We start from the raw sequence: 72,089 nt of genomic DNA on the forward strand, positions 1-72,089 counted from the left end.
ATGTGAATGACGGTCATTTGCGTTCGGCTAGAGCACTGCGCGCGTAATGCATTCGTCACACTGCTGACTGTAGCTCATTATCGGCTGTGGTTTTTCCTGAGTTTTCAATCTAAGAATGTAGATTAGCTCCTGTAATTCTACAAACCAAGTTTATTTCTCACAATCGTATGCAAAATGAAATAAATGAAAAGTAACACACAAACATTTCTCGCGCGTTACTATTTAAATGCAGACTGTATTGCAGTCGCAAGGGTTTTACACTCGCCTTCCATGCCGTCGATTTCTTCTTTGCTATACAGCTCTTCTGATACGGATTATGGTGGTAAAAAAGATCTCCACGTGCAGGTTAACACTAGAAAGTTTTCAAAATCCGCACTCGGTTATGATGCGATTTAAGGCTGGACATATTTCAGTGACAGTCATTTCAAATTTAAATTCTTTTACTTTGCATGTAAAACGATGAATTTTGGATTGTTGTTGAAGGGGGGCTGCAAACGCGGTAATATACAAGTGAAAGCGTGTTTTTCGAGCATATTTTGGCGGTGTCAACTTTGAAGAGCCACAGACGGCAAACCATAATTATGTTAAAAATTTACTTTGTACAGTTTAAAGATAACCCGCAAATATTCGCAACAGACACAGTTATTACTGGGGATATCCGCACTTGCGCAGACCTGTTACTATAAGTAGTGTTGTTTTCAAGTGAAAGCTGTGAGAGGATTATTAGCGCAGAGATTAAAAAAATTAAAATAGGCAGCGTCTATAGTTTACATGTTATGCTCGTTCTCTTCTATTCTCCTCCCTTCATTCCAGTATAAACGCTTGTTCACAAGTATAAACGAATGGCGGTGAACATTGGCGAATTACCTATGAGTACTCGTCTGCAGCAGTGTAAACGATGTTTTACACTCGTTCGCTCTAGTATATACCAGGATTTAGAGGGACAGATGATCTAGCAGTTAGATGACGGCTATTATTCATTTATTTCACTGTTGCGATTTCAGCTCTAGAGCCATTTTCAAGTACCAAGGGAAAGGTATTGTAAGGTAATGCTTCTTAAATTGTTTACCAAATGTTACCACACTATGCTTTGCATTTTGTTATCCATATGTTATATTGGTTTCAGTTTTCACATTGCATACAAAAATGCCTCTACACCCAAAATTACGATAGTGAAGTGAATAAACAGTTGTAAAAAGTCCAAATCGCAGCAAAGATTTCATTTAAAAATTATATGATATGATTCTTGTACAGGAATGGCTGCCACGTTATATCGAATATAACATCGACAAAATTTAAATAGGATCGAATGCTTATGGCTCTTTATTAATCCTTACTCGTAACTGATTTATTGATTTACCTGAATTTAAAATCCACTCGCCTAACTTTTCTTTATCTTTGACGGGAAATCTGAACATTTTTAGTTGACGATTTGTTCGTCTACTCCTTCCACAGTTGATATACTCGTAGGTCCTCGGTATGACGACTCGATCCACTACCACCGGCATGTCAGAAACAGCTGTACTTCACAGACGCCAAATAGTGGAAAGCTGCACGCATTTGGCCGATGTTGCCACATATTTCACAGAACGGAGTGCCATCTAGTGGTTGCTTCCAGAAGTAAGGGTGTGACGCTGTTGCCGCCTGGTGGCCGTTCCCTGACAAGGGTTGCCTGCTAGACCAAGCGATCGGGCGATCTGTTTCTTACGTGATCTGGGCTGAAACCCCATGAAGTCAAGACCGCACATTATTTGGGTGGATTACTAATTTCGGCTAACAATCTAGACATCTTCAGATCATGAAACATACTTGATTATCGTTGGTACCATTACAGCTTCACACATCGTTAAAATATTTCTTAAAATGAAAACATCCATACATGACATACCTGAAAACAGCTTTTCATCGTTTGTGGCCAGTGTAATTGAACGATAGTCATAAAAAACTTAGTAACTGAGATAATCAGAGTTTACATCATCTATGTTCCGAGATGATTTGCTGTGTGTACAAATTATTAAAGTTACCTATTTATCTAAGTATCTGTACTCAAGTGAAAGATATTGTTTACTGTACATGATTCAGTAATTGGCACTAAAGCAGAAGCTTGAGGTTAGGTTGCGTTCGCTAGAAGATTATAAAGGGGACAGAAACTTCACAATAAAATGCAGTAGGCCTAATACACATCTTGCACAGGACAGAGTAGCACGGAGAGCTGCATCGAACCAGTCTCTGGACTTAAGACCACAACAACAACAGGCCTAACACAGCAGTTTTGCATCCTCTACACTGATAAAAATTCGTAATACCTCTTTACAAAATCAGCTACTGTTACAGATAACACATAGCTGTCTGATGTTTCTCAGAATGATGTATATTGTCATTAGCAGTTTCTGTAAGCCAGTGAATGATTACACTTCTACAACTGCACTAAAAATAAATTTCCAATGAAATATTATCACTAAAAAATCTAATTTAGCGCTGCTTCAAAAACATATTTATAGTGTCGGTGCTTCTACATGTGATAGCAGGTTACACGGAGATATTAAAAAAGAAGGAAGATGGTGCTACAGACTTGACGCTGCACATTATTTTGAAGCCAGAGTAGGCGGGGCCTGCCACTATCTTTAATAGCCCAAAACATTAGCCGACGACTATTTACGATTGCTTCTTGTTCATTATTTTTGTCGTGTGTACGCAACAACTGTTTTAAATACCAAAAATTAGAGTGCTTACATGAATAACATAGTGTCAGGAAGGCAGTTTCGAACGTTTTTAGTTCTTGAATGCGTATTTGCCCCATTGATGTAATTTTTTTATTTATTTCGAATTACCAAAAAGAGAAATATGTGATGTGAAAACGATGCTTTAGTAATCCATTTAATTCCCCTTTTAATGTACTTCTTTCGACAGGAAATGAAGCTGGAATCTAGACCCAGAACTTGTTTGTTTACTAGTAGCTACTGCTTCTTATTCGATACATTTTCAGCTTTCAACTAGTTTGCACAGCATTTGTAATGCACGCGTTTGCAAAATAAAAAAAAAAAAACAAAAAAAACTTACCTACGCGTTGTTTGTTAGTCCATAAATGTGTACAGTGAAGGAAGAAGCAAGGCATGCCATCGCATCTTGTGCATGTCAGCAAAGTGAATGAATATTAAAATGTAAAGAAACAGAACTACAGTACAGCTACATCTACATCTACATCTACATCTACATTGATACTCCGCAAGCCACCCAACGGTGTGTGGCGGAGGGCACTTTACGTGCCACTGTCATTACCTCCCTTTCCTGTTCCAGTCGCGTATGGTTCGCGGGAAGAACGACTGTCTGAAAGCCTCCGTGCGCGCTCTAATCTCTCTAATTTTACATTCGTGATCTCCTCGGGAGGTATAAGTAGGGGGAAGCAATATATTCGATACCTCATCCAGAAACGCACCCTCTCGAAACCTGGCGAGCAAGTTACACCGCGATGCAGAGCGCCTCTCTTGCAGAGTCTGCCACTTGAGTTTATTAAACATCTCCGTAACGCTATCACGGTTACCAAATAACCCGGTAACGAAACGCGCCGCTCTTCTTTGGATCTTCTCTATCTCTTCCGTCAACCCGACCTGGTACGGATCCCACACTGATGAGCAATACTCAAGTATAGGTCGAACGAGTGTTTTGTAAGCCACCTCCTTTGTTGATGGACTACATTTTCTAAGCACTCTCCCAATGAATCTCAACCTGGTACCCGCCTTACCAACAATTAATTTTATATGATCATTCCACTTCAAATCGTTCCGCACGCATACTCCCAGATATTTTACAGACGTAACTGCTACCAGTGTTTGTTCCGCTATCATATAATCATACAATAAAGGATCCTTCTTTCTATGTATTCGCAATACATTACATTTGTCTATGTTAAGGGTCAGTTGCCACTCCCTGCACCAAGTGCCTATCCGCTGCAGATCTTCCTGCATTTCGCTACAATTTTCTAATCCTGCAACTTCTCTGTATACTACAGCATCATCCGCGAAAAGCCGCATGGAACTTCCGACACTATCTACTAAGTCATTTATATATATTGTGAAAAGCAATGGTCCCATAACACTCCCCTGTGGCACGCCAGAGGTTACTTTAACGTCTGTAGACGTCTCTCCATTGATAACAACATGCTCTGTTCTGTTTGCTAAAAACTCTTCAATCCAGCCACACAGCTGGTCTGATATTCCGTAGGCTCTTACTTTGTTTATCAGGCGACAGTGCGGAACTGTATCGAACGCCTTCCGGAAGTCAAGAAAAATAGCATCTACCTGGGAGCCTGTATCTAATATTTTCTGGGTCTCATGAACAAATAAGGCGAGTTGGGTCTCACACGATCGCTGTTTCCGGAATCCATGTTGATTCCTACATAGTAGATTCTGGGTTTCCAGAAATGACATGATACGCGAGCAAAAAACATGTTCTAAAATTCTACAAGAGATCGACGTAAGAGATATAGGTCTATAGTTTTGCGCATCTGCTCGACGACCCTTCTTGAAGACTGGGACTATCTGTGCTCTTTTCCAATCATTTGGAACCCTCCGTTCCTCTAGAGACTTGCGGTACACGGCTGTTAGAAGGGGGGCAAGTTCTTTCGCGTACTCTGTGTAGAAACGAATTGGTATCCCGTCAGGTCCAGCTCCATGCAGAATAGAGTTGTTGTTTTATTAGATTGTCAGCGAATTAGTCTGACTGTAGTTTACACATTTTCACACTTTGAAATCTTACTTATGATGTGTCATTCAGTGTGCGGCCAATAATAACAATTACAAGGTAAAATAAGATATAGTTTTTTGAGACATGTCCCGGGATTGTGCAATGCTATAAATGTGATTAAGGGAATAGTATCAAACCCTTAGATATATTGCTTAAACATGTGTGTAGGTCATTTTCCCTTATACGCACTGTCGAAACTGATGTACGGTCTACGTGCTTTTCCCGAAAATGCTGCGAACATATTTTACTATACCTGGCGGTTCGCAGTCTTTCCTTCCCACAGCGTTCACCCAGAGAGCTTCGTGAGCTGGGTTGATAAGAAGTCTAAAGTCAAATAACACAAATAAACCACTGCAACAAAAGTAAACAGAGCAACCACAATTCATGTATACAAAAGAAAATGTTGTATGAACAATTCCACTTGCAACTGAAATGTAATTCCTTTAAACTTTAGATTACGATCGGATCGATTAGTACATCCGTAAACGACGCAAGCTAGCATTTTGGCGTAACAATTACATCTCCACATAATGAAAGCACCAAATGTTATTTGCGATACGATCACAAAAGTCGATAGATATCCCCAACGGTCGAAAATGGGAACGGGCACGTCAGAGTGACGTCACGAGGAAGTATCACCGTAGTGAACCAAGGAGGTGTAAATGTGGTAAATGCGGTGAACCTGAAATTTTGGGCTATTGTAATGACACATTCCTATGCAGAGACATACAATATCTTAAAAGCTGCGCCTAAGATGAATTGAGAGGCATGTATATTATAATCTTTGTAAAGTTCACATTGGATTCTCTTTTGTTTGATACTCCAAGGAGCTAAGGGATACTTTCGATTGTTGTCTTGTGGAGGATGGACGTGATTTTTGGACTGTGCGGAAAGGCAGCCATATGGTTGGTAATTATGGTTTGTGCGACGAGCACAGCAAGTCTTATTGTGTTGTGAATAAAAAAATAGTGAAAAGTATCGAAGTGTTACGAAAATTATTTATAGCGACGTAGCATAGTATTCCTTGGTTTCCACCGTCTTCGTGAAGTAAACCGATGCCGACTCATGATGGTACACACGGTCAGCAAAGAGAAGAACATCGATGGCGACTAATGAATTAATATTGTGGCAGAAGGACTAATTCTACGTCTAAGGTGAGAACTCTGATTAAATCAACAATGACGTGGAATTTAAAATGTAAAAATGTTTTTTATTTATTTCGCCACACTATGTAAGATTGATGACGTCAGCTTGAAGTTTGTGACGTAATGACAACTCCCTTCTTGTTTCACCTCCACACTAAGTTACATTAAACCATAATCTGTGGTCTATGAGCTTCACCAGCTTACTACTTTGTAGCTTCCAATGTGAAATCGAGTACTAGCTGGGCTCTGAGGGACAAATCATAGCAATCTGTCGACAGGTTGCGTTATGTGTCCGTAGATTTCACGTTTGTGGGCAAGTCGCAGCTCATAATAAGAGACTGCTGATCGGCAATACTTCCCAAGCAGTCAAATGAATTTTATTCGACGGATTGGCTATATGTGGGAATATGGCTGCCTTGCTGCCATCTATTTGTTTAATTAGGCATGGTTGTATACTAGCAATTTTATTTCGTTTCGCTATGTCCAAATTGACTCAGGACTGTCCATTAGAATTTATTGTTATGCGTGGAACAAGAACCACTCTGAAAACTGAAGGTGAAGTCGGAGTTGCCACTAATATTAAAGGTCGCTTTACGCCTGATGGAATGGACTGGACTGGAATGTCAAAAGGTTCCACGGCGCATATCAAATAGTGTCATTCACACAGGCTATCAACGGAACAGAAGTGAACATCAGTGTCGAGATTGCTCGCAAGGCTGTTGCTAGGTGTTTTGCCGCTCAAGGCGAAAATTGGAAAATGATGCCCCCTATTTTTTAGTAGAATCGGTCTCCCCCATTTTCCGCCCCCCCTCCCCTCCCTTCCACCAACTTTCAACGGCACAGCAATGCATATCTCCTATCATATTTTTAATCACTAAACTAAGATGACCAGCCGTTCTTATTGTCTAGGGACAGCCTTCAGGTTTCGTGCTTCGCCCTCAGTTGCTTTAAAACTGACCGAGACCAACAAATGTCCTCAATTTTTTGTTTTATGTGCTCAGTTTTTGAAATTTACCAAAATAATTGAAATAGGAAGAATGTGCTAGAACTCAACTGAATATGCCACTGCATCCAGATTTGGCATCAATTACTTATTTTATTTGATTGCAAGGATATGGACAAAGAAAGGTGTGGAACTGTTTTCTAGTATGACTGAATTTTTCTTTGAATTTAGAAATCACGCTGTACTGATGAGAGACATTGCGAAACGTCAACCTAGTTCATCTGCATAATCGTGGTGTTATTTCGTTTCTGTTTTAATTGAAATATTTTTAGAATAAGAATAAATATAATCTTTTCCGGCATCCAGTTTCTTACAATTAAATAAATAAAAGGTGCCCTGCTTGCATTTTCTATTGAGAGTTTTAAACTTTTATTAGCCGCAGTGATCTAAGCCACTCGCTTCTGCTTATTCGTCCAAGATAGTTATAGTTTCGAATTCCAGTGAGGGCTGGATTTTGTGGTTGTCTAAAGGCAGTGGCTCTTTCCGTTGTTTTTGTTTCGTACTCAGTAGCGGCTGCTTTTAGTTTTGAGGAACGCAGAGGCAACGTGTTTACTTTCGTCAAAGCTGGTAAAGACCGATTTCATAACTGTTCCGTATGCTTTTGAAAACAGTTCGGTGTTTTAATTTTTCCTCGTTACCATTTTTTCTTCTCATTTGCTTATATTTTCGTTGCTTGATTTGGAAGGGAAAGAAGTTTCGACGCTGACGTGGATGGGGAGAATGGCTTCGTCACGGCGACTATTGACGCGGTGGCAGAGAGAGACGCGCCGACGTTCATGGGTCCAACGACATCAGTGGACGCGGTATTGGCACAGTGTCGTCCTTTAAGGCGAGTCCTGCTTTTGCATACACCATCACGACGTGTGCAGGCCTCGAGATAAGCTGACGCTGCCAGACTGAATTACGTATCGTCATACGAGCCCCACACCTGGCGTGATGGCACGCGATGTCTTTGAGTACGCAACACGATTCCTCCGGTTCACGTAGCCAGTAATTCGAACAGCAGCCGTTACATTTCAGATTTATTAGGGCCAGTGGCTGTGCCCTGACTTTTAGGTCTCTTTCAACAAGATAACGAAAGACTGCTTGTTAGTTAGCTACATGTTCTATAGACTATTTGAACTATTATTTCATAGAAAAAATGTAGAACGATTCAGTTTACACGATACGTATACTATTATTGATAAGGTTAGTGAACATATTAGTTACAGGATATGTATAGTATTAGTGTTGACCTTAGTGAACGTATTGTATTTTTAATCAAAATGGTTCAAATGGCTCTGAGCACTATGGGACTTAACTACTGAGGTCATCAGTCCCCTAGAACTTAGAACTACTTAAACCTAACTAACCTAAGGACATCACACACATCCATGCCCGAGGCAGGATTCGAACCTGCGACCGTAGCGGTCACGCGGTTCCAAACTGAAGCGCTTAGAACCGCACGGCCACACCGGCCGGCTATTTTTAATCCTACTCATGTGACTGCACACAGAAATGGATTTTTTTATTTACTAGTTATTAGTTTTCGAATAAAAATTCGTTCATGGAACAAAAGGAGTTGTCCAGGAGAAATGAATTTACGTTAGATTTAAATCTTGCTCTCATACCAACTGGTTGATTTGGGGGACGGAACCAAATAGCGAGGTCATCGGTCCCATCGCATTAATCTGACATTCTATGTTACCGCACAAATGATTAAAATTTTCTGTTGTTGCATATTGAACTTCTTTCTGAGACACTGAGCTTTAATAATGGTTAGTATAAGTCTTTTTCCCCCTAGTGTTGTAGGTATGGGCTTCACTTTTGTTCTCAAGTTGTGATGGGTTATTTACTACGAACGGCAAAGAAAAGTGCGAGGTCAACCACATGGGTACTAAGAGAAATCCGGTAAATTTTGGGTATACGATAAATCGCACCAATCTAAGGGCTGTCAATTCGACTAAATACCTAGGAAGGAAAAATACCGCATAGATAATATTGTGGGGAAGGCGAAACAAAGACTGTTCTTTGTTGGCAGAACACTTAGAAGATACGACAAAAGCACTAGAGAGACAGCCTACATTACACTTGCCCGTCTTCTGCTGGAATATTGCTGCGCGGTGTGGGATCCTTACCAGGTGGGATTGGCGGACGACATCGAAAAAGTGCAAAGAAGGGCAGCTCGTTTCTTGCTATAGGAGTCAGAGTGTCACTGATATGATAAGCGAGTTGGGATGGCAGTCGCTGAAACAAAGGCTGTTTTCTTTGCGGCGAGATCTATTTAAGAAATTCCATTCACCAACTTCCTGTTCCGAATGCGAAAATATTTTGTTGATACCCACCTACGTAGGGAGAAATGATCATCGTAATAAAATAAGAGAAATCAGAGCTCGAACGGAAAGATGTGGGTGTTCCTATTTCCCAAGCGCCTTTAGAGAGTGGAATGGTAGAGAAGTACTATGAAAATGGTTCGATGAAGTCTCAGCCGGGCATTTAAGTGTGAATTGCAGAGTAACCATGTAGATGTAGATGTAGAATTTCATTAGCGAATATATGTATTGTAATTGTGCAGTTAAAATGCCAAACTCCTCGAATAGATGTTGTATTGGGACTTAATGCTGGTTTACCTGTATGGGTATATGTTTTATTTTTCTCTGTTTATTTTTATCCGATAATTCGCCTAAGTAGTTTACGGCAAAGATTAAAGTGCGGTATGTCCACAGCAATCAAGCCTGTGGAGATAGGGAAAAAAGGATACTAATTTTCTTGTTTTGTAAAAACTATCGGATGCTTAATTGATCGTGTACTGTCTGCCTTTTCCTGTCCATGACAGAGCACGTGAATTTCTGTTCAGTTCGCTTATAATGTGAAATATATTAATTCTTACAGTAATAAGCCAATGTCGTTTATTAGCTCATTGTTTCACCTGTTCTATCTATGTGTGTCACCAGTATCTGTAATACCTTGAAGAAGCGTGAAATTAAAGCAGAGCAAGCTGTACGTCATAATATTGTCTTCAAAGAAGAAGAGGAGCTAAATAACTTCACGGATAGAAGAAATATAACCCAATAATCAAACATTCGTTACAGACTTTTTGAGTATACGCAAAATCATAAGCCTGACTGTCTGGAGCGTGCGTCCCTGTGCGTAAATTACCTGAGACACACGTTCCCGAGCGAACTCACTGTTGTTGCGCCTCTTGTACGGTGTCAGATTAAACCGGTGCAATAATTTAATGGTATAAAACATGTTGTGTAACCTTCTGTTGTGCTAACTGTTTTTTTTATTTACTTTGTTTCACGGCGGGCAAACATATGATATGCATAAATTAAAGATGGTTAACCAGAGAAATTGTATCACAACATTTAAGAAGACGGTCTATAAACAAGGAATGAGTTCCAACTTACAGCTCGCATGACTGCGCTTGGTAACGCCTCAATCAAAAGTAGTGTCAGTATCTTACCCTATCCAGTCATAAATCTAAAGCATTTTTTTAAAGCATTAGAGATTTCGGTTAACATAACTTTCTTTTTTTTTTGTTTTTTTTTTTTCGAATGCAGATACAAAAACTGTCAACGGAAACAATAAGCTGCAATACTGGCGTAGAATATATCACGTACTGATCGATAAAACTCACGCAATCAGTTTTAAGATTAAAAATGAATAACATTTCATATTTAAACGGATTTACAAAAGGGAACCAATTAAAAAGGTTGTGCTGAATAATGAAAATAGTACAGAGATACAAAATGTTGCCGCAGTGGGTACGACGAGAAATGATAAATGACGCTGAAAATGTCGATCATATCGACGGTAGCCGGGAATATTACAAAAATTCATTTGATCCTGGCGACAATAATGTCTTGCCTCACGTTCACGGTAGACCAGACTAGTTCCCAAATCTCACTAAGAAGAATTTTGCTCGCATGACGCTTGTGCGGAATCAGTATTTTTCAATTTCTCCATGTCATGAGAATTTGTTTCAAATGCGACGGAACAAGACACGGTAGGTACACAGGATGCTAATGCGTCATAAGTGCTTTCAATGCTGAACCTGTATAAAGGTCTGACTGACCTAATGAAGAATTTAGTACATAATTTTCCTACACAACAAACCGAAAAACTTGACAAAAAATTTCGTGATTTTAGAAATGAACAAAAGCAAACATTCGATGGTTTTAAGAATGAATTGTCACAGAGATTCGATAATTTAAGTCGACATCTACACACTGACTTTTCTGATGATTCAACACGCAAACTTGCAGAAATGTGGAAGAAATTAAAGGTGTAATTATTCGCTGATTTGTCTCAGGACATAAACAGCCCAGATCAAAAAGTGTCATCTGCAGATGACACAGAAGACGAAATAGCAGGTAAACTAAAGATGTGAGCCACGTGCAGACTTAGATGCAAGAGGCTCAGTCGGAAATTTGCAGAAATTTAGGAAATGTGACAGGTATTGTCGACGAGTAGCAGTCTTTATGCAAAGATTTGCAGGAAGATGTACAGGGGCTGGCGGTAAAACTGAGTAATTTAGATTTAGGCACTACGTTCGTAAGGAAAGCACAAGAAAAAATCGAAAAGGAGGTAGAGAATTCAAAGGACAGAACGGGAATGCTAGATGAGGATGCGACCCTCGCAGAGAAGGCCGTACAAGAGTATAACACCTATGTCAAAGCAGTTGAAGAGGTAGTAAAGAAAAGGGAACGCGAATTGGTTGCTAGGATTGAGCTAGGCGTAAAGGCAGCAGAAGAGAAGTTGCAGAGCAATCTAATTAAATTTGCGGATACCACAAGAGAGACGCCAATAGTCAGCAATCAGGTGCAGTCGGGCAGGATAGACAGCGATAATACTTATCAACCATTTGCTACCAGCCCTTCAGATGGAGAAGAAAGTAATTACAAAATGCAACAGGCACTGCCAGTGTCAATACCAGTTGCGCGAACATATCCAGAGTACAATTAGGTGCATCTGAACAATATCAGAAGAATCTAAGATCTAAGAACACCTATGCAGAAAAATTCTCCAAAGCTGGAATATATCAGTTAACCTGCAGTTCATGCCAGTCTACATAGGCCAAACATGCAAAAATTTCAAAAGGAAGAACTCCAAACACCTCAGAATTCTAGGAAGGTGATAGTACACACTCCACTTTTGCAGACCATCTAATACAAGAAAACCACCACCCAAAAAACTATAGAGACTGATCTTAAGGTCCTCAGAGAAAGCAGCACTCTCTATTAAAAACTCACAGTAGAGGAGAACTACCACATACAAAAAGTATTAACACAGGGAAAGAGAGTCCTGAATGAAAATACAACACTGTGCAACAAAACACTGTTTAGAACACTCAGTGAACTACACAAAGGCGACTCCCTACAAAAAACATTAAAAAAACTTCTGTTTTCTTGGTTCTCTCCCACCCCCTCTTTGCGTCTCTCTCTCCTCCTCTCACTCTCACACACACGCACATTCAAAATCAGCGCCGTAACACACACAAGACCAACGATGAACAAGTGAGCAACGACAATAACATGACACAGCTCACTGAGTGTATTGCCAGAAGTGTCTGCTCAGATCACATTTCACCACATTTTGTGTAATTGCTTGTGAGGTGAAGTAGTGAGCGGAAATTTATGAAGAACTGAGTGAAAGCAGTGCACTAAATGGTAGCTGACTGAGACATCAACCAGGGACACGAAACAGGACGGAAAATGTAAGTACAGAAACGTACATAACCTCTAAGCTCGAAACAGCTCTCCACAAATACGCAATAATTTTCTTCATGGCTAGTTTGCAGATGTTGTGCTGTCAAAAAATGACCAAAACGAGCACTAAAATTGGTATATAATAATACAGTTCAATTAGCGATGTAATTTTAAGGTGAGTGTCCAAACAAAACGAAGCAAGTTGCAAATATTGTATTTCTTAGGCCTACAGTAGTTAAATTATTACAAATGTGATATTGTACTTTACAGAAAGTAAAAAAGTGTCCAAACAAACCGAAGCAAGTTGCAAATATTGTATTTCTTAGGCCTACAGTAGTTAAATTATTACAAATGTGATATTGTACTTTACAGAAAGTAAAAATTTAACCCACAGAAGATGGCACATTGGTGTCAAAACATGTCGGGGAAATATAAAAATAAACTAATTGTGTTTGCACAAGGCTGATTTCCAAAACAACCCAATTTTTAAATCGCAAACATAGAGGTACGAGAAGAGGAGCTTAAAACCTTAGTAAAATTAATGTCTCGGCGATAACAAACAATATCGCATGTTTGTCTACTTTATTAGTAGACGAGGCTCTGCTCCATCATAGGCAATTTCAGATTGTTTCAACAGAGGGTAACAGAGCGCACCCCATAGTGTTTATCAGAGATTTTTGCAACGTGTTACCCTGCAACAGGACAGAAGCACAGAAGATTCGGTTCGTTGTTGGGCACGCACAAGGCAATGTTTTATTGTGGGCAACAGATATGGCTGAGAGATGCCACACATATGAGCAATTTGAACGGGCTTTCTGGGACAAATATTGGTCCACAGCCGTCCAAGAGAGGCTAAGTCGAGGGGTTTTCAACACATCACCATTCAGCGGTAAACATGAGGGACTGAGGAAGCGTTTCGAAAACGACTTAACAAAACCAGGCATTGGACAAACCTAGTTTCCCGCGTGGACCTATTGAAAATATTGAAAAGTCGCCTGTCCGCCCGTTTCAGGAAAAAGCTGATCACTTCATCTGAAAATGACAGAGTATTTCTTATTCGTACTCGACTTCATTGACCTAACATATAAGACTAACATTAATACAGAGTGACTGCTTCCGCAAAATAGTCAACAGCAGAATGGCAACGCTGGAAACAACTAGCACTGTTGGTACCTGTATGTCCTGTGCAACCACAATAATACAAGAAACAATTATGATAAAGGTGAGACCAAAAGTACAAATGAGGTTTCAAAGGAAATCACAAACAGAACTACAACAGACTGGTTTTTACAGAACAGCGGGATTGTGGTCAACATGTTCACAACGCAACCCTCACGGGCGGCAGTAAACAATGCAATAATTGTCAGAAACTGACCGTAAATATATCAACTGGCAGTCCTCCATCTGGCAATTACAATCAACGAAATAACTATTATTATGTATCCAATGGGGGTCAAGGTCAAGGAGACTTTAATTCCAGGGCAATGCAAGACAAGAACTGATGAGATCAAAACCACAATTTGCGGGTATTGAAGTTACTCACAATGACGAGGCTACCCTCCCAACCAATCAGGAAAACTCGAACAGGTCGCGATAACCCCCCATTTTCAGACCATAAAATTTTTCCCAAATTACTTTCTCAGATATGACCAAGGGTTAGATATGAAAGAAGAACTGTGTCGGGAAGATGTAAGAAACTTAGACAAAATAATGAGGAATCAGTGCAAGCTGTAAGTAAAGCCAGAATATGTGATCTAGTTGAACCTGTCGTACATGATATGGGTGCATCGACAAAAGTACGATCACAAGGCCTGTTTAACGAAGGACAAAAACTATGTTATATGTCTGCCTTTCTGATGCAAAATTGTGATATTCTGACCGCAATGGGGAGCAAGCCACAATGAGTTAAACTTCAGGCATTAATACCGATAACCATCAACTATTTTTCTCTATCTGTATTTTTCTGGTAGTGGAAAAACTTGTAAACTGTCTTACTGGAATGAATACCTTTAGACAATATAAAGTACAGATTGACATAAGGCAAGGAAAATGTTTCTTTACAATGGACGAACAGAGGTTATCAGTAAATTTAATTAAAACCAGTTTAAAGCCTACAAATTTGGACGTTAAAGAATGCGTGATTTTTGAGCTTATTACTAAAATGTTTGAAGTGTACATAAGTTATTTTTCATCAGAGACATAGTCTGAACAATATAGCTACCATCCCTGGCAAGTGCAATTATAGATAAAAATGTTTTTCCTTGTTCGATAAGGAAAGCGGTCGTAATAGCCGCTAGGTCTTCTTCCTTACTTTCGGTTTCGCTGTTTTTGAAACAGGATCATTTACGTTGAGGAGGCATGTATTTTGTAATTGTTAACATCTGTATAAAACATTAGCCTTGTTATTATTAAAAGTAACTTTCCAATCGCTCATGTCAATGATTTGAACGGTTAAACAACATATAGCAATTTATAGCTGCCGCACCACCAGGAAACAGAACATCGCTGGTGTCCAACAATCAGTCCCCATCATGTAGCAGTTTCAGATATTTCAAAATATTTCATGTCTTTTTCCACAGCATCAGCAACAAAGCAGTCTAAAGCATTTCATTTAATAATAGCTTGCGTAGCAAAGAGTTTATTTTATCACAGTGTCAGTATTTACAATATTTTAGATCCGAGTTACACACAGGAGCTTTGGTCTTGATTACGAACGAAAGAATCTTAAAATACATGAATTGTTGAGGCGCCTCTGATGATAAAGCTGAACCCACTAACAAAAAGTAATTGCAAAGCCAGTATTTTATTTTCTTTACATATTCATATTTCATTTGCTTACGTATGGAAGTCTGACATCTATTACATGCAAGTTTACGTAATTTATAGGCACGTTTGATGTCGGAATATCACTTAACGGACTCGTAAGCAAGAATAAAACGAAATACCAGCACATCTGAAAAGACACTCAAAGCGAGCACTGATATCAGAGTAAAGTCTCATTCCCAGACGTACTACGTATTTATTGATACACAAAGGGGTGAGTAGTTGTCTGAAGAAGACATGAACCGAAGACTGTCCGAACCAAGGTAAGTAAATGTGCTTGTTTGTCAGAGGTTCAGAAGGAGGGGTTATAAGATGTAACACTTAGGTATGCGCAAGTATGTAGAAGGTATCCCGGGTTAATAAAGGGTTATGAGCATAAAATGGACGTTTACCCACACAACACATTCTGCTTTTCTTCATTTCCAAATCCTTAAGCAAAAAGAGAAGTTACGAGGAAGGAAATTGAAAGGATGATAAATTGTAAGGTCATACAACCTTCCTACTCCCCATGTTGTAGCCCTATTGCCAAGCCCGACAGTAGCGTCAGTCTTGTCCTTGATGCCCAAAGTATAAACAAATTCATTGTTGGGGTTGTCAGGACATGCCCTCTTACTGAAATTTCATAATGTTGAATACATCATTACAATTGATTTAAAATAATCATATTGGCAAATACCATTACATACAGATAGTAGGAAGTACTCAGCCTTTGTGTGTGGAACTGGAGCTATGTATACATTTTGCGTCTTGCTGTTTGGCTTGAATGTAAGTGCAGGTGCTTTCATTTCCGCACTGGACATAGTTTTGGGACCAGAACCCTCAGTAGAGTCACTCTCTGTGTTGATGACTTGTTAACAGCTACCCCCACATGGGAAGAACATATGGGGCTTTTGGCAAAGATGTTAATACCGTTTTGCAGAATATGGGAACATAGCAAATTTAACGAAGCAAGAGTCTGGAAAAGGTCAAATTCCTGAGTCGCATTATTTCGCCACAGGGTATACTACCTGATCCAGGAAAACTTGATGCGATCAAACATTTCTCACCGTCATAGAATAAAAAACAACTCAAGACATATTTTGGTCTTGTTTCCGATCAATGTCAAGCAGACTTCGACAAAATAAAGGAAGCCTTACTACGTGCAAACATACTACACCACTGTGACATGTCACAGGATTTGTGCTTGGACACAGATACATCTTCACAAGCACTAGGAGCAAGTTTATTTAAGATCACTGAAGATAATCAGTTTTTCTAGTCGAACACTTTCTGAATCTGAACAGTCACATTCCATGACAGAGCTTGAGGCTCTCAGGATTATATAGGAATTTGAGAAATTTAGTACTAATTGCGGTGCAAGCACACCAAAATTGCAAGAGGGAGATCGGCAGTCAAAAAAAGGTAACTTTGAAACTGTCTGAAAATAACGACGAGAATTTGAAGAAATTCTGTACTAGATACAAGGGACTTCTGTTTCATCAGAGTACACCGAATCAGGTACTGTGGTGTGTGTGTTTCCTGGAAAGTTACGTACATGATTTCATTTGTACACTCACTCTGCATGGGTCACATAGGGTCTCCAAAAGCACCAGCAAGATAAATACCTACTGCTATTTTCCCAACTCGCAGAGAAGAATTCTCCAAGGAATTTGGAAGTGCGTTACCTGCCAAAAACTAGGCCAAGTTGATTTAACTGCATCCTATAGTACCCACAGAATCTTTAGAATTAGTGTCATTGGATGTTGCCGGACCCTACCCTCAAGGGAAAAGAGGTATCAAATACACACATCAAAAAAGTTTTGCATCACCCTCGTTCCCAGAACACCTGAAGAGAGACGTTCACTATGTATATTGTATCACAGCAACAGTCCCTTTGACTGTTCAGAGATGTCACTGAACCCGCCCAAAAGATGAAAACAACCATGCATGAGCAGCACCTATTAGAAGGAGGGGGTCCGTCAGCCTATCAGTTCCACTCATTCCACCAGGAAGGGGCCACATGGCCTATACGGTTTGATTGTGTCCGCACTGTTACTTTGTGCCAGGAAGGGCTCTAAACAAGGGAAGTGTCCAGGCGTCTCGTAGTGAAACAAAGCGATGTTGTTCGGACATGGAGGAGATATAGAGAGACAGGAAATGTCGATGACATGCCTCGCTCAGGCCGCCCAAGGACTGCTACTGCAGTGGATGACCGCTACCTACGGATTATGGCTCGGAGGAACCCTGACAACAACGCCACCAAAATGGTTTTCGTGTAGCCACAGGACGTTGTGTTACGAAGCAAACTGTGCGCAATAGGCTGCATGATGCGCAACTTCACTCCTGACGTCCATGGCGAGGTCCATCTTTACAGCCACGAGGCCATGCAGCGCGGTACAGATGGGCCCAGCAACGTCCCGAATGGACGACTCAGGATTGGCATCACGTTCTCTTCATCGATCAGTGTCGCATATGCCTTCCACCAGTCGTCGGAGTCGTGTTTGGAGGCAACCCGGTCATGCTGAACGCCTTAGACACACCGTCAAGCGAGTGCAGCAAGGTGGAGGTTCCTTGCTGTTTTGGGGTGGCATTATGTAGGGCCGACCTACACCGCTGGTGGTCATGGAAGGTGCCGTAATGGCTGTGCTATACTTGAATGCCATCCTTCGACCGATAGTGCAACCATATCGGCAGCATACTGGCGAGGCATTCGTCTGTATGGATGACAATTCGCTCCCCCATCGTGAACATCTTATGAATGACTTCCTTCAGGATAACGATTAGAGTGGCCAGCATGTTCTCCAGACACGAACCCTATCGACATGCCTGGGATGGATTGAAAAGGGCTGTTTATGGACGACGTGACTCACCAACCACTCTGAGAAATCTACGCCGAATCACCATTGAGGAGTAGGACAATCTGGGCCAACAGTGCCTTGATGAACTTATGGATAGTATGCCACGACGAGTACAGGCATGCATCAATGCAAGAGGAAGTGCTACTGGGTATAGGAGCTACCAGTGTGTACAGCAATCTGGACCACTACCTCTGAAGGTCTCGCTGTATGGTGGTACAACATGCAATGCGTAGTTTTCATGTGCAATAAAAAGGGCGGAAATGATGTTTATGTTGATTTCTATTCCAATTTTTTTCTACAGGTTCAGGAACTCTCGGAACCGAGGCGATGCAAAACTTTTTTGATATGTGTATGTTATTGCCTTGTATGATGTTTTCACAAAATGTGTTAGTTGTATGCAGTGCGGTGTCTGACCACAGGTTCTGTTATTGGGGGGATTACAGAAAATTATCTCCCGAGTGTGGGGAGCCCACAGATGTCGTTAACGGGCAATGCATCGAACTTTGTAGGCAATAGATGGCAGGAATTTACTAACACAAACAAGATAAAACACATATTAGTATCCAGGTTTCTTCCCAAGGCAAGTCAAATAGAAAGGATATTCAAAGAATTTAACAGGTTTATACGCATCTATACGCCCCAGAAGCATGCTAAGTGGGTTGAGTTTGTCTCAACATTTCAACGAATCATTAACAACTTACCACTCATTTCAACTGGTTTCGCATCTACTGAATTAATATTTAAAAAGAGAGAAGTTAACGAGTGGGAAAAACGATTGCCCAAAATACCCATGAAGAAAATGTCACTTGAAGAAAATGTACGCCAAGTTTTGATTAATCGAGGAAAAGGCTGAGCACCGGAAAAGTCGTACGTCAGAAGATTAGGATGCACTGTACAATTTCAAGTAGGACAAGAGGTATTACTACAAATGCGCCCTAAATCTATAAAACATGCAAAGCTCAGTCGTAAATGGCAGCTTTTGTGCAGTGGGCCATTTGCAGTTGCTAAAATCCCTCATCCATGTGCATATAGATTAGCCTACCCTAATAGTGGAAAGGACAAGGGACTTTATCTACATAAGGATCTAAGAGAATTTGAACACTAAAAGGATTGGACAAAGGTCAAACCTCACCTGCTGTACATGAACAAATAAAATATTTCAATACAATAGATATATAACAACTGTTCGCTTGGTTTTAAGAGAGAATTTTAATTTTATTTATTTATGTGTTTTTAAATGGAAGCAAGTTAAGTTACAGTAATTTATGATTGTGTTTAATGTCAAGAGACTATGTGAAGCCTGGAAATCAAACACGATTGCTGTAGTACCGATTCATTCTACAATACATACATTTCCTAAAAACAACGTGACAATGCAGTTGCGATGCAAACATGTGAAGTAACATTACGAGAGGGAGAGGATGCGCAGTCGTATTAGGAACTAACACATACGTCAGCAATCTCAGCGCATGCGCACAAATAGTTCAGTCCAACACGCTGCTTTGCACGCCGGATGCAACGCGAACTTGGCATCTAGCCGCCAAATAAGCTATATTACTATTAAAATGAAGGAGTCGACATAGATAAAACTAATACGTAAGGAGGTTTAAAATAAAATTTACAGAGGAAGAAACAATGACCACATAACTCTATCTACACACTACACTACTATTAATAGTATTTAAAAATTTGCAGGGTAGTTACATACACAATGTGTTAAACACTATAAGGAAAGTATCTATACACAACGAAAGAAAGAATAATTGTAGGAGTATGGTCACATTCTGAACAAACTGCGAAAGATGTTGTGCTCGTCTATAACACTTATTAATTGCAGTTGTGATGGTAGTATGAATTGGAAGTACTGAAAAAGTAAGTCGAAACAACGGACATGCTCTGAATATCTGCGCTCCTATAAAAGAAGACTGGTTTTGAGAATGCACTTAAAATAAAAAGATACGTGTGTGAGGAGAAAAAAGATACGTTAGTTAGCCAGGGGAGACTATGTTCTTAGTTTATAAGTTATTATTAAGTTTCTTTTTCAGGTAGCGATACAAGGACATGCCCTGGTAAAGGTAGGAAGGAGAATTTAGGTAGCTGTAGCAGGTACGAAAGATAACGGGCCACACCGCACGCGCGCGCGCTTGTGTGTGTGTGTGTGTGTGTGTGTGTGTGTGTGACAATGTGAATGAGTGTGTGTATGTGAAAATCTTACGGTACGTATAATATTGTAAAATGAAGTTTAGGTTTAGTACTACCAAGCAAAAAGTGGCCGAGACGCATATTGAAAAGCGCAAGCTGCTGATGTGAGCGCCAAACATGAGCATTCATGATGCATTTACACGGGATCTCAACGCAAATGAACGTTCTTCTACAATACTTTCTCTGCACAACCTTCGGAATGACGTATTTAAGTACATTATATACACAAGAGTGGTATCCTGAAGATGTGGATATACGTTGGGTACGCTGACTTAAGTTCACTACACGAACTTTAAAATAAATAGTAGTGATAACTTTTATGACACTGCACTGACAGAATTTTGCGATTGGTTCAGCCAACACTAAGTAAGTAGTTTCACAAAGACACAAAGAAATGTGCATAAAGAGTTCACTCAATTATTTATTCTATGGTGTGTTGGCAATGATTTTCAGAACAAATCTTCTTTCCATTCCCTGCCACCATTCGTTGTAGATCAGAAGACACTTTCGTAGTCGACTGGAGAGAGACGGGGCTAAGCGTAGCTATATTTGCCTGTGTTCGTTAACGTGTGATTAAGATTCCTTCTCTTTCGTTAGCAATCTGGATTTATAGGCACGTGAGCCAGACGAAATGTGAGGACAGTGGTTTATGCATGTCATAAAACAATATATACGTATATCGTGCTTTCAACCTTGAAACTGAAAAAAACCAGTTTTAATTGTTGTTCTAGGTATGGTAATACTATTCCATGAACGCAAAGATTAAAGAAGTTAATGCTCATGACAATTCTGTAGGAGATATGCAGCCTTTGAAGGTTAAAGAAAATGTCAAGAACTGTGTACTTAAAATGTCATAAGATATTATTGTATGCGTCCTAAGTGCGAAAATAAAATCTTAAGGACGCAAAGTAGTACTGAAATGTTGCACAAGTTATAAGTGTTATAATGAGTGTAGATGTGAATATCTATAAACTGTACCATATATGTACGCGACGTGTCCGCAACATGTAGATATAGGCTTATGTGTGCTTAGTTTAAACCATTTGATTGAACTGTAACGCTTATTTTGTATATGTTAAGTGAAACCATGTATGTATTGATAAAACAGATGTTAACAGGAACTATTCAATTATCAAACGCTTGACGTGTGCTGTAGAAAGGTTGCGTTTACGTGTATTCTAATGAGTGGACAACGAGCCAAACGTTTTCGGTTCGTTTTTGGCGGCAAGGGACCACATAAAATGAAAATGTTTATGGCCTTATCTGAAATTTGGTGATATCGCGACGTCATGCTGAATTTATGGTCTGACCTTGGACACTGAAATATGTAAAGCACGACACGGTTCCGGTACCGCAGGTCGGAAATGGCGGGCCTTTTTGTTGCAGCATCGGAAACTCTTCAGTCACGCACTAGCCTACTGAGCAGCTCTACGGACATTTTGACAGCATGAAATTCCGCCTAGGCAGGTTGCTGCACGAACGGACGTAAGAACTGCGCGCGCAACAACCACTGCTTAAATTGAGTGAGATGTCCTGCAAAAGGCGTGTAGCGGTTACTCCGCAGTAATGGAGCCGCGGACACTAATTCTGAACATGCCATTTGTCGCAGCATGGACCTGGAAAATTAAACTTTCAGAATATGTGAATGAAGCTATACAATAAGAGAGAGCTGACACGTCTACAGTATACATTAAAATAAGTCTGACCATCAATAAAGATATTTTAACCCCTAGTCAGGCCAAGTTAAGTACTTAAGTAACTTAAGTTACAATTGAAAATAAATTTTAATATGTTATGATTGTATGTAAAAAGGGCGCCGCTACTGTATACTGTCGTCCAGTAATCGTGGACCACGGCAATAAACAGTAGAGGGATAGTTGTATTGGGACTTTTGTTGGTTTACGTAGGTTTGCCAGAATTTCTTGCTCGCAAACCGGGACGTTTCTCTAAAATTAACTAAAAACGACAATAATTTGAAAATCATAAACCAGGACATTTTTCTTAACGTTAAAAAAGTGAAATATTTGTGCAAATTACTGATGTATTCAATTGATTTAGTAAAATAAATAAATAAATGAACACTTTATACTTAATTAATGTAATAAAATCCAATGGAGGGCATTCAAATGATAATAAAATTTCACAATATTAGTACTGGTAACGCAAGATTTTTTTTTTATTTTGAAACAATACGAGATACAAAATTGTCTACTGAAACATTGTATGTTGAAGTGCGAAGTTTACATAATTTGTTATCCTGCGCCTCATATTTCTCTGAATTCTGAGCTTTGGAGAGAAGATCTTTCCGCTGTATGATGTATTCATAAAACGTAGAGCAACTCGTTTGATAATCAAAAACACATTTTTTCATTGCTTTGTCCTTTGGTACGTTAAACCTGTTCCGTTCCTCAGTCCACTGCACATTCAGCAGAGAAAATACTCGTCCCATGTTTGCTTTATGCTCTCGAATACTGAAGACGAATTCACACAGATTCAGCAACTGAGAATACTGTTCTTCGAATCCAAACTGTCGAAAGAAATAGGTCCATTTCTCCTGACATGATTTACTACCGCAATTATCGCTATTTTTGTTGCTTTCTGGTTCAGTGAACTGCCTAAGTAAAAAAAACCTGGTCAAACAATAAACTATTATCTATTGACAATCCTCTGCCTTGTACAAATATTATTCTCCTTGTCACATTGCTCCACTCAGGTTCTGCCTCCAGCAAAATCCATTTAAAAATGGAAAACTCATTGAGATGTGTTGATCATTTTCCTAAATAAGCTGTACATGTTTCATAAAACTTTTCTACATCAACATGAAATTTTTGAACTTAACTAGTTAATGCAATCTCGCTATTCTGCAAGAGAGATGTTCACTTTGAGTGGAATAAAACTTTCTTCTTTACAACGTTCTATGATTCTGCTAGTATTTTCCAAAATCGCAGCTGCTTCTACAACACTGCTATCTGCTTTCTCAAGTTTAAGTATTTGTCTCTGAAACACACTCAACTGACTATGCAAGAACCACAGATATGCGTCCGTTAACGGATTTTGAAAGATGGTTGTCAGAAATTTAGATGCCTTTTCTTCTAAGAGGAAGAATGATTTAAGAGCATCATACAACTTCAGTGCTCTCTCTACAGCAATAAACATTGATAACCACCTTGTTTTTGTATATGACTCCTTTAGACGCTCTGTTATCACTATGTATATGGAGAAGTAATTGAAAAGTGTAATTATAAAGGTTTCTGCGTGAACACTCATCACGTCTGCGACTGTCTTGGCAGCATTGTGTAATATGTGAGCAGGGCAGCCAACTCCTAAAAGATTTTCGTTTACTTCACTTTTGAGTCTACCAAATACATTATTGGTACATGCTTGTCGCACTCCTCTAAATTTAGTGTTAGCATTGTCACCGCACAATGCAAGACACTTACTCTTATCAATTTTATTTTCTTCTAATTCAGTGAAACCAATTTAAGCAATTTCACTTGAATGTCATTCTGAGGCGTAAAATATTGAACAATTAATGGAAATATTTTTCCACCCTTGTGATTACTCGCATCTGTACTATTGAATAATAGCGCACCGGTGAAAGGTCGTCGCATAATTTGTTTGATAATCAAAAACACATTTTTTCATTGCTTTGTCCTTTGGTACGTGTAACCTGTTCCGTTCCTCAGTCCACTGCACATTCAGCAGAGAAAATACTCGTCCCATGTTTGCTTTATGCTCTCGAATACTGAAGACGAATTCACACAGATTCAGCAACTGAGAATACTGTTCTTCGAATCCAAACTGTCGAAAGAAATAGGTCCATTTCTCCTGACATGATTTACTACCGCAATTATCTTTCAAAAGTGCTGTTGTTCTGGTTCTGCCCAACGTCACACTCTTCGTTGTGACAGAATCGTTAAAAAGATTGGAGCTTAGCCCAGAAGTACAGTCTACAGATTCCAAAGACGTAAGATGTTTAATAGTATGATAAGTCATTGGTAATTAGCTGCTGCTACTGATTGGCTCTGTTTCGACGACTTTGAAGTGAAAAAGTTTTTTTTATGTGCTAGCAGTGCATATGTTTGATTTATGCTTTTGGCTGCCTAAGTGATCTGTAATATCTGCCCTTCCACTATGTGAAATGAAAACACATGACTTACATATTCCACTTCATGGACATATCTTCTTCGTTTGATGAAAGACCATTCTTCTGTATATTTGCCTTGAAAGGAACACTTTCGCTTTGGCGTTTGGAGCTCACTTCACACGCACGCAAATATGAACTAAGCACAATAAGCCTCGGGTATAGAACCACGTAGCTGCAACGTCTCAACTGAACTGAATCCCAAGACAAAGTTAATAATAGAAAGAAACGTTACGTGCGATGAAGGCCCTTGATAGACGCTGGCAGGTGAAACAAGACACAAAAATCATTATTTTGCTTAACAGTGACAGTTAAAATAGAAATCCAGGCGAGCATTTGGGAAGAAATAGACGGTATGAGAGTATTTCTCTGGCATCACAAAACCGAGACTGTCACAGAAAACTGGGACATCTGGCAACCCTAGGTTTACCAATCTGTGTACATGTTTTATTTTCCTCTATTTATTTTTGTCCATTAATTAGCCTAAGCGGTTTACGGCAAAGATTAAAATGGAGTATGACCACAGCAATCAAGCCTGTGGAGAAAGCGAGAAAAAATAAAGAACACTGATTTTCATATGTTTTCTAGAAACTCATATCGGATGTTTCATCGATTTTGTTGTAGAGAGAGGATATGGATTTGTAATTAGTTCACTGATAACGTGAAATATATTAATTCTTATGGTACAAAATCAGTGACACTTAATAGTTCTTTATTTCACCTGGTCTATCTATCTGTGTCACCGGTACCTGTAATGCTTCGGAGAAGCAAAAAATTTAAACGGAGCAATCTGTGCGGGGTAAAATCGTCTTTAAAGAAGAAGAGGATGTAAATAACTTCAAGGTTTGCACAACTATCAACTAATAATAAATATTATACTTTTCAGATTTTTCAGGTGTACGAAAACTATAAACCTGTCTGGAGTTGTGTTGCTGTGCGTAAATTAGCTGAGACACACGCTCCCGAGCGAACTCACTATTGTTGCGCCCCTTGCGCAGCGCCAGAAATTTTCCATCGTAATTCTTAAAGTTATAAATTAATCAGTAGAGTGTGTAAGTGGTCATTATCGAAATGAAATGTAAGCCCAGGATGGCTTGCCATGAAGGGCTATAAAATGGGGCGTAGATAATCGTTGGTATACCCTGTGCTGTTAGGATGGTGCGGATGACAACCAAACGGTTCTTGCTATGAAATGAAATGACACCAAGCCACGACTCGTGATTGTCAGGCTGCATGGCGGGGACAGTCAGGTTTCTATGCCACCACTGTCTGGGGTATCTCCAAACACGTCTTCGGCCTTTGGGGTATCATTTCATTTCATAGCAGGCCCCCTTCGATTGTTATCTGCGAGACTCTTACAGCACCAGTGGCACATCGACAATATTCTACGCCCCGTCTTGTTGCCATTCATGGCAAGCAATCCTGGGCTTACATTTCAACAAGATAGCGCCCATCCTCGTAAGGGGAGGTTTTCTACTGCTTGACATCCTACTTGCCAAGCCATACCTTGCTCAACCAGGTCACCGGATCTCACCCCAAGTGAGAATGTTCAAAGCATTATGGGCAGGGCCCTCAAACCAGTTCGGGATTTAGACGATCTAACTTGCCAGTTGGAGACAATTTGGCACGATATCCCTAAAGAGGACATCCAGCAACTGTATCAATCAATGTAAAGCCGAGAAACTGCTTGCATAAGGACCAGAGGTGAACCAAAACGTTATTGACTTGCTTAATTTGTGAAGCCTTTCCTCTTGAATAAGCAATCCAATTTTCTTGAAATTGTCATAATTTATTTGTCTGTACATGTACATCACATCTACCGATTTCCGTCTCACTAGGATAATTCTTTCGTCGTGTGTCTTTTTTTTTGTATTTTAGATTATACAAGGAACGGAAGTGGGCCCAGACGTGGACCCCATGGGACGTCCTTCGTGATTTGACCGTGCTATCTTGACCTAACTCAATACATGGAATGTTCGACTGTCGCCCTAGTCAGCAAATTCATCGGATCCCTCACACATTGAAAACATCTGGTCATGGGTTTCCCAGAGACTGGCACACATACATTCACTGGCCACTACACTTGAACTCTGCACGGAGGTGAAGCAGCATGGAATGACATACCCGTATATGCCATATAAGCTTACTTCGACTCGATGTCCAGCCAGGTTAGATCCGTTGTCAGATATGTGTGCTGAATTTTAACCATGTACGCTCACAAATCAGCTACAAATCTTAAGATCTCCCTCCTGTACTGCATGCTCTTGGTAAGTTAAATTTCGGCCACCGGTTTATACATTGCGTAATAGCCAAGACGCAAAAATTAGAGAAATTCGGAGACCGACGCTCGTTTTTCTCTCGTAGCATTTCCAAATGAAATAGGAAGAGCGGGAAAGTTATATGGCTAAAAACATTCAACAGCCTAGATCGCATAAATATTTCTTTGTTAAAGACAAGCAGTTTCGACAGACTTTGCTGCCATCTTCAGATCTTAAAAGAAGTCCGTGAAAACCGGTTGTCTTAAATAAAGAAATATTTATGCGATCTAGGCTGTAGTATGGTTTTAGCAAGTAAAAGAGGACGCCCTTTCGGTCTTCTCATAATGAAAAAATTCAGTCAAAGCTATATGGGTTCCCCATGTACTCTCCGTCATGCAGCATTCGGTGACGTGGGGACAGATGTACAGCACATGGTGAAAACACTGAAGGTCACGACTACGTCCGAGAGGGCACGGCTAAGCATGTGCCTGCCTAGGGCGCAGTATAGAGCAGGTGCAGGAACTGACCTAATAAAAAGAAGGAAGAAAGACGGCTTAAGAGTTAACTGGTGGAAATACTTCAGTTCTCTTCTTCGACTCCTGTGTTCTGCCTACGGGAGAAAGCTTTTTCCTCTGCCCGTGATTGTATATGGGCTCAGCTGTCAGTGTCATTTTTACCGTACCATTTCGTCCAAGTAGCGTCATAAGGAAACGACTACTATTGAACAGGTGCCTATCGATAATGTGATTTATGTAGAGTCAGTGAGCCTGGTTCACATAGCTGCTGCCTACACAGATGACTCATGTTTAATAACAGAGTTTTTGCTGCTACTTCGCTACGGTATTGTATGCGCTCAAAGGGCGGCGAGCGGATGCTGATGAAAAATGCTGCATATGTTGTTTGACCGAAGCTTTCGATTTTTTACGATTCAAGCCGGCTGACAACCGGAGCGAGGCACGATGATGGAGGAAATAAGCAGAAAGGTGGAGGGGATATGTAGTTTATGTGTCTCACTAAAAAGTACTTTTTCTGCTTCAGAGTTTCGATTGGCACTATCTCCTGCGTAAATTAATAGAGTTTAAATTAAGTTTTCCATTGACGTTCAGTAACGTTATAGAAGTTGTCTGTAGTTGTACCTATAGACATCTATACTCTGTTCATTTAAGTTGAACGCTCGTCTAAGCAAACATATGTTCTGCCACTGGACATATCCTGCATTGCTCAAGCACCTTGTATCACATGACCACTGGAAGTAGTAGGTATTCTGTTAGTCTAGCGCGAACGAGACTCTGAAGCACGCTAAAGCGAAATTTTTAAGTACTTCTGTACATCACTGTGCTGTATGTTTAACCCATGTAATTATCGTATGAAATCTCACTGGACAGATGTCAGTGATGGTTCTAACATGGGAGGCAACTATGAAGGCGTTCAAGCACACGTGAGGTACAAAAATAACCTCGCTCAGCATGTGCCTTATGCAGCACGCAGCAAAAACTTAATAATTAAGTGGTCACTTTAACACGGGAGTTTTAGGAGGGGTTGTATTGAACTTTGTTTGCGTAAGATACCACTAGGGGTTGGGCCTAAACTGTCACATCTGCAAAACAGCTGACCTAAGCAAGCAGTCGCACTGTAGCCATTACGAAATGCGTCCTGTATCACGTGTTGCCCTGGGTTGTGCGTTGCTCATCGTTTTCTTATTTTGAAGTGAGTGAAGAGACTAATCCCTGCTCATCGGGGTGCTTGAGTACGTTTCTCACAACATGAGAAGAGATCGGCGATACTTATGACAAAGGGTCAGTTGTGCTTTTGCAGAAGCACAGAACACGGGTGTAGGCTGCCAGCCCTGCGAGAGGATGAGGGGCTTGTTCCACCATACATTTTCTCCTCTCGCGACCAAAAATCTCGTTTGTTTATGCTCGCCATGGACTGCCGCGGTATAGTGTCTGCACTATAGATTATCTGATCATATGTATCTGGACACCTACTGATACGCCCGCTAAACCCGCTGGGCAGAACAGGTAATTAGGATTGTGGGAAGGGCCAAATAAGGTTGGGGTCTGTTTCACCTTCTAATTGTAATTTAATAACACTTTTACAACCAAAGCTGCACATAGCCGAACCTTTACCGAATGCAAGTCTTTCACGGCTGAAGGTCTCCAAACAAAAAATCTTAACAAATCAACAAGATAAAAAACCAATTAGGATACCAATAAAATAATTACAAAAAACATCACAGCAAAGTAGATAGAACAAACATATGCAAGGTGCAATACCGATGGCTGGAGGCTACCATTAAGTTTCGAAATTTTAGAATATATTAGCATAGAATTTTAAAGGCAGAAGGCCACAATGTTTAAAAGCAAGAAATCTCAGAAATCAACAAGATAAAAATGCAATTAAAAGGCAAATAAAATAAACTAGGAAACATATCACGGTTAAGTGGAAAACCTCAAGGCAAAGCATATAGATCAAACATATGCAAGATGCAATACCAATGGCTGAAGGCTACATTTAAGTCTCAAAATTTTAAAGTATATTACCATAATATTTTAAAGGAATAAAAACGCAATGTTTAAGCTAGAAAGAAAAATTAAAAAATTAATTTTGCAAAATTTTTAAGGAAAAGGAAAAATAACCATAAGCCTTAAATTTTAAGCAGCTGAAAACAGATAAATAAACACCGGTGACACTCAGAAGCCTCCAGGGAGGTCGGTCTGCCCTCGTTCACTTAGGCGAGACAAGTGGTGAGCCCAACTACATTTGATCCGTCGGAACCCAACCAGGGGACAGCCACGGACCGACCAACACAACGACTTGCTTCCCACCAATCAGTACATGAGAACTCAAACAGAAAAGGTTACAAATGTGATAATCCACAATGGAGTATGTATTAGCTGTCAAAATTACACACAATGTTGGACAGCGACAACAGGTGAGGAAAGGACGCTGCCTGAAATTACGTTAGTGACCAGGGCAGGCAACCGGAACACTAATGGCCACTAGGCAGAAAATTCCGCCGGTACACTTAAATTTGAAACACAATAATATAGTTAACTTCACCCAAAAGAACACTGCCTGAATTTACGTCACTGCCCAGGGCAGGTAACCAGAACACTAACGGCCACAAGGTAGAAAATTCCAATGGTGCACTCGAATTGTAGTCTACCAAAATAGTTAATTGCACCGCATGGCGGCTAAATTTCAGCAGCAGAAACACTCGGTGTTGCCCACAGGAAAACCTCCCCAACAGCAAACCACCGGAACGAACCACCACAACATGAATAGACGTGGCTTGGGTAGTAGAAACCACTACTCAACTTTGACGTCCTGGGTCGGTGAACCACGAAGCTCGTAGCGATCGGACAGCTCCACACACGCTCCGACACTGCGCAGGGGCTGCCAGCGGACGCAGCCGACTGCACCGCGCGGAGATAACTTCCCTCGTCCGCAACAATCGACCGACTGCCTGCAGACCCCCTAGCCAGAAACTATATGCACCAAACCAAAGATGGTACACGATGCAAATATCGATACTCATCACTGCTGCCACACGTAGAAGCAAGAAGAACCATGACCGCAATAAGGGCGGGAAATCAACACAGATAGACAGCGAAGTTCACGAAAACGCATAGTTGGGATTGAGCACGGCTCACCTACTAACAGGCACAAATAAGGGGGTACCAGCCACCGATCGCCTTTATGACAGCTTGAACTCATCTGGGAACACTTTCAACGAGGCACCTGAATGTCGGTGGGGGGATAGTAGTCCATTATTTCTTATGATTCGAAGCCAAAGAAGGTAGTGCGGATTGGATGCTGGGATCTGGAGCAGAATCGGCGTTCTGTCCTACGCCAAAGGTGTTCCATTAGCTTAGATCTGGACTCTGGGCAAGAGATTCCATTTCAGAAATGTTACTGTCGACAAACCATCGTGACAGAGATGCTGCTTTATGACACCTACATTGTGACACTGAAATAGTCATCGTTTTGGAACTGTCCTTTTATTGTATGCAGTGCAGTTTTTAAGCGCAGTAAGGGGACCACATCATAATCACGAAAATCACACCCATACTGGAACATCATATCCTTCGTACGTCGTCACTGGTGATACAAATGATTACAGGAAACTTTCTTCCGGCATTTGCCAACCCCAAATCCTTCCATCCGATTGCCACAGGGTATAGCGTGATTTGTCACTCGAAATCACTCTTTTTCAGTCCGACACTGTGTGGTGGCGTCTCTCTTTACGCTCCCTCAAGCGTCGCTTAGCATCGACTACGTAAATGTGTAGCTTATACGGAACTGCTCGACCACTGTACCCCATTCTTTTCAAGCCCCTACGCACAGTCATTGTGCTAGCTGGGCTGCTCGTAACACTTTGGAACTCAGGAATGATTCCATCCGCTGATTTCGTGCTATATTTTACAACTACCCTTCGTAATCCTCGAGCCTGGTCTTGGTTTCTCTATGATTGTTCCTTCGCGATTCCAATTCACTGTCACACCACCAACAGCCGACTGGGGTAGTTTTGGAAGGGTTGAGATGTCCCTAATCGATTTGTTATTCAGGTAGCATCCAATGACTAGCCTACATTCGAAGTTACTGAGCCCTCCTGACCGACCCATTGTACTGTTACTACTTGTCTACTGGTAACACAGTATTTCGAGAGAAAAACAGACTTGGTTGCAGGGGAGATAATACTTTTATTGAGGCCTTTCGCCCTTCTGGGGCATCATTAGCAAATCTGTAAGAGAAATAAAATAGTATTTGTCAGGGTATGATCCCACGCTACAGAGCTGCGCTGGAAATTAAAAGATTTGCTATAGAACTTACTTTCATATGTTGCAAAATTTGCATCGTCACATATGTGGGGACCGTTGTGTGTACCCACAGGGCAAAGAACAATACAATTCAGCTCTAGAGCTACGGTACGGGGAAACTCACAAAACATTTTTGCTCTATGCAAACATTACCTTCAACACACTGGGGTCAGTTGAAAATTACACAATTACTACGAGTAGTTTTGAAACCACGTATCACAGACTGTACAGTAACCAATAACTCGTTGCAATCAGACTTACAAATTCGCATGCAAAATACAAGGTTCGCCTTGCCGGCTGACTAGGTAACCTCTCCTAGATGGCGCGCATGCACACACCCTTTACATCACTTCAAAGATAATGTGGGGAATTCGATAGTGAAGTATACTTTCTTAAAAGCTTTCCTCTTTGAAAGAAGAAGAAGCACTCCGTCTTCAGGCCACGAGTGGCCTATCGGGAGCATCCGACTGCCGTGTCATGCGGATAGGAGGGGCGTGGGGTCAGCCCGGTCGTAAGATGGTATTCTTGACCGAAGCCGCTACTATTCGGTCGAGTAGCTCCTTAATTGGCATCACGAGGCTGAGTGCACCCCGAAAAATGGCAACAGCGCATGGCGGCCACGATGGTCACCCAGCCAAGTGCCGACCACGCCCGACAGCGCTTAACTTCGGTGATCTCACGGGAACTGGCGTATCGACTGCGGCAAAGCCGTTGCCTTACTTTTTGAAAAGGAAGCCTAACTCTGGATTTAAGGGGACCCGGAACGTCCTATACCTCCAATATTAAATGTAAGGAACATTTTCTTATGAACTATTAACACCAGAATGATGAAACTTTTACAGTATAATATTACATATATTTAATACCATGTACCATATGGATTTTAATTTATTGGTGTTTTTTGGGAAGATATTAATTATTTTGTTACTGAAAATAATTGACACATTTTTGGCATAGTATCTTTGAAATATAATCTCTTGTCAATTATGTATCACAAAAAGGCTATGATGCAAGGTGTATATTGGCACTGTTTACATTCCTTGAAACTTTTAAGTCTTTATAACTAATAGTTTAGCAGAAAATGTTCCTTATATGGCAAAAAAGTGAACTTGTGGAAAACGAGTTTGAAAGTTTCACTAACGTTTTAGTGGAGTCCAGCAACATAAGGGTTTTCACTGTCACTAGACATCTCCCCATCTAGCCTTCTTTTCACATCTTTCATTCTTTGTCTGGCTTGCCTCTCACACTCCTTTTCTATCCTTTCAGCATCCCGTTTCCTCTCATTGTCTATCGACATCATTGCACTCACCATGTACTTTCCGGGCATCACATCCAACTTCTGCAGCACATTGCACTTTATAATTTTACCTTTGTTGTACGTGGCAATGGCATCATATACTCCTAAATGAAGAGTATGAATTTCCACAAACACATTTTTTGGGATTCTGGTCCAAATTACATTATTCACACTCTCATTTTGATTTTGTGTACGTCCATGGAGACTCTTTCTTCAAAAGTTCAGTTGCAGAAAGATCTCTGAAAATTGGTTTTATAGCCTTCATGACAGTTTCTGGTAGACTGTGATGATGCTTGTATACACGTTCAGATCCCTGATATTTGTTGTACTTGCACCAGGAATTGGGTCCTTGTGGGCATAGTCCATGTAGTGGTTCCTCGTCAGTCGATAAGGTGTGGTAGTGAAGTGCCATTACAGCCTTTTCCATTGCATCAACGCTGTGAGTATTTTGTCTTATTGCCAGTCCATAGTCTCTCTGCAATCTGTTGATTACCTCGTCTGTAAATCTTTTAACTCCACCCAAAGGTTTTCCATCACTGAGTACTTGGCCTTTCATTGTGGTCTTCAGTAGACGCAGCCTTGTTCCCATACGCTTCTGAACGTGACCTATGCACTCCTGTTTGGTAATGGTAACATTATTTCCATAAGGTTTCAGCTTAGATACAGCAGCAAAAGACTTCGAATCACCATCACCCAGGAACTGTAGGTATCTGACCATGTACCACAGAAGAGAGCGACTGAAAATGTCTTTCACACCGGAAACTTCCATGGCCTCACTAGACCCACTTCGACAGTTTTCTGCATGCTCATCCTTCACTCTTTTAGGACACCTACAGTGCTTGGATTTAATTACAACATGTATAACTTTTGTAGTATCAGCACTTGTTGCCGTTATTACCCCATTATGTGAAGTGTGCCCGCGCTTCTGCCACGTACCATCTAGTGCGACAGTCAGGTCCCGAGGATTCTGAACATCTGGAATTTCTTCATTCACCGCCACAGCCTCCTCAACTGCTTCTTTCATGGATTCTTGGAAAATGTCTTCAACACAGGATCCAACAACCGAGTTATATTTTCAGAATTTGGTTGGTGGTGGTGGTAGATTCGTTACACCACAAAACATTTGACCAGCAGAGTATCCCTAACAGATTGACCTTAGAGCATAAACACATCTAATATTTACACCATAGTACTTGCTTTTCTCACTATAAGTTTCACCTTGGCCTATTTCGACATATTCTGAGTTCCAAAATGAAACACTGTAATGACAACCAGTACAATGGAGACAGATTTCTGCTGCAAGTCCTAAGTGTCGCTTGACATTTACTGACATACTCAATTTGCAACACTCCTTACACAGTACTGAACTCTCAATCACCTTTGAGAGCAATGAAATGTTAATTATTTCGTTCACATTATCCTCACTACACTTCTCATATAAACTGCAGTATTTTTCAGTTGATTCATGCAACTTCTTGCTTGTGCTAGAGACAGGAGTAGATTTCACTTCATGAATAACCTCACTATTTTCAGAATCATTTCCCAAGGTCGAGTGTACCTCGGAGTGTACCTAGGAGGAGGCTTCTTCCTCTTGTAAACTCTGTTACTAAATCGAGGCATATTTGATAAGTTCCAGTTACGCAATAGAAATACAACACAAATCGTGTAATAATCACCAAATGCTCAATGTAAACAACAGTATCCAAAGACTGCAATACGCAGACAAAACAATTGCCTATCAAATCGTATTGCCAACATAATATAAAGTCTTTGGAAAGACCGGAAGTTTTGAAAAACGATGTTTTCAATGAACGTGTATCCACGGAAATTCAATGTCGCGACATGCCCTCTACAGCACATTATTGAAAATAATATTTTCAATACTTGGAGTTGAGCTACAGGTAAGATTAATATGTCATTTTAAAGAGGAAGATCTGTAGTATTTTATTTCACAATGAACTGAAACCCCAAAATTTCATCATTTTTAGGTTCTAGGTTCCCTTAAGTAATAAAATTATCATGCGCCTAGCATTTTACGTATCTGCTACTTAGTGGAAACAGTGTTACAAGTGGGCGTGGGTTATCGAGCTTACGGGAGGTGTAAGGGATCCGTATCCGTTTGAGGAAAAGGAGAAGGTATGGGAAGGGAATCAAGTCATATAGGATCCTCGTGGGGGATGGGAGACGGATACGATAGGCGAGGCGAAGCGCGTGGCATTCAAGGATTTGGAGAGGCTTATATTTGGTGGGGGGGGGGGGGGGGGGGGCGGAAATCCAGGCGGGATGGGCATAGCAGAGGATGGGGCGGATGAGGGATTTATAAGTGCGGAGGATGGTGGAGGAGTGCAGACCCCATGTACGACCAGAGAGGAGTTTGAGGAGGTGGAGTCAGGAGCACGCCTTTGCTTGTATCGTCTGGAAATGGGGGGTCCAGGAAAGGCGAAGGTCAAGGGTGACACCAAGGTACTTGAGGGTGGGGGTGAGGTGAATAGGGCAGCCATAGATGGTGACATAAAAATCAAGGAGGCGGAAGGAAGGACTGGTTTTGCCTACAGTGATTGCTTGGGTTTTGGAAGGATTGACCTTGAGCAGCCACTGGTTACACCAAGTGGTGAACCAGTCAAGATGGGATTGGAGAAGGTGCTGGGAGCGTTGCAGGGTGGGGGCAAGGGCAAGGAAGGCAGTATAATCTGCGTGCTGGAGGAGGTGGATGGGGGGAGTGAAGGTGGTGGCATGTCCACTGTATATAGAAGGTAGAGAGGAGGGGAGAGGACGGAACCTTGGGGCACACCGGCGGAGGGGTGGAAGGTGTAGGAATCCATGTTATGGATGGTGACATAGGAAGGACGGTGAGAAAGGAAGGAGGTGATCAGATGGACGTAGTTAATAAGAAGGGCGAAGGTTTGGAGCTTGAAGAGGACACCAGAATGTCATTCACGGTCGTAGGCACGCTCAAGGTCGAGAGAGAGGAAGATTGTGTAGAGACGGGAATTCAGTTGTTCAGAGAGGTGGTGAGTGAGGTGAAGGAGAAGGTCATCGGCAGAGAAGGAAGGTCGAAAGCCACATTGGGTAGAGAGAAGGAGGTGGTGCTGGTGGAGGTGTCGGTGGATGCGTCGGGTGAGGATGGACTCCCGAACCTTGCTGAAGACCGAGCTAAGGCTGATGGGACGGTAGGAGGAGAAAGCGGATGGGGGTTTGTCGAGTTTGAGGAACATCAGGATCCGGGAGGTTTCCCACAGGTCGGGGTAGAAGCCGGTGGACAAGACCACATTATATAGTCTGGCCAGGGTGGAGAAGAAGGAGGCGGGAGCTTCATGGAGGTGATGGTATGTAACAAGGTAGTGACCGGGAGCGGTGTTGCGTTTCGTGCGTAGTGTAGCTATGATATCTTGAGTGGTGGTCGGGGTGTTGAGTTCAGTGTGTGTAATGTTGTCTGCGGTGTACTTTATCGTGTAATCCAAATTAGTGCACCCAACAGCTGCTTGACCAGCAAGGAAGGGCAACCACTACTTGCCCTACGCAGCAGGTATTTACGCAAAGTGCTGCACGCACTCTAATTTTATGATTTAAATTCAGATTTGATTTTTCTGTTTGAAAAATGAAGTTTTCAAGCAGGTATAAGTAACTCTATAAATTTCCGACTTTATGTCTGAAGTAATGTTAGGGATGCCCAAATGCTTGCCCCCTAGCGGAAGGGTCCCTAGTGAACCGACAGCGCGAGCCCTATGTGTTTTGGATGCGAACTTGTAAGTCTGATTGGAACGAGTTATTGCTCTCTATAAAGGTTGTGCTACGTGGTTTCAAAACCTGTAAGTATGGTCTTATGCCGGTACCGTTTTTTCGGCTGATCCCGGTGTGTAAAGTAAGGATTGCAGCGTGCGAAAATATTTTGTGGTTTTTCCCGCACGGTAGTTCTTAATAGCTGAATCGTTCTGTTCTTTGCCTGTAGGTACACAGAACGGTCTCCACAGATGTGACGAATGCGAATTTTGTAGTATATTAAAGTAAGTTTTTTAGCAAATCTTTTCGTTTCGAGTATAGTTCTCCAGGATACTTTACCCTGACGAATACTGTTTTCTTTTTCTTATAGATTTTTCGGTGCTGCTGCAGAAGGGTGAAATACTTTAATAAAAGTATCGTTTCCTCTGCAATCAAGACTGTTTTTCTTTCGAAATACTACCTATGGTTGCTGTACCACTTACGCCATGGAATGAGTAGAACTGGACAACACAGTACTTCAAATGGTTCAAATGGCTCTGAGTACTATGCGACTTAATTTCTGAGGTCATCAGTCGCCTAGAACGTGGAACTAATTAAACCTAACTAACCTAAGGACATCACACACATCAATGCCCGTGGCAGGATTCGAACCTGCGACCGTAGCGGTCGCTCGGTTCCAGACTGTAGCGCCTAGAACCGCTCGACCACTAGGGCCGGCCAACACAGTACTCCCAGCCTCCTATTATACTGGCGGGTCCGTCTGTCGTGACATCCGGGTGTCAGTTGACTGTTACATGGGAGTGTCCGGATACTTTTGGTCGATAGTGTACGTAACTTCAGTTTTCGATGTGATAATTAAAACTTGTTGACTGTCCCCTGTGCCGTATGGGACTTCCCGCTAGCCTATCTCTCGCCTTTTGGCTCGTGTCGGCTAGAGGTTCAGTTTGAAAGATTCGCTGGTTCGATGCGTCGTCAGGGTAAGCAGGCACTGTCCCCTTGCATAGGGCAGGGGACGTGTGGAGCTCGTGTGGCGACACGGAGACGTATGGTTGTTGCTTCGGTAGGCTGTACTGGCTTTTCCGTTGCTTCAAGGGAATTCTTTGACAGTTGTCTTAAGTGGCTTTATTGACTTCATTTGTGTTACTGCAGTCATGCTTAACTTTTCATGTAGTTTTAAGTGCTGCACAGAACAGCTGGGTAACCACTGGGTTCGTCAGCGATCTAGCAATTTGTGGTTTAAATTTAGCAGTGGTTTTAGCTGCACAGATCAAATGCAGAGCTGCACAATTCGTTTGAGTTGTTGTAGTTGTTGATAGAATTTTCGTGGGTTTTAAGTACTATAGAGACCGGCTGGGCATCCATTGTATTCGTTAGCTTTGCAGAAATTTGTTTTTTAAATTTACCAGTGATTTTAGGTGCTGCTCAGGTCATCTGGGCGGCTGTTGAGATAATTTGAGTTGTTACAGTTATTGATTAAATTTTCGTGAGTTTTAAGTGCGGCGCAGATTAGCCAGACAGCTGTAGGCATGGTTGATGTTGCTGCAGATTTTGCTTGTTATATGCAGGCTTACGATTATATGGAAAAAACGTAAATTAATTACAAATTACGGTGTGCACACCCTTTATTCAACATGTAAACGTCACTATACATATTCGGATGTAGGTTATAACATGTACGATATGCTGCCATCCTTGGCGACGTTGAGGCGCAGACGAATAGCGAAATTACGCATGACTAGGTGAAGTGTCGGAACAATGATGTTATCGATGACCTCCTGGATGGCTGTTTTCAGCTCAGCTGTGGCTTTGGAGTTTATTGCTGTACACCTTGTCTTTGATATAGCTCTACAAAAAGGAGTAGCACGTATTCAGATCCGGATTATATGGCGGTCACTCGAGGCTCTTGCCAGTGGCCCCTGGGTACCGCAGAGGAAGAATGCGGTCCCAAAGTGCTCCTCCAGGACATCAAACACTCTCCTGCTTCGTTGGGGTCGAGCTCCGTCTTGCATGAGCCACATCCTGTCGAAATCAGCGTCGCTTTGTATAATGGGGATGAAATCATTTTTCAAAACCTCCGCGTACTCTTCGATAGTCACTGTGCCATCAGGGAATATCACGCCGATTATTCCGTGACTGGACAATGCACAACACACAGTCACCCATTGCGCGTGAAAACACTTCTCGATTGCGAAATCGGCTGGTCCCGGCGGAGGTTCGAGTCCTCCCTCGGGCATGGGTGTGTGTGTTTGTCCTTAGGATGATTTAGGTTAAGTAGTGTGTAAGCTTAGTGACTGATGACCTTAGCAGTTAAGTCCCATAAGATTTCACACACATTTGAACGTTTTTGATATGATTGCGAAAAGCGGATTCTCAGTCCCCACAAATGCGCCAGTTTTGTTTATTGAGGAACCCATCCAAAGGAACGTGGGTTTCGTCGCTAAACCAAACCACACAGCGCATACTAATTCCAATCATGCCTCGCGGCCAACAGTGCAGTTTGAATGTCCTAATGCAAACCATTCAGAAGTTATGAAGATTTTATTTCATGTAGTTCAATAATTACCGGCCGCTGTGGCCGAGCTGTTCTAGGCGCTTCAGTCCGGAACCGCGCTGCTGCTACGGTCGCAGGTTCGAATCCTGTCTCGGGGATGGATGTGTGTGATGTCCTTAGGTTAGTTAGGTTTAAGTAGTTCTAAATCTAAGGGACTGATGACCTCAAATATTAAATCTCATAGTGCTTATGGCCATTTGAACCATGTGAAGTTAAAAAAATGTTCATAATTGTCACCCTCTAGTTAGCTAAGGCTAACAGCTTTCCAGTTGATTATTGAGGCTGGAGGTTGATGTTGGTGGTCCTCATGGCTTTTGTGAACTGAAGAGAGCTATTGCACTTGTTAACCAATTCTGTTAAGGCCGTAGTAGTAGACGTTGGACACTATGGACATTATACTTCAGCGTTTACGTAGTTGGCCGCTATTAGCGCATTGAAATCAATTTGCGTACGAAGGCGTGGATGAGAATTGTTTTAGAACACTGAAAAAAAAAGTATGTCTCCAGAATGAGATTTTCACTCTGCAGCGGAGTGTGCGCTGACATGAAACTTCCTGGAAGATTAAAACTGTGTGCCGGGCCGAGCCTCGAAGTCGGGACCTTTGCCTTTCGCAGGCAAGTGCTCTAGCAACTGAGCTGTGAGGACGGTGCGTGAGTCGTGCTTGGGTAGCTCAGTTGGTAGAGCACTTGCCCGCAAAATGCAAAGGTCCCGAGATCGAGTCTCGGCCCGGCACACAATTTTAACCTGCCAGGAAGTTTCAAAAAGTATGTCCTTCAGCCTTGCATATCTGCAATTTTTGTGTGCCCTTGTGGCCCAAGTGGTTGTCAGCTCTCGCCGCTCATTTGGTTGTTGAAACAAGTGGTTGTTAAGGAATTATAATTGGGATAATTCCCAGGCCCACCTCTCAAGAATTGTTGGTGGGATCGAATTCGGGTTGCACCCCCGTACAGTGGCTTCCTTCCGTCAGATACCGGTCTCGTGTGGAGCCGGTAGCACGCTGGCAGCGGCTGCGGCGGTTAGCGGCACGACACGAGCCAGCCGGGGCGCGCCTGAGCGCCGCCCCCGTATAATGCGGCGCGACGCCTTGGGCGCCCCCGGAGCCAGCGCCGCTTAACTTTACGGCGCCATCGCGTTTACTGCCGCCGCACGACCGCGAGCCGCCGCCTCGCAGCAACTCCGGCAGCCTCGCGGCGCGCTGTAAATTTCCTGGCGAAATCTTCATTCGGCTCAGCGGTCGCGCGTGCGCCCTCCTAGCCTCTGTTCCAGGGCACTGGCCGACGCCCTAGCCTGAGCAATACTGTCACCAAGTGCGCTACCAGTATCACGTTCATCGATAAAATCATTCAGCACTCTAGCAGCCGCCGTGTGTAAAGTCCATCTAATAGCGCTGGTAGTTGGTTCTCGGGCATATTGGCCGTCGTAGACTAATAAACTGGTGTCCATAAGTAAAGAAACAATAACACTATTTCCCCATCCTGTGTCTAATTCACGTTATAGTCATAAAAACTGTCAAAAATATCTAATGTGCTGCGAATACATAGAAAGAAAGATCCCTTATCATTTAACTACCATATAGCAGGTCAGAAACTGGAAGCAGTTAATTCCATAAATTATCTGGGAGTAGGCATTAGGAGTGATTTAAAATGGATTGATCATATAAAGTTGATCGTCGGTAAAGCAGATGCCAGACTGAGCTTCATTGGAAGAATCCTAAGGAAATGCAATCCGAAAACAAAGGAAGTAGGTTACAGTACACTTGTTCGCCCACTGCTTGAATACTGCTCACCAGTGTGGGATCCGTACCAGATAGGGTTGATAGAAGAGATAGAGAAGGTCCAACGGAGAGCAGCGCGCTTCGTTACGGGATCATTTAGTAATCGCGAAAGCGTTACGGAGATGATAGATAAACTCCAGTGGAAGACTCGGCAGGAGAGACGCTCAGTAACTCGGTACGGGCTTTTGTTGAAGTTTCGAGAACATACCTTCACCGAGGAGTCAAGCAGTATATTGCTCCCACCTACGTATATCTCGCGAAGAGACCATGAAGATAAAATCAGAGAGATTAGAGCCCACACAGAGGCATACCGACAATCCTTCTTTCCACGAAGAATACGAGACTGGAATAGAAGGGAGAACCGATAGAGGTACTCAAGGTACCCTCAGCCACACACCGTCAGGTGGCTTGCGGAGTATGGATGTAGATGTACATGCAGATGTAGAAAACCAGGCCAACGATGACGTCAGGGCACCTTTCGAACGGGGTAGTGTTTTTCGGGTAGTCCCACATCCACAGTCGCTGTGTACAAAGTCACAAACGGTGAAATGTATCACAGAGAAGATGCCTACCTGACTCTCTGCAGTGGAGTGCCGTAGGAAGAATGGAAGCAGGACAGTTACAAACTGGTGTGGTCCGATGTCTTAACGTGAATCGTTCTGGTGTTTCTCGGCTGTGGTGAGAGTCTACAGAGACCGAAACTGTATCCTGAAGACCAGGCCACGGCGACCACATGTGATATAGAAAGAGAGGACCATTATGTGGATGTAAGAGCACGACGGTACCGCCTTCAAATGGTTCAAATGGCTCTGAGCACTATGGGTCTTAACATCAGGGGTCATTAGTCCCCTATTGTACCTAACTAACCTAAGGACATCACACACATCCATGCCCGAGGCAGGATTCGAACCTGCGACCGCAGCAGCAGCGCGGTTCTGAACTGAAGCGCCTAGAACCGCTCGGCCACAACAGCCGGCGGTACCGCCTTAGTACTGCACGGCAACTGGCATCTGCTCTCGCAGCATCCACTGGACGTATTGTATCGAGACAAACTGTGCACAAAACGCTTTGGCAGAGTGGCCTTTACTCTCAGAGACCTGCTGTATGTGTATCTGTGTCGCGTCTTCACCGAAGGGAACGTCTAGAGTGGAGTCGTCAACGTGCCTCCTGGACGGTCGAACAGAATGGGGCAATATTCTTTTCACAGATAAGCCCCGATTTCGTATTGAGAGCGATACTCGACGGATTCCCATCTGGAGAGAACGTGGAACACGATTTCGAGACCCAAACATTGTGGAAAGAGATCGATATCGAGGAAGATCCGTAATGAAGTGGACAGGGATTATGTTGACCAGTCGAACACCTCTTTATGAAGTTGTGCGGATGAATCTGGAAGGTTTAATTGCTATCAGGTATCCCGACGAGAGCTTCGGACCTCACGTGTGGTTGTTGCGAATTACTGTGGGCCCAGATTTCGTACTGGGGACCATAATGCTCGGTCTCATACAGCATGGTTGGTTGTTGTTTTCTTGGAAACGGAACATATTGCACGCAAGGCGTGGCCTGCTCGCTCTCCTGATTTGGATCCCATAGAGCATGTCTGGGACGCATTGGGGAGACGGGCCGCATCACGTCAGCATCCACCAACCACTCTCCAAGACTTGCGAGCAGCTCTGCAGCAAGAATGGGCGTTATTGCCTCAAAATGAGGCTCATAACATCATTCACAGCATGACCCGTCGTTGTCAGACCTGTATTACAGGCAGAGGTGGTCACAACCTCTACTGAGCACATTAACCAGTTATTGGAATGTGGGTACAAATCCGTTAAGTTGAAAAAAAAAAAAACGAAGAACATTTTGCTTACCGTTATGCACGTTGCAGTTGTTTGTGTTTTGTATTCTTTACGTTGTTTCTACCTTTGTATCATCTGTTTAACTATTTTGTGGCCAAAAAACGCAACCTTGGAAAATTTTCGTTTGTTGCTTTAATTTTGGACATCAGAAAATGAATCTAGCATCTCCAAGGATTCGGATTATTTCAGGTGAAATTATTTAACTGTCGTTCTGTAAATAATACAACATTTATTCTGAACCGGTTGGTTTTATCTAGGAATCAACTCCACCATATCATTTACCGCTCTTTTGGATACAAAACCCTATTTTTGAACATAATATTCGTTCACTGCGACGGCATACTCCAACTTGCTGGGAGGGCCTGTATGACCGCATGGTATCAATCTGCTGGTCGACGTCGGACACAACGTCTTGTTGCATTAATAACCTCCTCATCATCCACGTACTGCTTCCTGCGGAGGGCATCCTGTATTGGGCCAAACAGGTGGCAGTCGGAAGATGCCAGATCGTGTATGTAGTGTGGATAAGGAAGAATAGTCCAAATAAGTTTTGTGGATACCTCTTGTGTGCGCTGACGTGTGTGACTCCTTCGGTTGTGATGGAAAAGAAGAAGTTCGTTTACATTTTTGCGGCGATGAACACGCTGAAGCCGTTCTTTCAATTTCCTGACGGTAGCACAATACAGTTACGAGTTGATCGTTACACCATGAGGGAGGACACCAAACAGAATATCCCCTTCAGAATCCCAGAAAACTGTCACCATGATTTTACCGGCTGACGGCGCGGCTTTGAACTTTTTCTTCGGAGGAGTTGTGGTGTGGCGTCAGTCCGTAGATTGACGTTTTGTTTCCCGATCGAAGTGATGAATCCATGTTACATCGCCTGTGGTGATGTTCGACAAAAATTTGTCATTATCAGTATCGTAACGCGCAAGAAATTCCACACACACGGTTCTTCGTTGCTCCTTATGGTCTTCTCTTAGGCGTAGAGGAACCAGTGGGCACACAGCTTTGAGTATCCCAAGTGGTGGAAGAGTGTGTCAGCACTGCCAACGAAGACGTACATTTATGCAGCGAGATATTTGATTGTGATCGACGTCCGTACGTTCCAACAATGCAGGAGTTACAGCCGTGTACGGCCGACCGGTACTCTGGAGATCGGACAGGCTTGCGCGACCTCGTTGCCATATAAAGGACGCCTCGCACAACGATACACCGTGGTTTTGTTCACTGCCAACTCTCCATAGACATTCAGTAAGCGCTTATGAATATCTACTGTGCTCTGGTTTTCTGCCAAAAGAATGTCTCTGTAACGAACCTTCGTGATAGACGCCGTTTTGGATGCTACGTATAGCACCGCCACCTCTCGGAAGTTCAGGAAACTACAGGAGCTGGAACGGGAATATTCCACGATGTCCCACAACAAATTCAACATTTTTCCAACCGAAATTGACCGAGAAAAAATTTTTGCATTGCTTGTTGAATGCCCCTCGTATGTAGTCTTCGTTCCAACAGATCCATAGTGAGGAGATCCTCCAAAATGGAGAACATGTCAGAAAAACAACAATATGCAGTAAATATCTACATAGAAAAGCAAATATCCTAATGTACCATCCACAAATTCCAAGTGAAACGGTTCTCATCCAAGTAAAAAAAATAAAAAATTAAACATATTTTTATTCAAACTACAATACATTACTTGTCACAAATCATAAAAGTGCTCAGTTCACTGAGCTGCATACAGGGGTGGACAAAAATATGGAAACAACACAAATGCAACGCATTACAATGCCCAATACGGTGTAGAAAAACCGCTGTCATTCAAAACAGCTTCCACTCGTCTCGGAATGGATAAATACAGGTCTTTTATGGTTTTCAGGGGAATCTTAACCTTTCTTCCTGCAAAATAATGGCAATTTCAGGTAACGACGATCGAGATGGACAGCGATTACGCGTCCTTCTCGCCAAAGTAGACCACAAATTGTCAATAACCCTGAGTTCTGGTGAGGGGATGGAGATGATTTGGGCAGGCATATCGAGGTACTCCATGGACCCCATGGTTACTTTGCAAGATCACAATACTGTGAAGGATTACGTGACCATCTGGTCAGGTTCATTCCATGGTGCCGGCAGCGGTGGCCGAGAGGCTCTAGACGCTTCAGTCCGGAACCGCGCGACTGCTGCGGTCGTAGGTTCGAATCCTGCCTCGTTGATATACAATAAAAAACTAAGCGTCCTAATATGGAACCTTGTGGGGCACCATATTAATTAATTATCAGTTGTATAATGCCTTATAGCTTAATATGTATCTGTTTCCTAATGACATTCTTTTTCTCCCGTCAGAGATGTAGGATTTGAACCATTTGACAGCATTTCCTGATAGCCCGTAATATTCTAATTTATATTGTGATTTACAGAGTCAAATTCCTTTCACAGATCACAAAATATACCCGTACCATGTAATTTACTGTCTAATCACCTGAGTACTTACTCGCTGTATGTACAGGTAGTCTTCTCAGTATGAGAACCGTTTAGAAATCCGAAGTGTGACTTTAATAACACAAAGCCTTACGGAAGGTGCAAAACAAACCGAAACAGATGCACACTGAGACTCGAACATGGAAACTTTGCCTTCCATCGGCAAGTGCTCTACCGGCTGAACTTTTGAAATACAACTAACGACACACGGCTGCCCTCGCCCCCCCCCCCCCCCCCCCTCCTCATTGTACTCTCATAGCTTTGCTCTCCCCAGTACCCCTTTATCCCACCTTCCAAGTGGTACTGGCAGACGTTTTAGGCTGTAGGTTGAGTCCCAGCGCAGTACACAGTTTTTATCTGCCAAGAAATTTGATAATACGGTAATAACAATTTGCACATCTCTCGGTTTAGTGCGTCACATTACCGTAACTTTTAGGAGTTTGTAGTTCAGAGAAATATATAATTTGAAAATAATTCGCCCTCATATTTTAGATTTACTTGTGTCAAGCACTTAGTTTAAGAACTATATAATACACTAAAGCGCCAGAGGAACTGGTATAGGCATGCGTATTCAAATACAGAGATATGTAAACAGGCAGAATACGGCGCTACCGTCGGCAACGCCTCTATATAAGACAACAAATCAACAAATGTCTAGCGCAGTTGTTTGATCGGTTACTGCTGCGGCAATGGCAGCTTGTCAAGATTTAGGTGAGTCTGAACGTGATGTTATAGAAGGCGCACGAGCGATGGGACACAGCATCTCCGCCGTATCAATGAAGTGGGGATTTTCCGGTATGACCATTTCACGAGTGTACCGTGAGTATCAGGAATCCGGTAAAACATCAAATCTGCGAAATCGCTGCTGCCGGAAAAATATCCTGCAAAAACGGGACCAACGATGACGGGAGGGACTCGTTCAACGTGACAGAAGTGCAACCATTCTGCAAATTTCATTGCTGGGCCTGAAGTCCTACAACGATGAAAATTAATATTACGACGATGTCAAACCTTATTTTCATGATTTAAAGAAGTATTCATGATATTAAAAATGTAATTATAATTTTATTATTTTCATTTTTGTGCTCAGTGTATCAAAGGCCTTCTAGTGCACGGAATAAATTAGCATTGTTTGTCTACGAAACTATATATGATTGTTAAGGGTTAAGCATGTAATAATTCGATATAAGACATTTTGTTGAGTCTGAATTTTGTTCTCGTACTGGTCGGTAGGGAAGGAAAAGTTCCTTAATCGATGTGAAGGTATAAAGGCTGTAAAAAGGAGAGAGAGAGAAGGTAAATACTGTACAAGTTATTCAAAACAAATATCTCTAAAGTGTAACGTCTTGTGATTTCCTATAACTAAAAATTGCAGGGTCTAATCTGAGCCTGTCTCGAATAACAGCGAAGAACATTTATGTTATCATATATTTTCTTCGTTTGATCACGGTTGTGATTCGCATGTTTCTCTTTGTTACGCGACGTGTTATGAATATTTTCATTATACGTGCAAACGTGCACACGCAGCTTTAATCGAACCTGCGTCTTTCGGAAACGATAACTTTTAATCAGTACAATTACGCGAATACCGTCTAAATCGCAACCGTGATCGCAAAAGCGTTTCATGGACCAAATAATTCTTATAAAATGTGTATTCTCCAAAGCGAGCAGGATTGGACTATCGCTGACTCGCAACAATCGAAAGAGTAAAAACAGTGCTTAAATAAAATTGCCACCTTTTAATAATTATTATTATCTCATTAAATAAATAAATAGCAATTCAGTGGCTATGCAATCAATAAACAGAGAGGGCAATTCAAGCCATCAATAAGTGCCAGCGTGCGAATGTGCCCTTGATGACTGCACGACACAAAGCTTTACGCCTCGCCTGGGCCCGTCAACACCGACGTTGGACTATCGAAACTGGAAACATGTTGCCTGGTCGAAGGAGTCTCGTTTCAAAATGTATCGAGCGGATGGACGTGTACGGGTATAGAGATAACCTCATGAATCCATGGACCCTGCATGTCAACAGGGGACTGTTCAAGCTGGTGGACGCTCTGTAATGGTGTGGGGCGTATGCAGTTGGAGTGATATAGGATCCCTGATATGTCTAGATACGACTCTGACAGGTGACACATACGTAAGCATCCTGTCTGACCAAATGCATCCATTCATGTCCATTGTGCATTCCGACGGACTTGGGCAATTCCAGCAGCACAATATGACACCCTCCCCCCCCCCCTCCCCCCCCCCCCGTCCAGAATTGTTACGGAGTGGCTCCAGGAACACTCTTCTGAGTTTAAACAATTCCGCTGCGATAGTTTTGGCAATACCGGCCATGACGCCCTTCTTCTGTGCGGATGGACGCATATTCGCTGCACTCTTACGGGACTTGGAAAGAATGGCTTCCACGAGTAATGATTGTGTTGGGGTGGAACACTACAAATGTAGTGTGTGGACATACAAGGTGAGAATGTGGGGTCTCGCAGGAGGCGTGCGTGAGATAGTTCCTGCAGTCGCACTATCCTCCGTGCCCTCGGTGGCTCGGATGGATAGAGCGTCTGCCCCGGTCAGGGCACACATTTTCACCTGTCCATGTTGATATATATTAACGCCCGTCAGCAGCTGAAGGTATTAAGATATAATTCTAACTTCGTTGTAGATGGCTGCAGGTCGTCAATGGTGTCTGTTCTTTCGGACTATCTTACCATACACATGGGACACCGTGCGACAAAGATAGAGTCTGTCCTGCGATGTTTCCAGTATCCAAGTGGTACTGGATGAGTGTGGCAGAAAACGCGTGACATGGAGCTTAACTTACTGAAGAGTACCACGTTTCACTGGAGTTTTCGCTCAACAAAAGTGCTTTATATAAAGACAGGAATGTGAAAAGCGACAAAATAAAAACTACTTGTTAACAAGTACAAATGATGAATAAATGAAATAAACTAGAAAAACAAGAATTTGAGGTTTCATTTTCAGCTGTTACGTTTCCACCAAGGTAACTGTTGGGCAACGTGTGGCATGCGGCACTGACACAATCATCAAGGAGTGTTTCAAGTGAGGCAATACATTGTGGCATGTAGAAAGTATCTGACATTTTTGTTAGATTATGAGAAGACAAACTTTTTCAACACAGCTGAAAACTACGAGGTGAGTTAATTAACATTTCTAACTAGTTATTTTTAACAGAATAATTTATCAGTGACGTTTTCAGGAATGGAATAGGAGCTATAGAAATACAATATTCTTAGTTATACAAGTGGACAAAGATTGATTTTTTTCGTGGGATTAAATTGGGTAAATATGTATATACACACAATAGCCTTCTCCCTGGGGCTTCATCCGCTTATGTGTTTGAACATATATTGAACACACCTCCTCCTCCACCTATTTGTCCCCACTTCTTCCTCCATCTGTCCGTCCAAGTTATCTTCCCACCTCTACGTGTCTGTCACTCCTCCCCACTCTCTCTTCTAATCATCTCCCCCTCCCCCACTCTCTGTCTATTTCCTCCTCCCCCTTGCTCTGTCCATCCCTTCTTCTATCTCAACCTATCCTGAGCCATGCCCATTGGCACATATAGCCCCCTACCCTGCAACACAGTTCAATAAAGCAGGACACAACTACTCACACAGTGTGCTTGTCATGCAGAGCAAGATACATGCAGAGGATTGAAAAACATTTATTTGCCCCTGAAATACGGGCTGCCACGAAAAACAGATATACAGTGCAGGCTGATACTACCCCAAGACAATATGCCTTTCATTCAGGCAGCCTACATGTCAGGGCCCAGAAAAACCATTTCTTGCTCCTGACATGTAGACTGCCTTGCTAAACAGGTTGATCAAATAGGCAGATACTATTTTTGCTGTACAATGCAACCTGTATGCCAGGGGCCAGAAAGAAAACATGTTTTTTCTTGTATATCCTATTGGAACTAGGAGATTATAAACTTCACAGAAGTACTGAGGCAGACTCTAAGGCCTTGTGTACTGGGTCCTATATTATGAACATAGGATTTTTTTTAAAATTTATAAATCAAACTTACCATGTTCAGAATTGAATTGTCCCTTCACATGTGGCGATACTGCCTGTTTTTCTTTTACACTACAGCCTTTAGTCCTTTTATTTTCAAGAAGTGATGCGTTAGAACTGTCCAGTTCAAGAAGTATATCCATCTCATATTTCAAAATATTTGGTGTTCTTCTTTTGTTTTGCATTTCGCCAAACATGAACGAATGGACTAGTAGCGAAGTATAAACACACTTCTGTTTGTTGACGAAAGTGAGAGCATCAGCGACGGTCTAGAAAAGATAGGTATGTGTATACGCAGCTGTGTCCAGATTCATACCTCTGTTAACATATTTGCATTCCATTGCAGTACAAGGATTTAACCACGGTCAAATGTATGGTTGGCTGTCAACGCTTTTCTGAAGGGCTATTAACGATGATCCATCTTAGAAATATTTTAAATGTGTTTCATATTTAACTGTAATCGCTGGGCCTTGATTATCTTGCTATTTGACTGAGGTTTGTTGCTCTTGGCAATAAAGTCATGTTGATGGCAGCTGCTGATTCTAATTCTGGAATATTTACAACTTCTTCTTTGGTGAAGGATTTTCGGAAAATCGTGCATAGTAACTACGCTTTATTAGCACTGTTGTCCTTGACATTACCATTGTCTGAGACTGCAGGCTTTCTCCATCGATGATCTCTCGTCTTATTCTTGATAATGTTGTGTTCCACGCGGTGCTGAGTTGGAAGCCACTATCCTGGTTGACCAGGTTATCACTGATCTGTATCTCCACTGCCTTTCGCTCTGCACAGTCTCTTAGTTTCTTCAAATTGCAACGTGTGTTCTTCACAGAGTCTTTTGTTCGAGGCAAACGCTTCTCACATGTTCAGACATGCGTTGTGTGTTGCAACGCTGGGTCTGTCCAATATATTGTTTTCCACATTCACAGGAAATGCTGTAGATACCCGGTGTTCTTAGTCCCAAGTTGTCCCTAATTGAGCCCAGCATTTTCCTGATTTTTGCTGGAGGACGGAAGATTGTTTTTCTCTTATTCTCCAGTATCATGGCAATCCTGGCCGTGAGCGGCCCTGCGTACTGGAGGAACGCCAGACCTTTGTTGTTCTCTTCTTCCTGAAGGTCTTTCTTCTTCTTCTTGCTCATCTTGAGAGCGCGTCTAATCTGGGTTTCGGTGTAGTCATTCTTCTGGAAGGTTTTCTTCAGGTGCTGAAATTCAGTAGATAAACTGTCCTTGTCGCATATGTCATGAACTCTGCGGACAAGGGTAGTGAGCACGGATTTCCGTTGTGCTGGGCGATGGCAGCTGTTGGCGTTGATTTACAGGTCTGTGTGTGTTTTCTTTCGGTAGACCGAGTGTCCCAGTGTGCCGTCCGTTTTATTCTTTAGTAGGATCTCGAGGAAGGGTAGGCACCCAGTTTTCTTCCAGTTCAATTGTGCACTTGATGTTCTCACGTAAGCTGCTCAGATGGTTGAGAAATTCCGTTAGAGTGTCCTCACCGTGCAGCTAGACCACGAAAGTATCGTCCACATACCGATGGAAGACCTTGGGATTATGGCGTGCTGTTTCCAAGGCGATATCCTCGTAGTATTCCATGTACAGTTTGGCGATACATGGTGCCAGTGGGGATCCCATAGCGACTCCATCCACTTGCTGGTAAAACTCGCCCCCACGCTGGAAATACGTGGTCGTGAGTGCATGGCGGAATAATTCCACTGTGTCTTCGCCGAAATGATTATCCAGTAGCTTCAAGGACAATTTGTCACTATGAGCTGTAGTATGTTACGGCAACGATTTGCACTTGGTGTAGGCGTCTGAACTAACTGCTCAAAATAATTTTCGGAGAAAGTAGTAAAATTTACGACGAAATTTTCTATCAGCAACAATAAACATGTATTTTTGCCAGCATATCGAGGGTAGACTGAGATTGTAACGCCCGAAATGCATATCCTCCTATTTCCGTCTATTGTACTATAAATTCTTTTCCTTTATTTGTTACCTGAAGATATGACATTTCTGTGTCTTTATATATTGTAATTGTTTTACTGTTTGTATATATAAATATATTTATGCATTTATGTCGATGTATAATTGGTTTGTTTTGTAAATATTATTTGTATTTTTACGCTGGGTCTGGCCTAGGGAAAACTATGCTCACGAACGATTGCATCGACAGGTCATGTGGAGAACCAAAGTGTTTAGGATCTGTGGTAGTGTTAACTCTGCCGCGTGGAGCGCGGGCAGAGCTGAGTGTGGCTGGAGCAGAGCGGTGGGGCAGGTGTGTTGTGTGACGCTCCCGGGAGTTGCCGCGCTTTTGGTGTTTGGCAGCATGTAATTGCGCTCGACTTGCTGTGAGTAGTTTCTGACACGGTGTCGCGGACGGGAAGCATTAGCTGGCGCACATCAAGAGCCCGTTTCGCCTGGTGACCGTGTCGAGAAGAAGGCGCGCCAACATCCAGCTTCTGCAACAGCGACGGCCGACAATGAGTGAGTGTCGCTACTTCCCTGATCGACGACTGCAAACCTTCAATCAACCAACAAGGAAGACTAAAAGAACGTAAAGTTTTAGAACTGTATGGCAGGTCTCAGCTTTTCAAACTGGTCGGTTTGGGTCACCAAATTACAGCAATGTAGCATGAACCTTTGTTGCTCATTGTCCCAATTGCATTACCAAGCAGGGTCCCTTCCCATTCCGGAATGAACCCGAGTGTCGTATAAATTCAAACGCCAGCATTAAAGTAATATCGTTCCATTTCACTGCTTTAATTTCAAAGTTCAGTTAAAGTATTCCTAGCTGGCTACAATATTTAGATTACACAAGCACAAATTAAGAGTGCGAATTTTGTTACCATATTTTAGCTTACCTGTGACTGCAGCTCAGCTTGGTACGTACTAAATTTTACTGTTGTTAATTGTTCAGAATCATTTAATTCAGGTTCAAAGTTAAATCTCTTATTTCTAAATTCCGTAGATTCAAGTAGCTTTTGAAATGATTGTTGAGGTAGCCCAAGACTAACCTTATTTTACTGAATTTCGTAGTGCTTCAGAAACAAAGCTGACTATTAACTTCAGTCACTAAATTAACTTTCAATTTTCCGGTTTTATTATTTTTTTTTTTTTTTTTGATAAATTAAGTCAGAGTGTAGCGAAATTTATTACTTCTGAGAAACATTCAGTTTTCACACAACACGTGACAACCTTCAGTTGCCACGCTTTTAGTGCTAAATATATGTGCATTAATCTTTCATTTTCAGTTATTATAGTAGTTGTCCATGGGATTGGCGACCGTAATTTTCCCCAAATCTCAAATATCTAATTAACGCCAATTAATTGTTAACATAACGACCGCACATTTACTTTCTTTATTAACTTTACCCCTTATGAAAATTAATTTCCACCAGTTTCATTTGCATTTTTCCTTTCATTTAGATGTAACCCTTTCCTCCCTCTTTACCGACAAATTAACTTCGGTGACGATTGCTTTTCCCAAATTTCCATTAGGTGCACGTGGTTTAATTTTTCAGTGTCATTAAGGTCGATAAGTGAGGGGGAGATTACAAGATCACAGCCAACTATAATTTTAAGAGACCTACTCGAAATGAGGCTCAAATATTCCTTTTAGCAAGTACATCATCCGAGTCGAAGTGGGGGGGGGGGGGGGGGGTGATTATTAATTTATTCCGATTTTCGAATATAAGCTCTACTATACAAACTCACAACTACCTACTTCTTCAATTTCACTACAAGATGAACTACCTCTAACAGCAACAAACACGCCACCACCAATGAATTTAGTCTATCCTTCCTGAACACCTTTAGGTCCTTAGCAAAGACTTCGGCTTTTGCCAGTTTCAGTACCTATAACAATTTCTGCTTCAGCGCTTTATACGAGCGCTTGGAGCTCTGGTTCTTTCCCCGCACAACTGTGACAATTTACAACTGCAATACCTATGCTTCTTTTGTGTACCATCGCCATGTTTTGACTTGCTCCCTTCGAAACTGAGCCTGTGTTGTACTTTCCCAAGACCATCTGGCCTATAAAACCAGGCAGTCTACTCCACACTGCCCTGCTAACCGTGTAGCCACATCCTGTGTAGTTGATTCATTAACCAAATACCGACACCTCTCCACCCTGCAACACAAGTCAAGAAATGTCCATCATAAACGGTAACAGAACTGCCAGAACCTCTGATTCAGACCTAGCACTCGGCTTTTTACGAAAAGTCCGTAGTCAGCCCACTCGGAGATGCTGCAGATTGTGAGCTCTGCGTTCATCTTGCAGGCAAGACTGTCTTTGCCATTTAAGATAGCCACCAGAAAGCAGAGAGGATCTTTTCTAATCTAAATCGAAGCCAGCTGTTTGCACTGACATGAGCCACCTCCTTCAGTTAACTGTACCCTACACGCTTAATGGCATCCGGATGAATCTTTTCCACATCAAAGCTGACTCCCCCGGTATAAACTGCATTTCGTCTTCATTTTTGCAGCGATATCACTAAGAGGCTCCGTCACGTGCCTAACGTTGGAGCTTCCAACTACCAATAATCCCACCATCTGTGACTACCTGCACCTGTCAGGTTCTTCACTTGAAGATACTATTGTCTACGGAAAGTATCGTCTTGGGACAATTATAATCAAACACAGATGACCTGAACAAAGTTTGCACTTGGTGCGTTGAATGAAAGCACTTTATAAATGGCATCTCTCTTTATAAATGGTTACAAGCAATAAATCGTTTGTAAGGAAAATTATCCCATCCGATTACAAAATTTGTGATGAATATCTTTAGCATCTCATATCGCATAAAAGTTTAGAGGTAACATTAAAAAGCAATATGAAATGGGGTGAAAACGTTATATCTGTAAGAAGAAAGGCGAAGGGAAAATCTAGACTTGCTGCATGGGTTCTGCGAAAATACAATGCATTTGTAAAAGAAAACTGCGTAAAAGGCATCACTGTTTACATCTGCATCCACATCCACATCCTGCAAACCCCTGTTAAGGGCGTGGCAGAGGGTACCTCCCATTGTAATAGTTACTATGGCTTATTACCATTTAATTCACACACGGGGCGCGGCAAGAATGACTGTTTAAACGCCTCTATGTGCTCTGTAGTTAATCTAATCTTATCCTTGTGATTACTACGTGTGCGATACGTAGTGGGTTGTAGTATATTGCATGATTCATTATTTAAAACTGTCCTGAAACTGTATAAGCTTTCTCGGAATAGGTTGCATGCATCTTCAAGTTTCTGCCTGTATACTCGTAGTTTATTGAGAATCTCACTGACTCTCTCTCATTGGTCAAACAAACCGGTGGTCATTCATGCTGCCCTTCGCTATATACGTTCAATATCCGTTGTTAGTCCTATTTGTTAGTGGTCCCACACACTCGAGCAACATTACAGGACTGGTCGTTCGAGCGTTTTGTAATCAATCCCTTTTGTAGACTGATTTTATTTCCCTAGTATTCTATAAATGAAGTGAAGGCTATCATCTGCTTCACCCACGATTGGATGTGTATGATAGTTCTGTTCCTCAACCCTACAAAGTGTATGAGTTGACCGATTCCAGTTGTGTCTGTTTGATATTGTAGTCATAGGACAGTAGTCATAGGACATTACTTGTTTTTGTTTTTTGAAGTGCACTTACACATTTCTGAACATTTAAAGCAAGTTGCCAATCTTTGCACGACTTTAAATCCTCCCAAATGAAAACCTGTGCATCTTTTCCCTGACAGTACTTGATTATACAGGGTGGTCCATTGATAGTGACCGGGGCAAATATCTCACGAAATAAGCATCATACGAACAAACTACAAAGAACGAAACTCGTCTAGCTTGAAGGGGGAAACCAGATGGCGCTATGGTTGGCCCGCTAGATGGCGCTGCCATAGGTCAAACGGATATCAACTGCGTTTTTTTAAAAATAGGAACCCCCATTTTATTACATATTCGTGTAGTACGTAAAGAAATATGAATGTTTTAGTTGGACCACTTTTCTCGCTTTGTGATAGATGGCGCTGTAATAGTCACAAGCGTCTAAGTACGTGGTATCACGTAACATTCCGCCAGTGCGGACGGTATTTGCTTCGTGATACATTACCCGTGTTAAAATGGACCGTTTACCAATTGCGGAAAAGGTCGATATCGTGTTGATGTATGGCTATTGTGATCAAAATGCCCAACGGGCGTGCGCTATGTATGCTGCTCGGTATCCTGGACGACATAAGTGTCCGGACCGTTCGTCGTATAGTTACGTTATTTAAGTAAGCGGTAAGTGCTCAGCCACATGTGAAACGTCAACCACGACCTGCAACAAATGATGATGCCCAAGTAGGTGTTTTAGCTGTTGTCGCGACTAATCCGCACATCAGTAGCAGACAAATTACGCGAAAATCTGGAACCTCAAAAACCTCGGTGTTGAGAATGATACATCAACATCGATTGCACCCGTACCACATTTCTCTGCACATTTTTATGCATGGCGACGACTCTGAACGTCGTGTACAGTTCTGACACTGGGCACAAGAGAAATTACGGGACGATGACAGATTTTTTTCACGCGTTCTATTTTGCGAGGAAGCGTCATTCACCAACAGCGGTTACGTAAACTGGCATAATATGCACTATTGGGTAACGGAAAATCCACAATGGCTGCGCCAAGTGGAACATCAGCGACCTTGGCGGGTTAATGTATGGTGCAGCATTATGGGAGGAACGATAACTGGCCCCCATTTTATCGATGGCAATCTAAATGGTGCAATGTATGCTGATTTCCTACGTAATGTTCTACCGATGTCACTAGAAGATGTTTCACTGCATGACAGAATGGCGATGTACTTCCAACATGATGGATGTCCGGCACATAGCTCGCGTGCGGTTGAAGCGGTATTGAATAGGATATTCCATGACAGGTGGATTGGTCGCACGTTCACCGGATCTGACGTCCCCGGATTTCTTTCTGTGGGGAAAGTTGATGGATATTTGCTATCGTGATCCACCGACAGCGCCTGACAACATGCGTCAGCGCATTGTCAATGCATGTTCGAACATTACGGAAGGATAACTACTCGCTGTTGAGAGGAATGTCGTTACACGTATTGCCAAATGCATAGAGGTTGACGGACATCATTTTGAGCATTTATCGCATTAATATGGTATTTGCAGGTAATCACGCTCTAACAGCATGCGTTCTCAGAAATGATAAGTTCACAAAGGTACATGTATCATATTGGAACAACCGAGATAAAATGTTCAAACGTACCTACGTTTTGTACTTTAATTTAAAAAACTTACCTGTTACCTACTGTTCGTCTAAAATTGCGAGCCGTATGTTTGTGACTATTACAGCGCCATCTATCACAAAGCGAAAAAGGTCGTCCAACTAAAACATTCGTATTTCTTTACGTACTACACGAATATGTAATGAAACATGGGGGTTCCTATTTAAAAAAAAACGCAGTTGATATCATTTTGACCTATGGCAGTGTCAACTAGCGGGCCAACCATAGCGCCGTCTGGTTTCCCCTTCAAGCTAGACGAGTTTCGTTCTTTGTAGTTTTCTCGTTTGACGCTTATTTCGTAAGATATTTGGTCCGGTAGCAATCAATGGACCACCCTGTATACAACTGCATCAACTGCAAAAATTCTGAGATTACCATTAATATTACCCACAGGATCATTAATATACAATTAGAACAGCAAGAGTCCCAACACACATCCTTCGGGCGCACCTGAAGTAAATTCTACATCTGTCGATGACTCTCCGTTCAAGGTAGCTTGCTGCATCTTCCATACTAAAAAGTCCTTAATCCATTCACACATTAAGCTTGATAGCCCATTCGGACGTATTTTTGATAATGAGCATGGATACGGTACTGGGTTAAGTGGTTTTCGGAAATCGAGAAATACTGACTGACTAGAACCACTGCCTTCAGTATGTCATCTGAGAAAAATGCGACTTCGGTTTCACTCAGTTTTTCTTTTTGGAATACATGCTGGCTGTCATGGAAGAGCTCATTATGTTCCAGCTACCTCATTACGTTTGAGCTCACAATATGTTCTAAGATTCTACAACTGATGTACGTCCAGAATATGGGACGGTGTTTTGCGTCATTTTCCTGTCCATCTTGTAGACGGGTATGTAGAGGGCTTTCCTCGAAATATTGGGTTAAGTTTTTTTGTTCAAGAAGTTTACGTTAGATTACGATTAAAAGAGGAGTTAATTCAGCCGCAAATGCGGCGTAGAGTCTGGTACCGATCTCATCGGGCTTTGAGACTTTGTTCAATTCTAGCAGTCTCAACTGTTTCTCAGCATCATTGACACTAATATCGGCATCATTCGTCTTTACAGTGGTGCTAGAATTAAACTGAGCAATACTCCAGGATTTTATTTTGTAAATAACATTTGGATAAGAGCCTAGCTTTTGCTTTACTAAGCTCAGTATCAGTTCCTGTTCTGTCCATGAGTGTCTGGACACTAATTTTGGTACCACTAACTGCCTTCAAGTATGACCAGAATGTCTTTGGGTTTTGTGAGAGATTCTTCGATAATATTTTTCTGTGGTAGTCGTTGAAGATTTCACGCACTGCGCTCGTGATAGTCAATGCGTTTCTTTTGGCGTCTTGTTATCTATGGGCGTGTGCTTTATTTTACACCTGCTACACAGCAGTCTCTATTCCCTTAGAAAATTGTTTGCAGTGGCGGGTCCTTTCCATTACACATTATTCTACTAGGTACATTTCTACATATCTATCAAGTGTAAAGTTAACTATTCTATTAAATCTGAGCCACTGTTCTTCTAGAAGTGCCTATCCAGAGCTAAATATTTCTAGTTCCCTACTGAGCTCTGACTCTACTGCTTCTTTATTTAGTTTGCTGAACGTGTAAATCCTTCTACCTGTTGTAGCTGCCGTTTGTACTTTGTTAATCATTGTTGTTACATGCACCTCATGGTCACTGATATTCTTTTCAATGTGGACGTCCTTGAAGAGGTCAAATCTGTTTGTTGCTCTTAGATGCAATATATCTCCGTCATGAGCGGCTTTCTGAACTATCTGATCCAGATAGTTTTCAGAGAACGCTTTTAGTATTGGATCTCAGGGCATCTTGTCACGCCCAACAGTTCTAAAACTGTAATCTACTAAATTTATTATTGGATAAAGTCTTCTCTGATTGTACTAGTGAACTTGGATTTTCTCTAATGTTTTCGGTTATGTCAGGAGGTGAGTATGGTGGCCGACAGAAGGATTCGATTATAAGTTTATGACCAACGTTGATGCTGAGTCTTGTCCAAACAATGTCTCATGCAGTTTCAATTTCTGTCTCGGTAGATTTGAGTTTCTTGTCTACTGCGACAACGAGACCACCTCCATTTACTGTCAGCTTGTCCTTTCTGTATACACTTAGATTTTCCTTTAAACTGTCACTGCTGTCAGTTCCAGATGTTAACCAACTACCTGTACCTAGTTTTATGTGGGATTCAATGCCTTTTAGGAGCACTTCATACTCTTGCAGTTTTTTGATACTGCTTCGGCAGGATTTTAATACTCTCGCCTGTAGGGGCCATTCTTTGGCTCTTATATTGACAAATCCGGGTCCCCTACAGTTCTCGTTAGCTGGGCTGGACGGAGAATTGCCTATGATACGTAGAGCACACGTAACCCTACAGTTCTCTACCCTATGGGCCAAGCCATAGAAGTCGCAGCCTAGCTTGTTACAGAACCTTCGAAATCTCTGGCTCAATACTTCCACCCGACTGAGAACTAGGGGGCCACGGTAATTTCTGGGGAAGATGCTGCGAGAATGGACTTCTTTAGCAGTCGCTGGAATGATCCAATTGCGACCTCAGAGGCAAACGACAGGCTGCGTTTGTTCCAACGTGCGCCACACACAATATGTAGCTAGCTGCAGCCTGTTCCACCAATAGCTGCCAGAATAGCCTCTTTAACATGTTGAATGGGTTCTCCGGGCATACACACTGAGTGCACCTGGTGTTCCTCCCCATCTCTTGCTGCCATTTCATTAAGGGGTAGAATTGTTCGCTGTACATTTTAATTGCTGACGATTAATTGGAAACCTCTAAAAGGATGTACTATTTTTTTCTGGCAGTGTATTTTGAAATTTCTCGGATATTTAGTCAAGTTGCCGGCTCCACCCGGGCGAATACCCGAGAACATGTAAATGTTATCATATGCCAGGAATGGCTAAAATCAGATTCTCCTTGTAGAGTGGCTTCATTTTCCCAGTATCCTACCAATGAACTGATGTCTGACCCGTTATTCACTTATGATTGAATCTATGCAACCGCTCCATTTCATGTCCCCACTTACAGCCGGACTAGACCACACGACGCATGTCATTGTCTGCAGTCCTCCCCCCGCAGCTGGGTGGTCAGCGCGACAGAACGTCAATCCTAAGTGCCCGGGTTCGATTCCCGGCTGGGTCGGAGATTTTCTCCGCTCAGAGACTGGGTGTTGTGTTGTCCTAATCATTATCATTTCATTCCCATCGACGCGCAAGTTGCCGAGGTTGCGTCAAATCGAAAGACTTGCACCCGGCAAACTGTCTGCTGATCGTAAAAGCTGCGAATGACGTGGGCATCGAGCTAAACTAGCAGGAGGGCGGAGGATTGGCGCGAGCTGGGTGTTGGGAATATGAATTTCATGATATGTGCTGATTACTAAATTCTGAAGGAAACGAATAAGATAAATCGGTTTCCAACAAAGAGTCTCGAAGGCCTCGCATTTCACAATACGAACCCAGTCTCTGGAGTAATTAATCTTTCGTATCACCGATTCACAATTTAAGTCGCATGACGGAGCTCCATGCGCGCTGACGATTGCCTTTTTTTTGCTGACGACGGGTGACCCATATAGAGCTCCTACGGTAGCGCCAGTGAAAAGAGAAGCGTGTAGGAGGAGATTAAAGGCTGCGGAGCCGGAGTCTACTGCCGCCCCTGCGCCCCCAGGCATCAGAGGGATCCGGTGAATGTAATCGTAGTCACAGGGGCGAACAAAAGGCTCGGCGGGGGGTCGAACCGAGGCGAGGTGAAAACAAGTCAGCCGGTATCGATCAGCGGTAACGAGCGAGGGACGGCCGACGGCGTTTGTCGCGACATAATGGGGCCGGAATTAAATCCGGCGCCCGCTCCACGTAACTCGGCCGGAAGCCGTGGCGTGCGCACGGGAGGCCGCCTGGTGCCTGTGAGCCCTTAACACGCGCTGCGGAGGGGGAGGGGGGGGGGAGGGGGGCGGGGGTGGCAGCGCCGAGAGGGAATTAGGGTTCGACGTGGCAGATTGTGTGGGGCGCACCGGTGACGGAAAATAAGAATGCGGGATTTAGGAGCTGGGAGGCGAGGCGTGAGGGGCGCGGCCCTGATCTCGCCTGCCCATGTAATGCCACGCCGGAGCGACGCGGGAGGAAAACCGAGGAGATTTGCACCCCTCCGAGATGCCGGAGGAAAAATACATTACTGCTGCGCTCCACTTCTCCTGATACGCTGCACACCGTTAATCCGTCTTCCAATTTGCAATTCCGTTGCCCTTTCGCGACAATGAGAGCAAATTAGTTACTAGATAAGCTAGGCTGGGCTAGACTGAACTACACGAAATCTCGTTCTTACATAAACCGAGGTGACAAAAGTCACGGGATACCTCTTAATATCATGTCGGACCTCCTTTTGACCGGCATGCTGCAGCAGCTCGACATGGCATGGACTCAACAAGTCGTTCGGAGTCCCCTGAAGAAATACTGAGCCGGCCGAGTTGGCCGAGCGGTTCTAGGCGCTTCAGTCAGGTCGCAGGTTCGAATCCTGCCTCGGGCATGGATGTGTGTGATGTCCTTAGGTTAGCTAGGTTTAAGTAGTTCTAAGTTATAGGGAACTGATGACCTCAGATGTTAAGTCCCATAGTGCTCAGAGCCATTTAAACCATTTTTGAAATACTGAGCTATGCTGTCTCTATAGCTGTCCGTAATTGCGAAGGTGTTGACAGTGCAGGATTTTGTGCACAGGCTGACCTCTCGATTATGTTCCATAAATTTTCGGTGGGGTTCATGTCGGGCGGTCTAGTTGATCAAATCATTCGGTCGAAATGTCCGGAACGTTCTTCAAATAAATCGCAAACAATTGAAAATTGTGGCCCCGTGACATTGCTCATTGTCATCAATAAAAAAAAAAAAGATTCAAATGGCTCTGAGCACTATCGGACTTAACATCTATGGTTATCAGTCCCCTAGAACTTAGAACTACTTAAACCTAACTAACCTAAGGACATCACACAACAACCAGTCATCACGAGGCAGAGAAAATCCCTGACCCCGCCGGGAATCGAACCCGGGAACTCGGGCGTGGGAAGCGAGGACCCTACCGCACGACCACGAGCTGCGGACCATCAATAAAAATTCCATCGTTATTTGGCTGCAAATGCTCTACAAATAGCCGAAAATAACCATTTACAGTCAACCATTGCTTCAATTGGACCATGGGACCCAGCCTATTCCACGTAAACACAGTTCATACTATTATGGAGCCACGACTAGCTTGCACAGTGCCTTGTTGACAACTTGGGCCCATGACTCCGTGGGGTCTGCGCCACACTCGAACCCTACTATTAGCTCTTCAGCTCTTACCAACTGAAATCGGGACTCATCTGACCAGGCCATGGCTTTCCGGACGTCTACGGTCCAACCGATTAGATTACGAGCACGGCTGAGGTGCTGCAGGCGTCCCGGCGGAGGTTTGAGTCCTCTGTCGGGCATGGATGTATGCGTTTGTCCTTAGGATAATTTAGGTTAAGTAGTGTGTAAGCTTAGGGACTGATGACCTTAGCAGTTAAGTTCCATAAGATTTCACACACATTTGAACATTTGGCGCTGCAGGCGATGTCGTACTGTTGGAGATATAGGAGAAATAGGTGAACAAATATGTGTGAAATATGTTAAATACGTGCAGTATATGTGTGACGTGTGTACATGGGCAAAGACACGAGAAAAAAACTGTTCCTAAAATCCTGAATTGATTTTAGCCAAACTTGTTATATCTATTGGTTACTACTCAGAAAGAAATACTGCAGAGGAAGAACCAGCGTCCTCCTGTTGGAGTGAGGGTGATACCGTGGAGAGAGAAGGAGAGAGGAGGAGATGGAGAGACAGAAAGTTGGAACGAGAAGACGGACACAGATTGGGGGACAGGAGGAGACGGACACAGAGAGGGGGTGGAGGAGATGGACAGAGAGAGGGGGAGGAGAAAATGGGCAGAGAGGGGAGGAGAGATGAGATGGACAGATGGAGGGGTTGGAAGAGGTGGATTAAGAAAGGGTGAGGGAGAGGATAAACAAAGGGGGAAGGTGCAGATGGACAGAGCTGGTAGGAGCAGATGGACACAAAGAGGGGGGGGGAGAAAATGGACACAGAGGAGGGGAGGAGGGGATGGGCAGGGAGAGGGGAAAGAAGGAGAAGAACTAATAGAGGATTGGAATAAATACAAACTTGAGCAATGTTGAGCACTCATGTAGTATTATATACTATGGAACCTTGTTTATGTGACAAAGAGGTATTCTAGGAAATCTGTATTATCGAAAAAGTAATAAGAGAGTGGAGAAAGGACTTAGCTAGACAGGGACTTCCGAAAGGTACCTCCGGTGCACAAGCGCAGTGGCCTCAATGCTGATTGCCTGGCATTTGCCGACGACCTGGCACTTCCGAGTAAAACGATAGAAACCTCAGTGAATCAGCTCAGTGCTCTCAGACGAGAAGCAGCAAAGGTAGGCCTACATGTGTCGCTTGAAGAAACACAATACATCACCAATGTTAGTCATTCTCTTTGCACTTTGTCCCTGGAGCATGGAAAAATCAAAACGAAACCAACAGGTTTAAATACCTGGTGTAATGGCTGGAGACCAATCTTTTCGAAAGATATCATTATGAACTCGAGTAAACAAGCTGAAGCTGCCAGGGCAACTGAACAAGAACGCCTATAACATAAATTGTCTGTCCCATAACACAAAAATGAAGCACTACCAGACAGTCATCCATTGTGTAGCTCTGTATAATTCAAAGTGCCTACCACTCAACAAGAAGGGTTCCACAGATTAACTTCAAATCCAGGAGATAAAGATAAGGAGGAAGATACTAGGATAAGTTAAGGAAGGTAACGATTGTTAAAAGACGTCCAAACCAGGAGATCTACAACCACCGAGAGAAAGTCACGACCGCGGATAGGAAGAGACATCTAGCCTCTTAGGGACACGTCTACAGACACATCCCAGCAGCTTTATCAGTAAGCTTCTCGCATATTGTTGGTAATAAAAGACTTGCTGGAACTGGAAGATATAGAAAGCAACCTTGAATACCGGATATCTCTCAGGAGAATGCTTAAGCAACTGACGTTCCAGGACAAATCACCTAAAAGGAAGACAAATGGCTCTGAGCACTATGGGACTTAACTTCTGAGGTCATCAGTCCCCTAGAACATAGAACTACTTAAACCTAACTAACCTAAGGACATCACACACACCCATGCCCGAGGAAAGGATGACAGCCGTCCACTGGACGAACGAGACGAAGAAATATTCAGTAAGCATTCCGTGAGCCATATTAGTATGTCGTTTATGTACAACATGATTACTCAGTCATTTCACTAGCATTAGTCCAGTTTATTTCCGCGTGGCATTCCAAAGAAACCATTATTTCATCCAGATGGTGATATTGCCACGGTGTGTGTAATAATGCCTTGATGATGAGCCCTACTTAGTCAGAAAATCCATCATCACTTTCGTCATTGCCTGCAGCTGAACAAACCGCGATAATTTCGTTATCCAGAATCATCGTTTTGAAACAAAATTCTTCTATTTGCTTCTGATTGTTCTTCTAGTCTGCTACAACTGAAATTCCTGCTGCAAATTTAACAATCTCTTTCAAAATTCTATCTTATTGATTCCTTATAGACCATCGAACGTTTTACCCGTGTACATTGCCACCTTCTCTTTCTTTGATTCCGTTTTGCCCTCACAACGATCGGGGCACTACAGTTCTGCACTGTAACGTCAGACTAAACATTTAGTCTGACGGTAGCGGCTGTATTATGCCGCTCTTGGCGTTAAGCGACCTAGCGGTTGTTATTATATTCCTCAGAGAACTTTATCTGGTTGACAATTATGTTATACTTTTACATTTTAGTTTTTATTCCGATGACATTTCTGTTTGACGACAGCACCTTAGCTCAGACGTTTTAAATCATGGTGTGATTACATGCATTCCATGTAACTTTTTATTCTGATGAAGATTGCCCTAGTGCAATCGAAACAGTGGTCAATTGACAAAATTTTCCACAGACAGTGACAGAACAGTGCTAACAAAAGAGTGAAGAAGAAGGTGCGAAGAGGGGAGGAGTAAACAGAAAGAGAAGGTGGGATAGGGTGAGAGCAAGTGATAACTAAAGGCAGAGTATATGCCAACGACAACGAGGAAGAGAGAGATAGTGACAGTGAGAAAAGATAGCAGCAGCAGAAGGGAAAGAATGAGCTATTAGCAGAAAGAGAGAGCAAGAGTGAGACAGTGTCAGAGAGAGGAGACTAAAGAGTGTAAGTAGGCTGTTTAGGTTTTTATGTTGGTAACACCACGTAGCGCTCTGTATGAAAATCACTGGCTGTGCTGTGTGAAGTCTGTGGCTGATTTACATTGTTGGAATTTGCTACTGCAGTGTTGGGCAGTCGGCTGTTAACAGCGCGTAGTGTTGCGCAGTTGAAGGTGACCCGCCCGCAGTGGTGGATGTGGGGAGAGAGATGGTGGAGTTTTGAGAGCGGATGATCTAGACGTGTGTCCATCAGAGACAGTAAATTTGTAAGACTGGATGTCATGAACTGATATATATATTATGACTTTTGAACACTATTAAGGTAAATACATTGTTTGTTCTTTATCAAAATCTTTCATTTGCTAACTATGCCTATCAGTAGTTAGTGATTTCATTAGTTAGCATCTTTTATTTAGCTGGCAGTATTGGCGCTCGCTGTATTTCAGTAGTTGGAGTAATGAAGATTTTTGTGAGGTAAGTGATTAATGAAAGGTATACCTTATTGTTAGTCAGGGCCATTCTTTTGTAGGGATTATTAAGTCAGATTGCGTTGCGCTAAAAGTATTGTGTGTCAGTTTAGTGATGATCAGAATAAGTAAAGAGAGAAATGTCTGAGTACGTTCAGTGTTGCTCAGCTGTTTGAAAATCAAATAACGTAAGGGGTTTACCAGCACAGTAATTCACTAATTTTTCTAAGCGGATGTTTCATATGTCGACCCTTAGCTGGGGATACCTCACTGGAATCCTCCGCTTTTTCTTGTAGTTTGTGTAGTTAGCGTAGCTATTGTTTATTGCTAGCGCGTAATTATAGAGAGAATTTCCTTTGTAGTTGTCATTGTTGTACAGTAAAACAGTTGTGGCATGCATCTAGATTTGCACCAAGTATTTCGCCGCTGCACTAGCAATTAACGAGATATTATTTTCAGTGGTATGTTAATGTGTTTTTTATTTTGCTCTTCAAATTGTGCTTTTCTGTGTTATCGTGTGAACTATTGCGACAATAATGGCGTGTGATAAACGTAATACTAGGCTCCAAAGTAAACTGAGAAGTGACAGTGCAGACGAAAGCAGTGTGTTAGCGCCGTCGAGTAATGAATTAACTAATGTTCAAAGTAGTAATTTGGTAATTGTGCATAGGGAAACGGAGCGGGCTGCAAATAATGGTGTAGACAGTGAAACAATCAGTGAACACGGAAGCATTATCGATCGATCGATCGGCAACAGCTCGCCTCAGGAATCCGAAATGACAGGACACAATCTTGCAAATACTGTAGATTCAGGTTTTGCGTCCTCACCGTTTTCTCAAATAAGTCAAGACACATTTTCTGCTTTTCAAAATACTAATATTGCCGGTTCAAATGCACTGCCGAATAGCACTGAGGAACATGTTTCAGACACCAGTGCATTGTTATTACAGTTAATGCAACAAATGGGACAAAGGCTACAAAAGTTAGACACAACGCTTGAACAAAATCAGAAACAAATGGGACAAAATCTTCAAAAGTTAAACGCAATGGAACAAAATCAAAAACAGTCACAGCAACAGCTTCAAAAGTTAGACACCATGCTTGAACAAACACGTGAAGGTTTAACTGCTGAGTTACTTAAAATTGAATCGAAATGTCAAACAGTCTGTAATGACGTAAAAGCACAAATTTGTGAGCATTTACAACCTATTTTTTCGCGTCATGAAAATGCATTACAGAATCACGAAGCAGCCATAAAGGAGCTGCAAACTATTGTTCATGAAAATCACGACACCTTGCAAGCTAAAATTGACTCAGTTGCATCTACCGATTCGGTTACGATGCTTGCAAAAACTCAGGAAAACTTAAAGGACACAGTAGATACGATTTCAACACAAATGGACCCTCTGAAACTTGGTTCAGAAAAAAACACTGAGGAAATAAGTTCACTATCGGAGAAAGCAGCCGAACTTTCGGATCAGTTCACTAACTTATCTACAAAGGTGGATGATGATCTGAATGACACAAGACCTGTAGCCTTCACTGACACAGAAGAGTATGAACAAATTAAGAAATTCAAACAAAATCAGAATCAAATTAATACGCAACACAAAAGAGAAATCCGGGAAGTACAAGATCAGTTGGCACAAGTAATAGAAGAATTACATATTTCAGAGGACACTCGCGCTCCAACACGGGAAGAGGGACTTAGAAATACGGAAAAGCCGCAAAATAATAACACAGGGCATTTCGGAAATTATGAAAGAAATTGGCAAGGTGCACCGAATTTTGAGATGGAACCGCCGACTATAAGCTGTTCATTACTACACGTAAATTCAAAACATTTAAGAATTCTGGCAACACCATTCATCCACAAGCGTGGCTTCATAAATTCTCACACTGTTTTCCTCCCAACTGGTCATTAGAGCACAGATTAGAATTTATGTGTGGCTACTTAGAGAATGAACCAGCTGTAAGAATGCGATCGATCATTCACGATTGTCACAGTGAAGGAGAATTTTATCATGCCTTCCTCTCAGCATATTGGTCTCAAGCTACACAAGACCGAGTAAAACATAGCATCATAATGATGAAACATTTCGAACAATCTGAATTTTCCGGTCTTGTGAAATATTTTGAAGACATGTTGCACAAGAATCAGTACCTGTCTAACCCATACAGCCGCTCAGAACTCATCTGCATTTGCTTAATCAAAGTGCCTGAACATTTACGACACATTGTTTTGGCAGGACATTGCAAAGACGACATTGAAGCCTTTCAGGGACTGTTAAAAGAATTGGAAATTGACACTGACAATCGCGGGAGTCGAAAACAGGAACACAACAATTACAGGTCACATCCATCACAATTCCGCGATGACAGAAATAACAAATGGACACAACAAGGCTATTCTTACAACGTAAATCGTGACCAAAACAGACACCACCCATATGACAACCGTTGGCAGAGTAGTAATAATTACAAGAAAAGATCACCTCTCCGCAGTAATGACTATCACAGAGACAATCAGAGAAACAGACAATATGGGAACCAAAATAATTATTATCAAGGGAGACTAACTTCAGACGCAACGGTTCATCGTGCAGTTACGATTCTGGGAGAAATTCTCCACCGCATGACCGACATAAAAGAAACTACGTAAACTACCTACAAAACGACAGACCTGAATTTCATCAAAACTGGCGGGATTCAAACAGGGCAGGGCCCTCTCGACAAGGTGAATTTGTAGAAGTTAGATCTCCAAATTCCAATAACGATGCGCTCCAACAAAGAGCCACTAGGCAATGACTCACACCACTGGCAGCCACAATACGTACTTATGAAACTGACGACGCAGCTGCCGTAGCTAGTAATTACATAAAAATGGAAGACATTAGGGACATCTTACTCCAGGAACACGACGTAAAAGAGAGTAACATTGCATATCCTGTAATTCACATTACAGTAAATGACGTAAAATTTATGGTAGTACCTGACTCTGGCAGTCCCATTTCAGTAATAAATGAAACAGCTTTTAGCAAATGCAACAAATCGATCGATTGCCCCACACTTCCTTTATTTAAGATTAAATTACAAGGTTCAATTCTTGGAAAAAGTGTAAATGTACACGAGCAAACCAACTAAGAATTCCTTTGTCAAAGCCACAGCTTCTCTATGAACTTTCTTATTGTTCCGTTACTGTCGACCGAAATTATATTGGGAGTAGGCTTTTTGAATGAATACAAAGCAATCTTAAGCTTTCACTATGCTGAAATAAGTTTAGAGAAAGAAAGTAAGTCAATAGCTTTGAAATTTGAAGATTGGCTCTCAAACCATGACGAGGAAATTAATCGGCTGTACCTCCTGTTAGACAACAGTTCGGAATTTTCGACGGAACTTGACACTAAAAATCACTCTGCAAGTATTGAGAGGGATGATATCGACGGCGTATTTGATACTAATGAGTTAATTCAGAATAAAATTCAAACAATTGAGAATTGTAATGACACTGATAGGCAGAACCTTTTTGAGATTTTACAAGTACATTCCACAGTTTTTACTCACAAAACAGGAACGATCAAGGGATTTCAATACCAATTTCGTGTTCGTGAGCACACTAAATTTTGTGTTAGACCATACGTAATTCCGGCACATTATAGGGACAGTGTTAGAGCAGAAATACAATCTATGCTTGACGAGGGCATTATTGAACCTGCAGTAAGCTCATACAGCAATCCATTACATGTTGTTGAGAAGAAAAATGGATCGTTCAGGCTTGTCTTAGATTCGAGACAAGTCAGTACTATCATCATTTCTGAAACAGACAGGCAGCAAACGGTGGAAGAACTTCTTCAAAATGTAAAAGTGTTGTCTTCCATTGATCTCAGATCCAGCTTTTATCAGATCGAACTTCATCCAGAATGTAGAAAATACACAGCTTTTCTTTGATTTGGCGTTTATCAGTTTCGGAAACTTCCTTGTGGTTTGAACATTTCTTTGGCAGCATTCATTCGTGGGCTAAATTCCGTATTACCTGAGTTCTTTAAACGTCACATCACCTTATTTGTGGACGATATTCTGATAGCAGAAGCATCATGGGAACAACATAATCGCATCCTCAACAGCGTGTTACATATTTTTGCAGAATATGGAATTACAGTTAACTTGGAAAAGTCTGAATTCGGTAGGACAAAGGTGAAGTTTTGTGACATATTATTTCTTCTGAAGCCATTCGGCCGGATCCTGAAAAGTTAGAAGCAATCAGAGCCATTCCAGTTCCATCCACAAAAAAACAAGTCCGCAGTTTTCTAGGTCTCGTAAATTTTTACAGTCGTTTTCTGAATATGCAAATTCTAGTTAGACCAAAACTTTGTTCTCTCACGGGAAAAAATACTATTTGGAACTGGGACGAACAGGCACAGTCGGAATTTAATTCTTTGAAAGAATCGCTACTTAACGCGCCAATATTAGCTCATCCAGACCTGTCACAAGATTTCTGCCTTAGCACAGATTCTTCTAAAGTCGGTCTTGGTGCCCATTTATTTCAAGAAGCCATAGAAAATGACGCTACTGTTCAGAAAACCATTGCTTTTGCTATCCGAGTGCTAACAAAATCTGAAAAAATTATTCCGTTACTGAATTAGAAGCTTTAGCAATCGTTTGGGTGTTTAACAAATTCCGTTTCTTTCTTTCTGGTAAGCACGTAAAAGTATACAGTGATCATCGTGCATTACAGTTTCTTATGTCTTGAAAACTAAATCATGACAGGTTAAAACGTTGGGCATTGTTTCTGCAAGAATTCCACTTCACAATAGTCTACATTCACTAATTTTTCTAAGGGGACGTTTCAAGAGGACTGATGCTGTGTCGCGGGAGACAATGAGAGAGAGAGAGAGAGAGAGAGAGAGAGAGAGAGAGAGAGAGATTATGATAATGATTTGGGCTGAATGAGTGAGTGAGAAAGGCAACTGAGAGTGGGTGTGAGTGAATTACAGTTAGGGGAGGTTCGCATGTCAAAATTTTTGTGAAAGGCCGAATGAGACAGCTTGTACCCCACTTTTCAGTCTGAGTCTTTTAAATAAACAGGAACATATTCGCATTTTCTGTGCTCTGGTAGAAGCATTTTCCCGCTGGTATAAATACCATTTTATCTGATGTGATAGTGGAGTCTAGTTGCAGCGTAATAAAGTGGAATAGCAGCCATTTGGTGGTTTATACAAATGATTCTTTTATCGAAGCTGTGAGGAATAGCTTAAAGAAGATATCACGTGAAATGTTTCTCGCTTATACAGCCGAATCGATTATTCCACTTTTGAGCACAACAGTGCCATGACTTACGTAGTCGCCCTCGTCAGGCGTTGTCAGCTATGATCGTGTGTGCGGCCGGACTGTGAGCCTCTGAGATATTATGTGTTTGTTTTAACTTGGAACAGCTAAATACCACGGAAAATAAGCACAGTATGAAAAAAATGTTCCAGATAAAAAGTTAGTGTTTTCAACGGAGACATCTGCATGTACTATAACTGGCCACCTCTTCACCACTCAAACGTCCTATGGCAGGGCCAACTTTTTATTTTCAAATGGGCACCCTACCATTTTTATTGTAGATTCGGATTCCACGACAAAATATATCAAAAGTTTATCCAAAAAACTTGTTTTCTGTTCGTTGTATATGGAGCTGTAATCGCCAAAATTCAATTTTTCCACTTTTGACATTTACTGGTGGATTCGATCCGCGGCCGCCGCGCTTCACCCACTTCCTTGTTATATGTACCTCCTGATTCAGCTGCTTGGTTGGTGCATAAGTTCGTAACGTTTTTGTTTTGCATGTTGATTTATTTATTGACTCTTGGGTTTATTTATCGATTGGCATTTTTTATTTTTGGTTCACTGTTGGTATTTGAGTTTACATATTGTCGTTCTGTCATTTGGAGATAGTGAGTGGAACTGTGGACGCTAGTAAATGGACTGCCAAGTGGATAAATCGTAAAATTTCCGATATATTCTTCTGTCTGATTTCAACAGAGGGTTGATAGCAGTGGAGGCAGCCAGAAACATTTGCGCTGTGTATGGGGATAATGCCACTGGACAGAGCACGTCAACAAAACTGTTTCCTCGTTGTAAGGTGGATAGTCTTGACATTAATTACTCTCCACGTTCGGGAAGACCTTCAGGGTCTGATGAAGATCATTTAAACGCATAAATCCATAATGATCCATGTCTGTGTACTCGACAAATGGAAAACGAGATGAACTATGATCATTCTGCCATCGTGCGACATTTGTATGCAATGGGGAAGGTTCAAGAATCGGGTGTATGGGTACTGCATACTCTAAGCCAAAATCACAAAAAGCTGTGGGTGGGCATATGTGCATCTTTGCTTGTTCGTCATCAATTGGCTCGTGACCTACACCCTCAGTTCCTATTATGTATCGTTACTGGTGACGAGAAATGGTGTCTTTATTCTAACATAAGGAAAAGAAAGGAATGGCTGAGCTCAAACAAAGCAGCAACTAATCATACAATGTAGGCTTTTACGGCCGTCGTCTTCTTCATATAAAACTTCTGGGCTCAGAGTCCGTGGTCAGTGTATAAAACTGCAGTAGCCGTTTTACTTTGGAAGATGTCCCTTGCAGTTCCCACAGCTTCTCAGCCAGGAAGTTTTAACTG

The sequence above is a fragment of the Schistocerca serialis genome, chromosome 6, assembly GCF_023864345.2.
Source record: "Schistocerca serialis cubense isolate TAMUIC-IGC-003099 chromosome 6, iqSchSeri2.2, whole genome shotgun sequence".
Classification (NCBI taxonomy): domain Eukaryota; kingdom Metazoa; phylum Arthropoda; class Insecta; order Orthoptera; family Acrididae; genus Schistocerca; species Schistocerca serialis.